The 72,089-nt window shown below is 42.1% G+C and overlaps 1 long non-coding RNA gene and 1 pseudogene across 1 annotated transcript; both read right to left on the bottom strand.

The window, feature by feature from the left end:
- Nucleotides 1-31,638: 31,638 nt before the first annotated feature.
- LOC124903132 (uncharacterized) lies at nucleotides 31,639-55,079 on the bottom strand. Its single transcript, XR_007063714.1, has 3 exons — nucleotides 54,865-55,079; nucleotides 36,449-36,576; nucleotides 31,639-32,338 (listed from the first exon to the last, which is right to left on the bottom strand). It is a non-coding gene; the product is annotated as an uncharacterized LOC124903132 (long non-coding RNA).
- On the bottom strand, nucleotides 59,289-59,597 carry RN7SL766P (RNA, 7SL, cytoplasmic 766, pseudogene; annotated as a pseudogene).

Raw genomic sequence — 72,089 nt, 5'->3', positions numbered from 1 at the left:
GCATGAAAAGTAAGATATAGGGACTTTTCTCCCTCACATGTTGAACTTTAAAATTAAGACAGTGATGCCTATATGGGTAATAGATAAAACCTCCAAACTTGAGGCAGCCTGGTCTTCAAAGTCCAGAAAATTGTTTGCAGACTTGTCTCAGCCATGAATACAAGTTTTGGCTTACACATCTAGGGTGAATAAGGGATCCAATAAATGAGAATGTTCCAGTATTTTCCCTCTGTGAACAGAAACTTTATGAAAAATTAGTGTTCTAGAAAAACAAGAGGTGCCTAAGGGGTTTCTAGCTTTGGTGGGCACAGAGAGAGCACACTAGACACTCTAAGAATGTACCAGGAGATGCCCAGAAAGGAGGTCAAGAAGGCAGTGACAGAAACACAGAAATAGAGACAGAAATCAGAGACAGCCATAAAAAAAAAGAAAGTTATAGGAACACAGTTCAAAAGATGAAGGTCAACTCATCACACCTCACTGGCCCTGAACTCCCTTGACAGCATCTATTTGCAAAGTTGTACTAACAGGACACTGGAGCATAGGAGGAGATTTGGGGGAAGCCTTGCACGTGGTAATGAGCCATTCCCTCTACTGGCTGAGCTAATGAACTGCACCACTCATTTCCATGTATCACATTAAAGAACAGGTTTGGGACCTAGAGAGAGAGAGAAAGGGAGAGAGGAAAAGAGAGAGGGCACGCAATAATACTCAAAATGTGGTTCATTTCTGGGGATTTAAGATTAGTTCCCATTACCAATCTCTCTTAATTTATTTTCTTGGTTTGAAAATGGAAACAAAACATGAGTTCAAGTAGACACACAATGTACCCACCAACCATATGACTTTCCCCTCCCCCCCACACACCCCAATTCCTTCTCATTTATTATTTTTAGAAGTTGTTCTCACCTTCTTAGTGGATACACTTAAATTCAGTTAAGCCTCAATATAATTTTAAATGTTTTATTCCACATCAGACATGCAGCAAACATAGCCCCCTTGCAACTTACCCAGGAATCAGATGGATTCAGACTAAAGGTTTTCAAGGAAGATGTTTCAAGGACCTGTATTTAAAATACAGTGTCTTCTCCCAAAAGGTAGGAGTGCCAGCTATAGCACTGCGGGGGGCTTGTCACAGCCAAAATCACTCCAGTATTGAAATAATCAGGGCCAGGTCTAGTGGCTCACACCTATAATCCCAGCACCTTGGGAAGCCAAGACCGGTGGATCATTTGAAGTCAGGAGTTCAAGACCAGCGTGGCCGAGATGGTGAAACCTTGTCCCCACTAAAAATACAAAAATTAGCCTGGTGTGATGGTGGGTGCCTGTAATCCCAGCTACTTGGGAGGCTGAGGCACGAGAATTGTTTAAGCCCAAGAGACGGAGTTTGCAGTGAGCAGAGATCGTGCCACTGCACTCCAGCCTGGGTGACAGAGTGAGACGCTGACGCAAAAAGAAAGAAAGAAAGAAAGAAGAAGAAAGAAAGAAAGAAAGAAAGAAAGAAAGAAAGAAAGAAAGAAAGAAAGAGAGAAAGAAAAAGAAAGAAAGAGTGAATCGGCATCTGAGACGGCATTCCAGGATGGCCCTGACCGGTCTCCTGCACCACAGGCCAGATGCTCGCTGTCACGGTTTGGCAAAGGTGGGATCTGACCAAAACGGGTAAGATGCTCATCTTTCCTTCCCTCAAAGGAGTTGCAGTGAATTCATTTCTTTCTGAGTTCAGAAATACCTTCTCTGCATCACTTGAGACATGCTATTTACACTCTTACTAATATAAAAAAAATTCTTTATCTTTATTTTACATAGTAACTTGTAGCTCTTAACATAAGCTCAGGGAAATAATGAGAAGATGGACTTGATGATTCTAACCATATACAAGGTGATTGTGAACGGGAAGGCTGCGATGCTGCACCGTGGCACACACCTCCAAGACAACTTTGAGCTGCATGGAGAAAACTATCTGGGATGATATCATAGCAGCTACTTCCATTAAAGAAAATGCAATCTGGTTGACATTTAAGTAAGGCTTGAATTTACTTCAATCTGAGTTTCTCCTTTGGGTTGATAAAAGGCACTGTAAGAAACTACATGTAATTAACATTTCAGTCAATAAAATATAAATGTCAGTATTGGAGGAAAAGCTGTGGTTGGAAATACTAAGATAAAGATGTGGTCGCCCGGGCGCAGTGGCTCAAGCCTTGTAATCCCAGCACTTTGGGAGGCCGAGGCGGGTGGATGACGAGGTCAGGAGATCGAGACCATCCTGGCTAACACGGTGAAACCCCGTCTCTACTAAAAATACAAAAAATTAGCCGGGCGCGGTGGTGGGCGCCTAAAGTCCCAGCTACTCGGGAGGCTGAGGCAGGAGAATGGCATGAATCCGGGAGGCGGAGCTTGCAGTGAGCCAAGATCGCGCCACTGCACTCCAGCCTGGGAAAAAGAGCGAGACTCCGTCTCAGAAACAAAAACAACAAAAAAAAATGTGGTCAATTGACAGATATTTAAATATGTAATGTGTCCCAGGGACCATGAGCCATCAAAATGACTACACTCGCTCCTACATGAGCCACAGCTCTATTCATATAGTCAAGAGGTAGACACCACACAAATGCCCATGGATGGATAAACAGATGCAGAAAACATCGTACCGAATAGAAAACAGTTTCCTCCTACTGTCCTCACACCACTCTCAATACTTCCAGAACACCTCCCTTCTGACACCACACTCAACACGGATCACGCCTGTGACCAGATGTGTGGGGTGTTTTTCCTCACCAAGCAATTCTCTGACACCAGCAGCTCCTACAATTTAACTCGCGTCTGACGCCGTCTACGTACACTATCTACATGGAGACAGTGCAGCACCCACAGGTTGAGAGCTGGGTTCCGCAACACTATCCCCACTTCAGAGTCCAGTCAGGTCACTTGAGCTTCTGACCCGCCAGCTGTAAAGCACGTGTTCTCGTGACCCCCTTCTCAGATTCCGTCATTTACTAGAGTGACTCACAGAACTCAGGAAAACTCTTGATTACATTTACCCATTAATTATAAAGGATACAACTTGGAAACGGCCAAATGGGAGAGCGCGAGGTGCGGGGAAGGGGCGGGGAATTTCCACGCCCCTCCCAGCGCCTCCGTGTGTTCAGCAACCCTGAAGCTCTCCAAACCTGTCCTTTGGGGGGTTTATGGAAGCTTCATTGCATACAACAATTGATTACATCATTGGCCATTAGTGCTCAGCCCAAACTTCAGCCCCCTCCCCTCCCCAGAGCAGCAGGCAGGCACTGGGCTAAAAGTCCCACCCCTCTAATCTCGTGGTGGGTTCCCCTGCCTACCAGCACCCCCAACACAAGGCTATTCAGCCACCCAGTCATCTCATTAGCATAGGAAAAGACACCACCTCAGAGATTTCAAAGGTTTTAGGAGCTGTGCTCCAGGAAACGGGGACAGAGACCAAATGTCTATTTCTTATTATTTCACAAGTATTTACAATGGAATATTATCCAGCCTTAAAAAAAGAAAGTAATCCTACCATTTGCAACAACATGAATGAACCTGGAAGACATTAAGCTAAGTGAAATAAGCCAGTATCAGAAAGACAAATCTTGCATGATTCCACTTATATGGGGTGTCTAAAATAGTCAAACTGACAGAAGCAGAGAATAGAATGGTGGTTGCCAGGGGCTAGAGGGGGGAGGAAATGGGAAGCTGTTGTTCAATGGCTGTAAAGTTGTAGTTATGCAAGATGAGTAAGTTCTAGAGATCTGCTGTACATCCTAGTGCCCATAGTTAACAATACGGCACTGTGCACTTAAAAATGTGCTAAAATGGTGGATTTCATGTTATGCATTCTACTGTCAAAAGCAAGGGAGGGGCAACGAGGAAGCTTTTGGAAGTGGTTGATAATGTTTATTACCTTGAGTCCATAATAACACAAAATAATAATAAAAGGATTACAGGTGTGTGCATATTAAAAAACTCATCAAATTATGTGCATTAAACATATGCACAGGTTTTTATGTGCATCAATTATACTTCTATAAACTATTAAATAAAATATTAGGAAGCTATCAAGCAAGATCAAATAACCTTCCCAAATCCTGTGTATACCTCTCTGATTTCTCCCACATTCAGGAAAAATATGGCCCTGAGGATTGACATGCCCAGGGCCCTTCATTTACTGCATTTTTAATGAGCTTGCCAATAAATGACTTAATATCCGAAAAAGAAGAAGAATTTTCTAGAATTGAGTGTAATGGCTGCACGAGTCTTTAAAAATACTAAAAACCATTGAATTGTACATTTTAAATGGGTAAATGGTATGGGTATGTGAATTATATCTCAGTAAATTTGTTACTTAAAAAAATAAAGGGCTGGGCGCTGTGGCTCACGGCTGTAATCCCAGCACTTTGGGAGGCCGAGGAGGGCAGATCACGAGGTCAGGAGATGGAGACCATCCTGGCTAACATGGTGAAACCCCGTCTCTACTAAAAATACAAAAAATTAGCCGGGCGTGGTGGTGAGTGCCTGTAGTCCCAGCTACTCGGGAGGCTGAGGCAGGAGAATGGCATGAACCCCAGGGAGTCGGAGCTTGTAGTGAGCCTAAATCGTGCCACTGCACTCCAGCCTGGGCGGCAGAGGGAGACTTCCATCTCAAAAATAAAAAAAAATTAAAAAAATAAAGAAGGCCAAGTGTGGGGGCTCATGCTTGTAATCCCAGCACTTTGGGAGGCCAGGGTGAGAGGATCACTGGAGCCCAGGAGCTCAAGACTAGCCTTGGTAACATAGTGAGACCCAGTCTCTACAATTCTTTTCATTATGCAGGTCTGGTGGTGCGAGCCTGTAGTCCCAGGTATTCCGGAGGTTCAGGATGGAAGAGTGCTAGAGCCAAGGAGTTCAAGGCTGCAGTGAGCTATGATGGCTCCACCGCACTCCAGCCTGGACTACAGAGCAAGATCCCATCTCAAAAAAACAAACAAACAAAATGGGTGCACATGTTCTTCCTAAGTGTAGCCTACAAATTCATAATGTCTACATGGATCTCCTTTTAGGCGAAAGCCCGGCAAAATATAGTTCTTTAAACCTCTGGACAAGGCCACATGTGGATACCCTGCCAGTAGCCTAGCTTAGGAATTTCAATGAGAAGAAACAAAATTTTAAAGCAGTTCAATATATAACAATTATTCTCATGAAAAAGAAATGGACCTCCTTTATCCATCACTAGTGGATAAACATATACTTTCCTGAATCTGTTTTTATGAAGACTCAAGGTTGGCAGGCCACGGTAGCTCACGCCTGTAATCCCAGCACTTTGGGAGGCTGAGATGGGCAGATCACGAGGTCAGCAGATCGAGACCATCCTGGCTAACACAGTGAAACCCCGTCTCTACTAAAAATACAAAAAATTAGCCAGGTGTGGTGGCGGGCGCCTGTAGTCCCAGCTACTCGCGAGGCTGAGGCAGGAGAATGGCGTGAACCTGGGAGGCGGAGCTTGCAGTGAGCCGAGATTGCGCCACTGCACTCTAGCTTGGGCGACTGAGCCAGACTCCATCTCCAAAAAAAAAATAAAAAATAAATAAAAAATTAAAAAAAAGACTCAAGGTTGAGGGATCCATTCCACAGAAGTTAGGAATTTATCATTTGGGACACAACACTTATTGATTATTTCAACATTTGCCCAGATTCTAATTTGAGACAATGTAAAACTTACATCTGCGACCACCCAAAGCTGTTCCAAGTATATTCATGATGTTCAGATTCTATGTTCAGTTTATACATCTGTGTCAGCCAGTACCAGACACCACATCCTAAAAAGTCCCTACCAAACATAGTAAAAATATTTAAACAGCGCTTATCTGTAATCAACCCTTCATATATTCATTCAACAAATATTCCTAGAATATTTAATCTACTAGGAGATGTAGATGGCAGAAAAATGAATCTGACACAGGCCCTGTCTTCAAAAAGCTGACACAGAGACTGGGCGCGGTGGCTCACGCCTATAATCCCAGCACTTTGGGAGGCCGAGGAGGGCGGATCACGAGGTCAGGAGATTGAAACCATCCTGGCTAACACGGTGAAACCACGTCTTTACTGGAAAAAAAAAAAATAAGAGGGCGTGGTGACGGGCGCCTGTAATCCCAGCTACTTCGGAGGTTGAGGCAGGAGAATGGCGTGAATCCCCGGGAGGCGGAGCTTGCAGTGAGCCAAGATCACTCCACTGCACTCCAGCCTGGGCGACAGAGCGAGACTTCGTCTCAAAAAAAAAAAAAAAAAAATTTAAAAAAAAGCTGACATAGAACATGAAATAGTTAAACCGTAAGGTAGGAAGCAGTAAGTACCCAAAAGAGAGGAACAATTTAGGCTCATAGGATTTTTGTGGAGGAGATTCCATTTGCCAGGATTTCTGCTCAGCATTGTACGAACACCACCTCATCCAGTCCTCACACTGGGGACTGTTTTTCTAATTTGATAGCTAAGGACACTGATGGTGATGTAGCCAGGTCACTGAGGCAGTGGACAAGGAGGGCTGAGTCCGACGCCGCCCAGCAGTTCCTTGGCTGCAACACCATCCCTGCCAGCAGTGCCCAGGTCAGGCTCATTCCCCGAATCTCACCACATCACTCCAGACTTGTGTATCCAACCGGATATTCGAATAAAATCTGTTTGCTTCTAGGCATCCGGTCAGTTTCATTTGCTTCTGTTTTCCTTTTGGAATTTTTTTTTTCTTTTGTGACGGAGTCTCTCTCTTTCGCCCAGGCTGGATGGAGTGCAGTGGCACCATCTCGGCTCACTGCAAGCTCTGCCTCCCAGGTTCACGCCATTCTCCTGCCTCAGCCTCCCGAGTAGCTGGGACTACAAGCGCCCGCCACCATGCCCGGCTAATTTTCTGTATTTTTTTTAGTAGAGACGGGGCTTCACCATGTTAGCCAGGATGGTCTCGATCTCTTGACCTCGTGATCCGCCCGCCTCGGCCTCCCAAGTGCTGGGATTACAGGCGTGAGCCACCGCGCCCAGCCTAGAATTTTTTAAATGACCAAACTTTGGGTTTGCCTCCTTCAGAGTTGGCAACAATCCGACCAAATAAACATTATCTTTTTATTGAAGTCAGTGCTTTCAAAAAATTAATTCGTATCTCATATATGTTTCACCATTAGTTATTAAAGATGGGCAAAGGTAAAAAATAACTTTGGCTTTCTTAAGCTTATGTATTGCAACCTTCATGGGAAAAAAATTAATTCTGGAGATAAATACTGTAGAATTTAATTAATTTTAAAAATAAAATTAAATAAATAAAGTGTACGATCCAGTGGTTTTTAGTATGTTCACAGTTATGCAACCATCACCACAATCAATTTTAGAACATTTTCATTACTCAAAAAAAAAAACCCCATACCCATGACTAGTCAGTCCCCATTTCTCTACCCCAACCACTTATCCTCTTCCTTTCCCCAATCCCCCACCCCAGGCAGTCACTTGTCTACTTTCTGTCTCCATATATTTGCCTATTCTGGACATTTTTTATTTTCCTAACTGTAATTATATATTATTTGATTAACATCTCCCCATCCCCCTTCCCCCTAACCACCCCAGTCTCTGGTAAGCATCATTTTACTCTCTCTGTCTATGAGATCAACTTTTTTAGTTTCCACATACCTGTGAGAACATGTGATATTTATTTTTCTGTGACTGGCTTTTTCTACCTAAGAGAATGTCCTCCAGGCTCCTCCATGTGGCCGCAAATGACAGGATTTCATTCTTTTTTAAGGCAGAACACTATTCCATTGTGTACATATACTACATTTTCTTTATCCATTTATCCACTGACTGGCAGACACTTATGTTGATTCCGTCTCTTGGCTATTGTGAACAGTGCTGCAAGGAACCTGGGAGTGGAGATATGTCTTTGACACGCTGATTTCACTTCCTTCAGGCTTTCTTTGAGCAATTGCTAAGTGACCTGAGCAGAAACCAATTTCCTTATTTTTAATTTCATCCTTGGGGTGTAAATACTTTAATAAAAAAAAAACTTCCTTTTAGAAACAAGCAGCCGTGAAATAGCCTTCTTAAGATACCACAGAAGCAATATTTTTACAAAACCAGAATGCGACCTTCAAGACAAAATGCCCTAAACAGGTAATAATTGTTTTCCTATCACCCATGCATTGTTGTATTCTGCAACAATACAATGCAAAGTTGACAGCTAGCATTATATTGTCTCTGGTTAAGAGGTCAGTTTGACTGTTGCAATCATCCCTCTGACACCCCAGCTTTTTCAATTGGCCCTCCTTAGTGCTCTCACAGTTCCTGCAGAGGGTGTCACTGCTGTGCAGTCAGAGGGTCCCCTGGGTATCTCCTCCCACCCTCTGTAAGCTTTGGAGAATAGGAACCATGTTTCGTCTGCTACTTCCAGCCTCACGTGGCACCCAAACCAACCAGGCACTTCGTATGTGTTTATGAATGCAGAAGTGCCCCCATACAAGGAGCTGACCATTCCAACGCAAACAGCATAGGCTAGAAAGGGTAGGGGACGGAGATGAGTTTAACAGATGTGGAAAGAAGAAGGCCTCCAGAAAAGCTCAGGACAGGAACAGTTTCTTGACTAATGGTTCCCAAATTCCTTAAAAGGAATAGACTGAATGTTGGCCATTGTGGCCACTGCTTGCTGCTGTCGTTGTTATGCTTGTCCGTAGGCTGGAGATAAATGTTTGTAAACAGTGCATGCTTCTAGGTCAGAGTGTGGTTCTGTCATCATTAGAAAGTCCTGAGTTAAAGAATGCGTTCAGGCCTTATTAAGACAGATCCTTGAAAGACAATATTGAACATTGCCATCAAAAGCCAGGAGCCCGAAGGGCAGAGAAAGTCACAGCACCCCAGATAAGCATCCCTGGAAAGGTTTGCTACTGTCATTTCATACACTGAACATTACATCGCAATGGCAACAGCCATCTCACCTTCCTCGGAAGTCATGAAAAAACAAATAGAAAAGAAGAGCAGGAGAGTATCTTTACTCCACAAAAGATGCAGGGAAAAACTCTAAAATCAACACAACAAATACATCATCTAAACAAATACAACACAGCTAAAAAGAGAAAAAAGTAACATTAGAAACAAAAAGATTTTGCTTTCTCCAAATTTAAGACATCAACTCAAAAAGTTATTTTATATAACACAGTATCATGGGGAATTCAAAAATCTCAGCTGGAGAAAGACAAATCTCTAAAGTAGTTTTCCTCACCAAACTACCTCACAGTTTGGAGCATAAATTCACACACATAAATGGTTCATGTGCCATTTTCTTCCTTGATGAATGTCATAATTTTGGCAAAAATGAAATTCATAGCACTGGCTATTTTTGTTATGCAAACACACTAAAAAGAATTCTGGCAATTTTTCATATTGAATTAAAGTATGTTTTCCATCTTGGTATAACTTTGTAACTGAATTAGCTTTTTCTTCTCAAACTCTACTAAGCCGCTGAAACCTATTTTTGAATAACGTGAAATTTCTTTTTAAAATTCAAGACAAACTTAAACATTGGGTCTCTGAAAATGCTGACCTTACTATGTAGCATGTAATTCCATAAATATGTTTAAAAGCTCTATTGTGATTTAACACACTAAAATCTGTTCTAATATGTTTCATGTTATTTTGGAAGATACTTTTCCATTAGCCTCACTCAGATAGTACTAAATTTAGAGTTTGGAAACACTCACCTTGCCATATACGGTGGAATTCATACTAACTTCCATTCTGAAATTAGATTATTTTTCAATTAACAAGCAAGGCATTCATTTAAGGTCACTCCTCATAATAGTTTTATAACAGGCTTTTAATGTAACTCCTTTCAGAAAACATGATTTGACCCATAGTAGATTTAGATTTGTGTGGTATAGCTGCACTGCACAACATTAAGCAATAATTTTTAAAACTAGAAATTTAATACAATGTTTTTCCAGATTTTCCACCAGTTTAGTCATCCATGATAAGGTGTTTCAACATGTTTCAAGCTATAACCCTATTTTGGTAATTACAGTTTTATAACTTTATGATTTTATGCAAAAAAATGATAAGAGAACCTATTCTGAAAGAGTGAAAAGGCATGAAAATTTTAACAAACAGAACTTGGGAAAAACCTACTTGCCTCACAAGGGGAAAAGCAGAACAAACCATCTGCTATTCCATGGTGAAAAGAGATTCTCAGGCAAAAGACCTGTTTTTCCACATTTGTGTAATCCCTATTTGAAGATTTATTAACATTCATGGACATTTCTGTATATAAATATTATTGTACGTGCATTTCATAAGTATTGGCATTGTTCCTTGACTTATCAACATTCTTAGGTAGAAAAATGTTATGTAAACGTGAAACTCAGTATGTGCCAGGAACTATGCTGGGCTCTGCATCTGCCTGAGAGTTTACAAGACCTGCATACATACAGAAGTAATCTGATGGGTAGTCCCTAATTCGGCAAATCTCATCTGATGTCAGCCTTTGCCGTAGGTTTTGTCATGCTCTCCTCTTCGTGTCAATTGCACTCTGAGCACATATGAAAAAGCAAGGCAGTGGCACCAAGACATCAGTTTGAAATAACTTGATATTGGAATTTAAAAAATAAAATAAAAGCACTGGAGAAATAATGGAGGAAAATCAGAACTTTGTCATTTTAGAATTTAGAAGCATTTTATTTTGATTCACACATTTCTGCCAATGGAGAATGCATGGAAATCTGGACACAGCTATGGGCTCTTCACTTCTTGGGGCCTTTAACTCACAAGGCCCATTTCTCACCATAACAGGAAGAGCTCAAGATGCTAGTGTCATCCTTGTCCCTCAACACGGAGACTCCATCAGCCTTCATGCAGGGAGCTACAATATACATTGAATCCGCAAGAGACTGCTCAAAAGATGTGGAGAGCAATTCCCATTTATCTTGGCTGATAGTCACACATTTACATTTTACTTACTGGACAAAAATAGGACTAAAATGATAAAATTCATTTGTTTTCAAAATACCATTAACTCTGAGACATTTCGTAAAAAGTGTTTCCTATTAAACTGTCATTTAAACAGTAAATAAGAGACATTTAAGCCATTAGGTGTGTTGAAGGTGTCTGTTTTCCACGAGGCGGAAGATTCATACATGCAATCACACACACACATACACTTACATGCACACAGGGCAAAGAGACAGCAACACAGGTCTGAATATGCTGCCATAAGCTCTCCGCAAAGCATCAGAGATGAAAATACTGATAACATACAAAATTTCAAAGTTTGGGGGCCAGTACTACTAATTTTATTTCCTTCAGTTATTATTTTTAAGCCAATTTTACAGTAACTGAGATATTGAACAAATAGTCAAAATAAAGAAACATGAGTAGTCAAGATGAGGAAAAAGCCCACAGAACTGAAGCGACTGGCTTAAAGTTTTACATAAATTGGAAACAAGAATTTGGGGGAACTGTTAAATTTTCATTGTAATTGCTATTTTTGAATTTTTAAAAAATTCTTCTGATAATGGAATACAGTTCTTTTGTAAAAATTTTTTTAAGTTAGAGAGCTAAAGTAACTGTGAACTCCTCAAATTCCATTCCTCGTCATAGAATTGGAATGGACTTTTTACAATGTATTACAAATTCCAAAGGCAGAAAGGAGGGATGAGCTCCGCCTCTCAGATGGAAGAGGAAAACACAGGCTCCCAAGAACGAGGGATAGTCAACATGCCATCTAGATAAACTAACATCTTCACTCCCCAAAACTCGGCCAGATATTTTTATTTTTGGGGGGAGGTGATTTTTGATTTACGGAGAGTCTCAAGAATTTGTTGCTTAATTCTACTTGGGTCATAAAATCTTTGGATATCGCTATTTTGAAATATTTTGAACAGTCTATCATCAAAAGCCCTCGTCTCCTACAGGGCATCCAGCCACTTCCTGTTTCATGCATCTTGCCCTTAATCATCTCTCCGGAAGACTTTTGAACTGTAAACAATCAGGATTTAAGACCTTTAACATCAGGGGAAACATCAGTATGCAACACACCCTAGCAGATATTTAAACTCTCCTGTGCTTTCTATAATTTTTATAGCTACTGCCCCAAGTGGTTATCTAGAAAAACTGTAGTGTTTAAACAGGGTGGGCAACGTGGGGTCAAGGGGAGTCGCATGGGTTAATGTTTGCACAGCACTTTGGACTAGACAAACTCGACACTGGGCCTATTGTATTAAATATAAAAGGTGCTTTATTTGACACAGGAGACCAAACAATAGTAAAGTAAAATGTTAAGTGTAGGAGTTGTGGGAGAGGAAGAAAGAGGCTACACCAGCTATAAAATTGATGTACAAATCTCCCCGAATTTAAACGATCCACATCGACTCAGTCTCTTTTGCTAATGTCTGTGCTGTGGAAATAGACAGGCTCCAACACTGCTTTCTGAACAAGGTGTTTGCAACTGCAGCTCTTGGTGCTGTTGAAAATCTCTTGTCTTTGCAGTCTTGTTGAAATCCCAGAATTCCACCTCACAGGGATGTGTTAAGAAAGGAAGCCAAATATAAAATGATTAACTTGGATGCTATCATCCCTCAGATCTCTGCTATCCCTAAAAGTCTATGACTTACCTGGCATAATAGAATATGACTGAGTCCATTTCTCAACTTCCCTAGAAATCATTCAGTCACACGTTCAACAAATGCCTACTAGCAGCCAGTGAGAGAAAGGGGCAGGGGGAAGGGCTAGAAAGCATACGAAATTAATACAGCCAGTGTCTGCCCTGGAGCAGAGTGGGGTTCGGCAGAAGGCATGGGGCCTACCCCAGATCAGTCTGTGATTAGTCACAGAGGAGAGGTACTATAACCACAGGTGTGACAGAAATTCGGAAGAGGATGGTATTATGATTTTGGAGAACCAGAGAGGCCAGGGAGCAGAGAGAGACATTTTAACCAGACTTCTAAAGAGGTTGGAGATTTCAACAAAGACTGATAAGGTCTCCATTCGGGCCACCATTAAAACCTTAAGGGAGACTTAGTTTTTCAAAGAAAACTCAACCTATTCTAAAATGAGGAGAGAACAACAGAGAAAGGCCTTCTTCTTGCAAGGGAATGTCAGAGAGCATGAACCCCCCTGGCAAAGAATGGCGAGTGAGAGAAAGGCCATCCCCACTAAAAAGAAACAGCTGGGCCTGAGTTGTCCAGAGCCTATAAAACTCACACTTTGTTACTTTCAGATTAATATTCTCTTTGGATCTAAGTCTTTGGCCAGTTAAAGTCCATCTTTAAAAGAACAAGCAAGAACATTTTCTAGCCAGAAAAAAAAGCAGCACACCCTCATTGTCATGTGAGGCTCTTCCCGCCAGTGCTTCTGCCCTCAGTTCCCAGCAGGCCATTCATTCATTCATTCAATGGCTGCTGATTGACTTTGTCATAAATTTTCAAAATCTGGGACAGAGGATTTTGAATGTTCACAACACAAAGAAATAATAAGTGTTTGAGGCGATGGATGTGCCAATTACCCTGATTTGATCATTCCACATTGTATACCCGTATGGAAACACCACTCTGTATCCCATAAATATATAGAATTATTGCATATCAACTAAAAAGAAAAGAAGAAAAGCCAGTTGCTGATTGAGGCCCTGTGTGTGATAACCTGTGTGTTTGTCATTGTCCCTGCCCTCCAGTGGTTTACAGTTTAGTGAAGGAAAAAGACATCAAACAGACATTCTTCCCTCCACAGCTCTGCTAATCTGGAAGAGAGAAGTCTGTGGGCAGCAACATCTCATAAACCCTGATTAAGCCAAGAATTCATAGACTCATGAAATTCAGAGCCTGAGGATACCTTAGGGCTCTCATCCAGATGTGGAAAATAAGACCTAAAAAGACAAAGTGGGCCGGGTGCAGTGGCTCACTCCTGTAATCCCAGCACTTTGAGAGGCCAAGGAGGGTGGATCATGAGGTTAAGAGATCGAGACCATCCTGGCTAACATGGTGAAACCCCGTCTCTACTAAAAATACAAACATTAGCGGGGTGTGGTGGTGGGTGCCTGTAGTCCCAGCTACTAGGGAGGCTGAGGCAGGAGAATGGCGTGAACCCGGGAGGCGGAGCTTGCAGTGAGCCGAGATTGCACCACTGCACTCCAGTCTGGATGACAGAGCAAGACTCTGTCTCAAAAAAAAAAAAAAAAAAAAGGCAAAATGATTTGGGTCTGAGTCTCAAATCCACTTCTGACTTGGAGTCCAGAGTCGGGTCCAGAAGTCTTCCTGTCACAGGGCTGAGTCTTCACACTAGAGAGCATTTTGGTGTCTTCTCGATATTTTACCACTATTCCACATATAAAGATTTTGTCAATTACATTTGACATGCACATAGGTTGGATAATAGGACTTAAATATCTCTGAGTCCATTCAAACTATTCAGACCAAATGGTACACTTCTCTAGGATCCCCTGACACGGGCATCAAGGAAATTCTGGCGGAATATTGTGAGTGGTGTCTGAATGAATATCGGTTTTTTGCCTGCTACAGCCCCAAGATCCATTTGTTCTGCTATTGATCACAGTATAAATCTCTATGCTGTATAAAATGTGACAACATAAAATGCTTTTTATTGTAGTAGAGATTTGCTATGTTAGTACTATTGTCAGTCATCTTAAAAATTTAAGCTGATGATTTCTACAATTATGCTCCATACACAAAAGATGCTATTTTGACGAATCAGTTAATTGGGCTCACTACATAGTATGAATGATACCAAAGTGATTTCCTTTTCTTGATATATATTTCTAATTAATCAAGTCATTTGAGCTGAATAGAAAAACAGCACGTGATTGTTTTTAGAAGTGGATGAGTCTGCAGGAGAGAAAATAATGTAAGAGCTTCTTCTTGTTAAATAAGCAAGCTGAATTGCTCATACAGTAATTGAAATCTCTTTGTTTTCCTGAATTACCTGAAATTGCATGCAAGGAAACTCCATTTTATGTTATTGCAATTTATATGTTTTTAGGATGTGTAACTTTTCTTGGGCTTATTAAATCAACAATTTGTAACTTCCTTTGCCCTCTCCAGATTTTCGCATGTGCCACAACTTCTTCCACTTTAGTTTTATTTGCTCCAATTCAATTGCTCCTTCTCAGGGGTTTCACACTAATCCTGAAAGTCTGCCCTGTGGGGAGCTGGGAAAAGCAAAAAGCAGGCTGGGAAATGGTTAGAGATAAAGGCTGGGAAGGGATCGCCTGGGCAGGATTGTCAACCTTCTAGGCCTACTGTGCTTTGATTTCCACCAAAGCAGAGAGGAGACCAGTAGGCTAACCACAACTCTGCTGCATTTTCTGCCCCCGGCTTCTGGAATTTACTGCGACCAAAACCAGATTTTTCACCTTGTGTGCCATTCTGTCTCCAGCACTAACACTGTTGACAATTCACAAAAGGAAGAAATGATTAACAAATCAATCAGTCAGACCCTCGGAACAGTCCTCACCCTAAGCCTTTGCTCAAGATGTTATCTCCACCAGAGCCAGGAGAGAACCAAGCGTGTTTAACAGGCAGAGCAGGTCATTTTTTAATATTTCTATCCTCCACGTGCCAAAACAGGAAACACACAATAACACTGTCCCCAGATAATATGCAGACAGTGGACACAGTCTTCTGATCAAAGCAGTAAAAAGTAATAATTGATAAAAATTACATTAATATTACAATACAAAAAGAGGAATAAATAGTAGATTAATATCTTTTTAATTGCGTTTATGTTTTTTTCCTTCCTGCACCAGAAGGAATGCTTCTAAAAGAGCCAGTTCTTCAAGGTTCAGAAATGGATTTGAACCTAAAAGGACTGAATTGTAAACAGACTAGTGGCAGTTTTAGATTCCGGATTCCTAGCCCATGCCAGCTCCAGGCGAGTGGGAGGTGGGCCCACGGCCTCCTGCCATTGTAGAAGGTTGAGGTGCTGAAGTAGAAAGAATGCTACCACCAGGCCAGGCCCTCTGGGAAAAGCAAGACCTCAGAAACCACACGTGCTGGGGACCGGAGGATTCGGTGCAGCTGTGTCATGTCAATCCCAACCAAGCCCTTTACCCCTGCCATTTAGAAGCCAGTTTATCTATGGGTCCTGTCCGGCTTGGGCTAAAGGAAGCCGTCCTCTCCAACACCCCCTTAGTTTAGCTTCTGCCCAGCTAAACCTCCACGTCAACTAGGAACATTGGCTGCTTTCCCTGACCCTTCGAGTTACTCCCTGGCCTCCCCACTTCTGACGTGTCATAAATGAAAGTTGATCTCTGGGAGTGGCTGCAAGACAAGGTGACATGTCTTCTATGCAAATGGTCAACCACTGACTTACTCAGCCACTAGTGCCTAGAGCCGCCTTTAACGTGGGCCATTCCTCCTAATTTTTTTTCTTTCTTCTTCCTGACTTCCTTTCCCTCCCACTCTCTTATTTTGATGTAAAATTCAGACTATCTGCAGTGTATTCTCCCTTTATTCTTTCCATCCCCACAACCTGACTCTCTCCAGTCCCGTTTCAATATGGCGCCAGCATCATCACTCACTTTGTCTGTTGCACAGCTCTTCACCCATTCGCCAGGGCAATAGAGTCAATACTTTGTAAGCAAAGGGATTATTTTTTCTTGTGTTTGTTTATTTGCAACACTATTTTTTTATATAGATTTTTGGGGTACAGGTGCAGTTTACTTATATGGGTATATTACATAGTGGTGAAGTCTGGGCCTTTAGCATACCCGTCACCCGAATAGTGAACATCGTACCCCATAGATAATTTTTCAACCCTTTCCCTCCTCTCAACCTCCCCACTTCTGAAGTCTCCCATGTCTATTTTTCCACTGTGTATGTGTGCTCATCATTTAGTTCTCACTTATAAGTGAGAACATATAGTATTTGACTTTCTGTTTCTGGGTTATCTCACTTAGGATAATGTCTCCAGTTCTGTAGCAGCAACATGATTTCTTTCTTTTTTATAGCTAAGTAGTAGTCCATGGGTATAAGTACCCCATTTTCTTTATCCAATCATCCACTGATGGACACTTACACTGATTCAACATCTTTTCAATTGTGAATTTTACTGCAATAAACATACATGTACAGGTATCTTTTTGATATAATGGTTTATTTTCCTTTGGGTAGATACCCAGTTGTGAGACTGCTGGACTGAATGGTAGTTCTGAGAGGTGAAGCCAGCTAGGCTTCTGAAACAGGTGGGGACTTGGAGAACTTTTCTGTCTAGCTAAAGGATTGTAAACACACCAATGAGCACTCTGTGTCTAGCTAATCAGGTGGGGACCTGGAGAACTTTTCTGTCTAGCTAAAGGATTGTAAATGCACCAATCAGTGCTCTCTGTCTAGCTAAAGGTTTGTAAATGAACCAATCAGCACTCTGTAAAAACGGACCAATCAGCACTCTATAAAATGGACCAATCAGTGCTCTGTAAAATGGACCAATCAGCAGGATGTGGGTGGGGCCAAATAAGGGAATAAAGGCTGGCCACCGGAGCCAACAGTCAGCAACTTGCTGGGGTCCCTTTACGGGCTGTGGAACCATTGTTCTTTTTTCACAATAAATCTTGCTGCTGCTCACTGTTTGGGTCGGCAGTGCCTACTTTTATGAGGTGCAACGCTCACCGTGAAGGTCTGCGGCTTTCCTCTTAAAATCAGCAAGACCACAAACCCACCAGGAGGAAGAAACTCCAGACACACTATCTGTAAGAGTTGTAAAACTTCTAACGCCTGTAATCCCAGCACTTTGGGAGGCCGAGACGGGTGGATCACGAGGTCAGAAGATCGAGACCATCATGGCTAACAGGGTGAAATCCCGTCTCTACTGAAAATACAAAAAATTAGCCTGGTGGTCGGCGCTTGTAGTCCCCGCTACTGGGGAGGCTGAGGTAGGAGAATGGCGTGAACCTGGGACATGGAGCTTGCAGTGAAATGACGTAGCGCCACTGCACTCCAGCCTGGGTGAAAGAGTGAGACTCTGTCTCAAAACAAAAACAAAACAAAACTGTAACACCACGAGTGTCTGCGGCTTCATGCTTGAAGTCAGCTAATCCAAGAACCCACTAGAAGGAACCAATTCACGACACAGTTCTATTTTTAGTTCTTTGAAAAATCTCCATGTTTTTCACGAAGGCTGTACTAATTTACATTCCCACAGTGTACAAGCATTCCCTTTTCTCTGCATCTTCACCAATATCTGTGTTTTTTTTGTCTTTTTAATAATAGGCATTCTGACAGGTGTAAGTTGGTATCTCACTGTGGTTTTGATTTGCATTTTTCTGTCGATTAGTGATACTGAGCATTTTTTCATGTTTGCTGGCAGCTTGCATGTCGTCTTTTGAAAAGTGTTCATGTTGAAAGCAAAGTAATTATTTTTAAGGTACTAAGGGAAGAAAAGACAGTAAACATATTCCCCTATCAATATTTTATAGGACACATCATGGGTGAGTCCTCACCTCACCCCACCAAAAGACATCCTCAACAGGTGTAACTTTAATATGACAATAAACATCTATAGTTCCCTTTTATTTCATCTGATTATTCCAGTCATTTTCTTCCAGATGCAAATCTTTAGGTCGTCTAAGTATAGGTTCTCCTGAATGTCAACCTGTAATGCCTGTGTTTTCCATTTTGCCGGTGGTTTGAGAATGCAGGTACTAATTTTTTTAAATTATCATTATAAATTACTTTGAATTGAAGTGACATTCTTGATCTATGAAAACCAATCCTTTTACCATTCATTTAAGGGAGGGATGAGACTGTTAATTTGAGCATCTGATTTTATGATGATATGAAACACTTTTCTCTTGACTGCCAGTGGCTTAGAGGCATATCACGAGAAGCATATTATAATCCATTTGGTAAGTTTTTCATCACAGGTCAAGTAAGGGAAAACATGATTTAAATCTTGAAAGTATATTTAATGAGGATATTGTTACTCGAAATAAGCATTTGATATTGTTAATGAAAATAAACTGGGTTTAGAAGTAAAATATGCATTCTGAGATATTTTTGAGATTTTTTTATGTGGATGCTGGTGAGGCTGTGGAGAAAAGGGAACACTTACACACCGTTAGTGGGAATGTAAATTAGGCCAGGCACTGCAGAAAGCAGTTTGCAGATTTCTCAAAGAACTTAGAACTACCGTTTGACTCAGGAATCTCATTACTGGGTACATTTCCAAAAGAAAATAAATTAATTATTCTACCAAAAAGACACATGCACTTACATGTTCATTGCAGCACTATTCACAATAGCAAAAACATGGACTCAACTAGGTGCCCATCAACAGTGGATTGGAAAAAGAAAATGTGGTAAATATACATCATGGAATACCACACAGCCATAAAAAATAATGAAATAATGTCCTTTGCAGCAACATGGATGGAGCTAGACAGAAACCAAATGCCCAATGTTCTCACTTACAGGTGAGAGCTAAACATTGGTACTCATGGACATAAGGATGGCACAACAGAAACTGGGGACTACTAGAGAGGAGGGGGAGGGAGAAGGGGAAAGGTTGAAAAACTTACTGTTGGGTACAGTGCTCAGTACCTAGGTGACAGGATCATTCGTACCTCAAACCTCAGTATCACACAATATACCCAGGTAACAGACCTGCACATGCACCCCCGAATCTAAAATAAAAGTTGAAAAAAAAAGATTTTTATGTGAACCAATTTACTTGAAAACAAGTAAAAATGAAAAAATACAGAATAAAATAAAATAGAGCATGTTTAAGGCAATGGGAATATCTACAAAATTAGAAGGTGACCCACAGCTGAAACAGTTTTCACTGGGTTACAAATCTGGTAGGCAGAGTCCACGTTTGATTGAACTTTCATTCATCTCATTGCTGTCTGCAGTTTTGCCCTTTTTCGTGAAAACAGCTGCTCATGCAGCCGGAGTAAGCCTCAACAATGCGAATCCAATCTTGTCACTGTACACCGAAGGTTATAGCATCCAGCAATGAAGCGCCTTTGCTACCTGCATTTTATTTTGAAAAAATGATACTCATTCTTCAAAATCCAACCCAAAGAGTTCCCTCCATTAAGACTTCTCCAGTCAGCTCCTCCTGTACCATCAACTGTGCCAGGTAGACAGCTCTACTTTTCGCTCCTATCACAGTGTACTGCAATTACTTGTTTACGTGTCTATTTCACTTACTGGATTAAGTGAAATAATAATTACATGAACAAATAAATGTTTGTTAAGAGCTCATTATGTGTCAGTACTATAGAAATGATGAGTAAGACAGATATGTTTCTGAACATTTGCGGTGGGTCGTAAAATTGAAAAGACAAAATGCTTCAATGGATTGAAAGTCAAAATAAATAACAATAGTAAGAAATATTACCTGCTGATCTTAAAAAGTCAAGTCTCCAGGGCCCACTGAACAACATTCAAAGTACTAAAAGGATTCGCAAATATGATCACAATCATTGTATTTCAATTTTGGAGAGAACAGGAGAGGTAATGAAAGATTGAAAACAGGGAAAAGAGTAATATTAAAGAGTTTATGTCAATCTCTAGAAAAAATTCTCTAATAAATTATTAAATGTAGGGTGGTAAACACCTTCAAAAGGAAGCAGCAAGGCCTGGGAGCCAGCATGGGGTCACCACCAGCAGGCTGGAGAAATTAACCCACTGTGACCTTTGGTTGGAGGAATAAGGTGTGGAGTAGCAGAATGCTACAAATACTGACACCTTAATTTCAATCAGCTTTTCAACAAAGTCTCCTCGAGTATTTTACTTCTGGGTGTGAATTAAAAAATTAAAAAGTTAATAATTCAGCTTTGTAGATTTCTTACTGATTGAACTGCCAAAGAGTTTTAATTACGAAAGTAAGATCAACTGGAGTTTCCAATGATATGCTAGAGTTTTAATTCATGGGCCTGACATTTCTCTTTAAAATGAAAACACACAAGTCAATGGATAATCCCATATAATATGTTTTATAACAAGATCAAGATTTAGAAGATCTCAATAGACTGGAGCAAACAAACCAAAAACAGTATCAAACACACTAAGGGATCATCATAAAGTGCTTCCATCAGGTTCAAAAAACAAACTCTACCAGGAGGAGGAAGCCCTCATAACAGCAACTGCAGCTCATGTAAAGGCAACATAGTGTGGTTTCTCCCGTGTATGTTTTTGTTTTACTGAAAGAGCAACATGACATGTCAGGCTAAAAAGGGAATGCATTCTCCACCCCATGGATTGAAGCACTGTATGTGGACTGCGTTCTGCACTGGTCAGATATAGACAAGATGGAAATAATTACATAAATAGCATGACCCATGTCCTCCAGGAATTCAGTCCATTAAGGCAAATAGACATGTAAACATGTAGTTACAGTACATTGTTAGAAGAGCAAAAGGTAGAGCTATCTACCTGGCAATTGATGGTGAAACAGCAAAGTTCCTTTGTCCTCCTCACAGGACATGTGATGGGGGTGTGGTTCTCTTCTTCAGTGCCCCACTGCTCAAACCTCTAGGGGAGATGGGCAAGCTGTGGGGCTTTGACCCCACAGCAGTGTCTAGGGGTGAATGTTTACAGCTTCTGACCCCCAGTGGGCGTGTGTTACGGGGTGCTCTTTAGGTTTAGCCATCCATAGGCAGCTTGTGTTTACCAGCTCAATTAGCCCCTTCCTTATCCCAAGAACAGAGGGCTTTCTGTATCCCAGGGTTCTTGCCTTGGTATACCAGAAGAATTGGATCACACGTGGGCTTGGAGAATGAGCCCAAGGTTTTATTGAGAGGAAGTAGCTCTCAGCAGATGAGGGAGCCAAAAGGGAGATGGTTTTCCCCTGGAGTCGGGCTGCTCGACGGCCTGGGCTCTTCTCCGACCAAAACCAAACCATCACTCTGCCAGTTGGTGGCCTGCTGGCGTGCAGGTGCTTGTCAGTGTCAACGTCCAGCCACCCATGTGTTCCTCTGCTGATGTGCTTCTCTCCACATCCAGCTGCCTGTGTGTCTGCCTGCGAGAGTCTTGGGGATTTTTATAGGCATGGGATAGGAGTGTGACAGGCCATGGTGGTCTTGGGAAATGCAACATTTGAGCAGGAAATGCCTGTCCTCTCCTAGGTCCGAGGAGGTGGAGCCCTAGCCAGGGACCATGCCCTCCTCTACCCAGCACTTCCCTTCCCCCCTTCCGTATCATTTAAAGGGACCATGCCTTTCTCTACTCAGCACTTCCGTTATCAATAGTATAGAAGGAGTTGACTGGAGAAGACCTAATCGGGGGAACTATTTGGGTTGGTCTTGAAGAATGAGTATGATTTTTTTCAGATAAAATACAGAGGCAAAGGCATTCTAGCCTAGAGGAACATAAAAAGGGCAAAACTGCAGATAACAAAATCGTTTAGGAGTCCATAGCAAAAGGCTAGGACAAGACGATAAGGATTGAATAAAGGTAATCCCAAGGAGGTGTGGGAAGGGAATCTGTACAAGAATCATTAAACCCCCAGGAAGAGCATCCACCAGGAGTCAGGTGATTTCTTCAGCAATATCACTCATTAGGCATTTGTTGAGCTCCTACTGTATGCCAAGCACTAGGTACCAGATGCTAGGGACTAGAGATATAGGGTTAAACAAAGCCAGACAATAGTTTCTGCCCTTTTAAAGTTCACAGTCTAATAGGGGATGCATAGATAATTAAATAATCCCATAAATAAAGTTGTGGACTGTGGCTACAAAGGATAGTACCAAGGATTATAATTGCCTATAAGAGGGTAGTTGATTTTTACCTTTCCAGAGACACCAGGGAAGGTGCCCCTAAGGAAGCAGTGTTTGCGCTGAGATCCGAAGGACGGGAAGGAATGACCTAGTAAACAGGAACAGGTTCTCCAGGCTAGGGACAGAGCACAGGAAAGCTCCCTGTGGCAGATGAGTTCATGGCAAATGTAAGACTTAAAGAAGACCTGACCCCACCCCCCAAGTTTGAAGGGGTATGGGATCAGGCCTTTGTCAAGACCTGGACATCCCTCTTTACTCCTGACTAAACTATTTGTTCTGTGAGTACAGGATCTCTACATCATACACCATTTGGGGCTTTTCAAACACAGAAATGAAACAAGTAATGATTCTTTCAAACAGAGGCTGATCAACACATTGAATTCTCATCATGTCATCACTTGGTCTTCTTCCAAATTCTATCCATTTCTCATGCACCTGTTCAGGTCTCACCTCCTCCCCCCAGCATTCCAGGACTACTCCAGCTTGTGCACAGGAAAGCAGAGTATTCAGTTGGCAGTCCAGGCTCAGAAGAAGGCTGCCTTATTTTGTCATGTCATGCACCAGCTTTGTTGACAAGACAGCAGGAGAAGGGTGAGAATGATGTCATAGCTGTTCTTAATCCCCCACACAGGAGGTCCGTGGTAAATAAGTAGATTGCCAGTTGATTTATTTACTTCATAGACTTGAGTCTTACAGAATTCTAATTAAATTATAGAAAACATAGAAAGGCACACACATGGTAGATGTGGAAGGCAAAAATATATTCACTGGGTTAAAAAAAAATAGTTTCTCATTCCAACATTATCTCTGTGTACTTTCTGCAGTATAGCACAGTCGTCCTTGAAACTTAGGGCTCTATCTTATACATGAGAAATGAATTTTCAGGCTAAGGATATAAAAACCTCAGGTAGGCTTTTCCAAATTGGTGTGGGAGTTTAAGGGTTTGGAGGCATTCCAATCTAAGCACAGAGAGACATTCATCATGCACTGCCCAAGTTCATCTTCACTGCTATGTTAATATGAAATGGTCAGCAGTTATTTTGGTTGAGTTAGATTTATTACTACATTTAATTTAAAAGAAAACAATCAAGCAGAAGAGAGTCCTTTCTTCTGTCTCATCAAAACATTAGTATCTCAGAGACAGAGCGGCTAATGATAGAGAAATCAGAGCTACATTCCATTGGCAGAAAGGGCTCATCCTTGCTGCATGTGGAATTACAGAAAGATATTTCTTTTCACACATGCACAAAACGCAGTGAAATATTCAAAACCGAGGAAAGGTGGCTTGCTAAGAGCATTTAAAAATGCTTTATCTTCAGCCTGTGGATCTTTGGCTCTGCTGTGTCTCCAAGGGCCCAGATGCTGCTGTTAGTCAAAAGCAGCCTGAAGATGACTCTTGGTGAAAGCACCATGTGGGTTTCATTCTGCTGACCACTCATCAAGTATTCACAGGGCAATAAAAGGCTTGTTTGCATAGCCAAAAAAATGAAAGACTTTTGAAGACCCAACAAAATTGTTGTGCATGTTTCCAAATACAACCAAAGATAAAATTAGATGCTACCCAAAAAAGCATGTTTGCCCAAATTTTTATCAACATTAGGGTAATCATAACTGTAACTTCACTGCAGATAGATGGCCCAGGGAATGTGTCATGTGAAAATCTATACTATTCAGTACTGCGTGTTCTTAATGACATTTTCTGCTTCGAGCATCTTCTGACCCTAACAATCTAGAAACCCATCGGTCATTCCTTACACGATGTTACAAACAAGACCCTATTTTCTGGCAGGATGTCAAAGGGCCTGGCCAAATGTCTACTTTTTTCAAGTACAATTGATAGCGGATGACAAGGTCCAGCTCTTCTCTAAATTCTGACAACTATGCAACAACAAATAAAAAACATTCCAATGATTTACTGTTTTAATTCTAGGTTTTGTGTTCTGTGTTTCTTTAAGAAAGGTGCAAGTGTATGCATGAGAGTCATGAAACACTGCGGTTACCATGGTAATTATCTGTGTTTAGAGAGCGTGTGGAGTAAAGGTCCATGTAGTGGTGGAAGAAGAGTGCACGTTAACGATGGCTTTTCACGAGCCTAAATCATGTTGAGTTCCCAGTTTCAAAGAAATGTTTTAAAAAACTTGTAAGCTTTCATCTGGAAGAGCCATAAGTGCCAAAGTATGTTTTGTTCCAGGGGTGCTACTTTCCTACTAGTAATGAGATTCTATCTAAAGACAGAAGTTAGGACCTTAGTGGGCCGTGGCTCCCGGGGAGGAGGGGGTTTTCTGATCAGTCTTCCCTGCTGATTAGCCTGGGGACACATTTACTCTTTTGCTTCCCACAGTCTGGTTTTCAGACCCTTTAAAATCCTTTGGGTAATCCCAGAGAGTTACTCTACAAGAAAATATCAAGTCCCGTTACCTGGAGGCTGCCATCTGAGCAGAATTTGGCACAAGCTTAGCACAATGCCTCACACCTAAAAGTCTGAAAGTGTTGCTTGACTGACTGATGGAATTGCTTCACTCACGTTTACAAAAGCAAAGGGCCTAACAACTAACAAAAAAATCTAACATCTCAATTACGAAATGGGCAAAGGACATTTTTCCAAAGAAGATATACAACTGGCTGATAACACATAAAAGGATGTTCAATGTCACTGGTCATTAGGGAGATGCAAGTCAAAATCACAATGAGATGCCACTTCACACTCATTAGGACAGTTATTCTTTTTTTTAAAAAAAAAAAGCAGAAAATAACAAGTGTTGGTGAGGCCATGAAGAAACTGGAACCCTTGTGCATTGCTGGTGAGAATATAAAATGGTGAGGCCTCTGTGGAAAAAGTATAATGATTCCTCAGAAAACTAAACACAGAATTACCATATGATCCAACAATTGCACCTCTGGGTATATACCCAAAACAAGTGAAAGCAGGAACTTGAACAGATATTTCTATACCCATGTATGTGCATAACAGCATTATTCACATAAACCTAAAAGTAACTCAAGTGCCCATTGGCTGATGAGTGGATAAATAAAATGTGGCATATCCATGCAGTGGAACATTATTCAGCCTTAAAAAGGAAGGAAATTCTGACACATGGTATTACATGCATGAACCTTGAGAACATACTAAGTCAAATCAGCCAGACACAAAAAAGACAGATACTGCATGATTCCACTCCTATGAAGTACTCAGGGTAGTCAAAAATTGTAGAAACAGAAAGTAAAATGGTGGTCAGCAGGGGCTGGAGAAGAGGAAGAAAGGGCACTGTGTTTAATGGAACAGGTTTCAGTTTTGCAACGTTAAAAAGAGTTCTGTGGGTAGATGGTGGTGATGGTTGCACCACAATGTGAATATACTTAATGCCACTGAACTGCATACTTAAAATAGTTAAAATGATAAATTTGATGTTACATATTTTTACCACAATGAAAAAAAAAAGCAAGAGGCCTGCCGTGCTAGAGAAACTCTGGGAGAATTATATTCGCACAGCATTATTACTGAGATGGCAACTGAACCATCAAAGTAACCGATGTTGTTCTGTTTTGTAACTAGGTAGTCTAAAAATAAAATAGCCACTTTCCCCAAGTCATGGCCTTCATTATAAATCCCCAAAGCCAAAATTTTTGCAGGTGAGTGATAGTCACAAAACATCCATTCTTCCAGGTTCTTCAGACCAAGTTGCCAGTTAGACAACAATCAGGACCTTCCAGCAGGGCAAACGTCCTGAAGAAACGCAGGAGCTATCAGCACCGTTCCGTGTTGGGCTTGGCTGTGAGAAAAGACAGCCTGCGTGCTGCAGGCTTCCCTCGCTTGTTTTCATGAAGCTTGAGCAAATGTTTTAGAAAGTTATTTCTAAATATTTCTAAGCTTGTGACAATGAAGATCACAAACTGATTTTGAAAATAGTCACTCCAAGGGAAGAGGGATGAAGGAATAGCAGATGCCTTCCTCAGGAATTAAACATTGGCTCTTGGGTCTGCAAGTTAGGAGAAATTTGTACAACACTAATGAAAATCAAGCTATGGGTTTAGAAGAAATTGGATGTAAGCCATCTTTTGGGGTGGTGGGGGGTGCAAGTGAGTCATAGGATTTGAAGGAACTGGAATGTTGCTCTATGCAGGTGAGTTTGAATTATTAGCCTGGAAGCACAGGAAACTAAAAAGATTAGAAATAATCAGGAAGTAATGATCACAGAAAATTAATAAAGGGAAAGTGCCCATTCATGAATTTGTGTAGGCCTACTAACAAGTTAAAAGTTACAAATAAAAGTACAAATAATTAGGAGCTGAGTATAATTAGTTATGTTATTAATCAGCTTGATAATAAGCTTTCTAACTGCAACAAATTCTGCAACAGATTTTATGCACATAAACTACACCTAAGTGTTTCTAGAAGTGTGTGCATTTATCAATTCTGCCAGTCACACGTTCCACACAGGTGAATTACAGGACCAGGCTCATTAACCTGGAATACAGTTTCTGAATCACATCTACACAGTAACAGACCTGCCCTCGTTCACTCACTGACCCCAGGAAAGCTGTAGACTGGACAGCATCGAACGTCAGGGGAGTCTACTCATCATACCATACTTAGCAGGTCTACTCGGTAGTGTCCTGGGATTCGCTTCACAATGAAAACGTCAGATTCTCATGACCACTTGAAGCAGGAAAATATCTAAGAAGGAGAATGGCCACCGGCGTGATGAGGATTCTCATGCTTTCTGAGGTTAAGATAATTTAGGATGATTCTTCACCTGCTTTAGAGAAGTCAAAGATTTTAGAGGTTATTCATACAAGGTAAACATAATATTTTTATGAATGGCAACGGAGTTGTTTCCTTTCACTGGTGTTAAATAATGCCCCAAGAGAATGTATTTCCTTGCATGAGAGAGTATTTAACGACCAAAGGTGTTTTACTCATTCTGGCTCAGTCCCAGAATAAGAATTTGACCTCTAATTGTCAGGAGATCCATCTTTAAGAAACGTGTTATCACGGATTAATCCTCTATCACCCATGGTCTTCATGCCACCAAGGCTTGCTTTACAAATATTTATTCAAGGAGTTGAAAAAGGTCCACGCTATGTTTGGTAGTAGTTTTATTTCATTTCCTTCAAATAGTACAGTAAAGTGCATAACTCTTTGTTGTGTTGCTGTCTGTAGAACGCTGTAAAACTGAACTGGACAAATCATTTTAAAGGTGAAAGCTCTTTGTTTATATAGTCTCTTTGCAAACAAAGCATATTGAAGCCTCAGCCTGTATTAAAGAGAAATATTTTTTTTAAAAGAGCAGTAGGAAGTTTGGGGCTGTTGGGCTTTTGGTTACTTCTTTTTCTTCATTTGGGTAAAAGAATAAGATAGCAATGTGCGGTGCATGGTGTGTGGTTGCTCTAAGCATAACATAGAGGTGGTCAACCTAAAATGTCTTATCACTTTCTGTACTTGGAACCAGCAGCTGAAATTGGTTACTTATTTTGTAGCTGAAGTTAGGAGGAAAAAGTTCTATATGACTTTTAATATTAGTTTTAAATGTTAAGTATTAGTATTAAAAGTATTAGCTGTCCCAAATTAACCCTTGCTCCCAACGCTGCTTCATAAAACTTAGCATTTTTTGATAGTTAATAACAATCGCTGACATTCACTGAGCAGTTACGACATGCTGGGCACTGCTCAGTGCTTTATAAACATGAGATTATTTAAACCTCAGATCATCCCTATGAAATAAGGAATATGGTCTCCATTATACCGAGGAGAAAGGGCAGACTAAACCATTTATAACTTACCTGAGATCACACAGCTATGAAGATGCACCCTGCGCCCCAGGCTCCCAGCCACTGCCAGGCTTATGTCTGAGCTGCGTTGCTGGCTTTTCCCTCCATCCTTAGAAAGCAAGCATGCCCAGTTGGCCTGCAGGGAAGATCTGTTCCATGGCTGAATTTAGCATGTTTGTTCCACATGCATCACAAGATAAGCCAGCCTTTCCAGGCATTCATTAAGTACAAGTATCTTAGAACAGTGTCTCACACTTCACTCCTGGGGATCTGTTTAAAATGCAGATTCGGATGCAGAGGGCCTCAGGAGGGGCCTGGGATTCTGCATTTCTAAGAAGCTCCCCAGACAGCACTGATGCTGCTGATCCCTGAATACTTGAGGCACAAGGATTTTGGGAGCTCATGAAACCAGTTAGTAGACTATGGAGTGGGATCTCGAGCACTGGAGCAAGGTAGATTATTCAGTAAGACACAGAAAACATATTTCAACACTTCAGGAAAACATTCAAACATCACCAATCTACCACCCTCTCCCCTACCCCTTCCTCTCTGGGAGAAGAAGAGCTGCCATCCCAGGACACAGAGGGACATGCGGTTGTCATTTGCTGTCAGAGTGGTTTGGGGCCAAATCAAATAAGCATTTTGGTCAATGAGTTTGCAATTTTCATGACTCATAGAAAAGTTGTCAATCAAATAAATTCTTACAGAGCCATACAACGACTACTAGATAGCCAATGACATTGGAAAAGAATATTTAAAGGCATCAAAAAATATTTCCTGTCTATTGCAAGTGGAAAGAGGCCATTATAAAATAATTATGAAGAAATACTAGAAGGATCTACACCAAAATTTTAATAGCAGTTATCTAGGGATAATATTTAAGATGGTTTTATGCTTATCTATATATTGTAAATTTTCTACAATAAATATGTGCGACTTTGAGAATCAGAAGAAAAATCATGTTCAATACTTTGAGATTACTCTGTGCCAAATCCATGATGACTCTTAGCATCCCTGAAGGTGGGATGACCAGCAGTTGTGGCCGTCCCGGCTCAGGAAAAAGGAAGCAAAAAGAACCATCTGTGGAATATTCTTGCAAAACAATGTGGCTGAACCTGATACATCCTCTGGAACTAACTTCCATTTCCAGGAAACACGGTGGGTACAGGAGTAAGTTAAATGATAGCACAAGAGAGCCAATAAACAGATCCAGAATGTGGGGCATTCTCCAGGACAACCGACCCAGTTTCTGCAACAAGGACATGAAGCGGGAACGGGGGCCTGCTCTGTATTAAAAGACAATCAAGACACATTACAAACCAATGTAACGTGTGGTGTGTTTAAGGAGTGAATGTTGTGTCATCCCAAAATTTCTATGTTGAAGCTCTAACCTAATCCCCAGTGTGATGGCATTTGTATGTAGGACCTTGAGAGGTAGTTAAGTTTGGATAAGGTCATGAGAGTGGGGTCTCCATGATGGGATCAGTGCCCTTATGAGAAAAGGAACAGACCAGAGCTTGCTCTTGCTCTGCAAGTGACCACACAGCAGTAAGGCAGCCTGACACCGAGTCTCCTGGCATCTTGATCCTGGACATCCCAGGCTCCAGAGCTGTGAGAAATCAATGCTTGTTATGTAAGCCACCCAGTCTATGGTACTTTATCATCACCGCGTGAAGTGGCCAAGACACGGCATCTCAATTGAACAAGCCAGAAAACATTTTTAAACAACACAGAAATTTCTATTATGCAAGTAATATTAATTTTTAGGTGTGCAAACGGCATCGAGATTATAAAAGAAAATGTTCAGTTTTTAAAGATGCAGGAATACGTAGGAATAAAATAATTATGTATTCCTGAAGGATGTAGGAATAAAATAAAACGGTAGTACAAGACATTTTTTAATGCTTTCAACAAAAATTGTATAAATGGGTAGCTTAAGGGGAGCAGCAACATATCAACTACCACCAAATATGGGTGATGAATATGTAAGTGTCCACCATACTCTTTATTCCCAATTTTGTGCATTAGAAATTTTTCACAATAAAATATGTGATCAGGTTTCCTAATCTCTGCAAAGTAAAATACTAAGGTAAACTAGGACACAGAGCCATCGGAGACACACAGATATTTTAAGCTGGAGAAAGCAGCATCATCTATGCAAATTGAACCTTAGAGATTTAATATGATCCCACTCGAGTAATTGAGATAGCTGAATAATCTGCATTGCGTTGAGTTGCAAAGACAGAACAACATTGTGATGAAGCTGTGTACAGGCTGGATTCTGAATTCAGAAATAATTCGTCCAGATTAAGAAGATCATGAGGATAATAACTTTCCTGTGTACAGTGCTTTACGGCTTATATATATTTTCAGGTACAGCATTTTATTTCTTCATTTAATCTCCTTTACTTCCATTCTAAGTTGTAAAGATTACTTTCCACCTTGTGTTAGAGATTTCTGCAAATTCAATCAATGAGCACTTATTTAACAGTACAGGCCCCCTGCTTGGAACTGGAAATGCAGGACAGACATGGCCTTCGGCTCTGCCAAACAAGAACCCCCCAGTTTGGATTCATGATGGTTCCGTCTTGGAGGAAGCAGCATCTCAGCAATCAGACCAGATTTAGAGCCTTACGTCGAGCAACGAACTCCACATTTTGAGATGAGGCTGTGAGTCCAGGCGGGCTCAGAAAATTACCTCCTATTGTGTCCGGAATTGGTGGTTGCTTGGGCTCACTGACTTAAAAGAATGAAGCCGCGGACCCTCACGGTGAGTGTTACAATACTTAGAAATCATGTGTCCAGAGTTTGTTTGTTCCTCCCGCCCTTTTGTTACTCCCAGTGGGTTCGTGGTCTCGCCGGCTTCAGGAGCGAAGCGGCAGACCTTCGCGGTAAGTGTTACAATTCACAACGCAGTGAACCCAAAGTCAGCAACAACTAGATTTATAGCAAACAGCCAAAGAACAAACGCTCCACATCTTGGGATACGACCCCCGAGCAGGTTCTTGGCGCAAGGGCCGGCACCCTGCTTTTATTCCCTTATCTGACCCCACCCACATCCTGCTGATTGGTCCATTTTACAGAGAGCTGATTGGTCCATTTTGACAGAGTGCTGATTGGTGCATTTACAAACCTTGAGTTAGACACAGATTGCTGATTGGTGCATTTACAATCCTTTAGCTAGACACAAAAGTTTTCCAAGTCCCCATCCAACATAAGAGCCCAGCTGGTTCTGCTAGTGGATGCCGTTGAGAGCGGAGCTGCCTGTCAGTCCTGCGCCAGCACGCTCGCACTACGCAGGCCTTGGATGGTCGATGGGACCTGGTGCTGCGGAGCAGCTGGGAGCGCCCCTCAGGGAGGCTCCGGCTAATCAGGAGCCCACAGGGCAGGGGGCAGTGCTCGAGCATGGTGGGCTGCAGGTCCCCAGCCCCTGCCCCGCAGGGAGGCGGCTTGAGGTCCGGCCAGAATTCAAGTGCGGGGCGGGCGGGCCGGCCGGCAGGCAGTGCTGGGGGACCCGGCACATCCTCCGCAGCTGCTGGCCTGGGTGTTAAGCTTTTCACTGCCTGGGGCCAGTGGCGCCGGCCGTTCGGAGTGCAGGGCCTGCCGAGTCCGTGCTCACCCAGAACTCACGCTGGCCCATGAGTGCCCTGCACAGCCCCGGTTCCCACCCGTGTCTCTCCCTCCACACTTTCCCGCAAGCAGAGGGAGCCGGCTACGGTCTCCGGCAGTCCAGAGAGGGGCTTCCACACTGCAGCGGTGGGTTAAAGGGCTCCTCAAGCGCGGCCAGAGCGAGTGAGGGCTGCTAGCACGGTGTCTCCTCTCACTATAGAGCTGATGAAAGAAAATGGGAACGGTTAGCTTAAAAAAGGAAGGACGTGAGACAAGAGAAAATCTGTTTTGACTCTAAATAACAGAGTCCTTTCCAACAGCAAGTGCTTCCCAGCCCGCAGGGAGGCGCATGTGGCGAGCAAGCCCTTGGGGTGTGGTTTGTCGCTCACACGTGTCCCTCTACTGTTCCGTTGGTTAATTCCAGTGAGCATTCACTTGCACTCCTGAAGTGATGACCTTAACGTTTCACCACTGTCTTTCCACCGCTTCTGAAGCCACCGGCTCACTCAACAGGGTCAGCACATTTGGTCTCCTCCTCCACAAAGACATGCAAAAGAACATTAGATGAGAACCTCCTCAGCTTACCTGCACCAGCAACACCCTGCACAGGCAAAGCATGACTATCTTTTTTTTTTTTTTTTTTTTTTTTGAGATGGAGTCTTGCTGTGTCGCCCAGGCTGGAGTGCAGTGGCACGATCTGGGCTCGCTGCCAGCTCAGCCTCCTGGGTTCACGCCATTCTCCTGCCTCAGCCTCCCGAGTAGCTGGGACTACAGGCGCCCACCAGCATGCCCAGCTAATTTTTTTGTATCTTTTAGTGGAGACGAGGTTAGCAAGGATGGTCTTGATGATCTGACCTCGTGGTCTGCCCGCCTCGGCTTCCCAAAGTGCTGGGATTACAGGTGTGAGCCACCGCACCCGGCCCGAATCACTAGTACTTTGTTTTTTGAGACGGAATTTTGCTCTTGTTGCCCAGGCTGGAGTGCAATGGCGTGGTCTCCACGGACTGCAATCTGTGAGGCCTCCAGGGTTCAAGAGATTCTCTTGCCTCAGCCTCCCAAGTAGCTGGGGTTACCGGCGCCTGCAACCACACCTGGCTAATTTTTGTAATTTTAGTAGAGACGTGGTTTCCCCATGTTGGCCAGGCTGGTCTCGAACTCCTGACCTCAAGTGACCCATCCACCTCAGCCTCCCAAAATGCTGGGATTACAGCAGTGAGCCACAGCACCAATCCTGGAGATAGATTTTATAACAATCCAAGGAAAGCTGTAGACCCTCTTACCAGGAAAAGACATGGAACATACATAGTTGCATGAAATTTCAGGAGGTAAGTGAAAGCCCCTGCAGCACGGACCTCCTGAGATTCTCTGTTCCACCTGGTAGGTACCATTTTACCACCATCTACCTAGTTACAAGGTCAAACAGCAAAGTCCTAGGTAACTCTTCCACATTTGCCCCAACCCCTTCCAAGTGGTAACCAAATCGTGTGCCTCTTCCTCCTACGTGTCTGTAATCTGTGTCTCCTCTAATCTATCCACAACACTACCTTAGTGCAAACTCTCGTTATCTGTCACCTAGATTACTATAACAGGCTAAAACTTGTCTCTATTCTCCCCTCCAACCTGCACACTGGCAACCAGTGTTCTGGTTTTTTTTCCCTGCATCTGTAAGATATAAATGTAACTGTACCATTCCCCAGATTAGAATCCCTCAATTCACAATAACCTAAAGGCAGGAGCAATCCAAATACTCATCGATAGATGAATAAACAGAATGTGGCCCATCTATACAATAGAATATTATTCAGCCTTAAAAAAGGATTGAAATTCTGACAGATGCTACAGCGTGGATGAACCTTGAGGACATTGTGCTAAGTGAAAAGCCAGTTACAAAGGGGTAAATAATGTAAGCTTTGACTCATATGAGGTGCCCAGAGTAGTCAAATTCATGAGACAAAAAGTACTGGTTACCAGGGGCTAGGGAAATGGTGGTTGCCAGGAGCTTTGGAGATGAGGGAATGGAGAGTTATTGCCTAACGGGTGAAGAGATTCATTCGGGAAGATGAAAAAGTTCTAGAGCTGGCTGGTGACGCTGGTTGCAAAGCAACGTGATGTGCTTAATGCCACTGACCTGTATGCTTAAAATGGTTAAAATGATAAATTTTATGTTACATTGTTTTACCACAATTAAGAAAAATCCTCCCATAACTATCACCTAGAGATAAATTCCTTAAAATGACATCTAAAATCAGGATCCAGCCCGACCTACTCCTCCAAGCTCCGTGAACAAGTCACCCTTAATTCCTGATTCCCTGACTCTCTCGTAGCTGTTCACAGACCTTGCCTCTCCGCCAAGTGTCTTTCTTCCTGTGCAGGAGACAGTCTAACCTAGTGCTGAAGAGCCAGGACTCAGAATCACACTGCCTAGCTTTCACTCCCTGCTCAGCCACTTACTGGTTGCACGAGTTATTACCCGACCTTGCAATTCTTAGTTTCCTAATCTGTAAAATGGGAATAATAAACTAGTAGTTATTGTAGTGATTAAGTGAACTAGCACATGTAAAACACTTCAGATTGTGCTTGGAACTCACTAAATGCCTAATAAGTTGTCATTTGTCAGTCATGTGAGAATGTCTCCTGATTCTTTTTTTTTTTTTTTAGACAGAGTGTCCTCTGTCGCCCAGGCTGGAGTGCAGTGGCGCGATCTCGGCTCACTGCAAGCTCTGCCTCCCGGGTTCACGCCATTCTCCTGCCTCAGCCTCTTGAGTAGCTGGGACTACAGGCGCCCGCCACCGCCCCTGGCTAATTTTTTGTATTTTTAGTAGAGACGGGGTTTCACCATGTTAGCCAGGATGGTCTCGATCTCCTGACCTCGTGATCTGTCTGCCTCGGCCTCCCAAAATGCTGGGATTACAGCGTGAGCCACCCCGCCCGGCCATCTCCTGATTCTTATGAAGCAATGTCTGTGATGGGATCATATGTTGGGAGCCATCCCTGTTCTCCCACCCTCGTCTCAGGAAGCGCTGGGTACTCCTTCTCTGCATTCCTACGTAGTACCTTTTATATACTTGTATTTCTTTTAAAGAAGCAGTGTTGTTATCTGTTTAAATGTGTGACTCCTCCAGTGAACTGTGAGCTCGTAGAGATCAGAAATTGTAATTTATCGCCTCCCTACAGAGCCTCAGAGAGTCTGGCAGGTGCTACATTTTATAAGCCATCAGCCGAACTCTGTTGAATAAATGAGTCCATGTTGTAGAGGGAATTCCTGCTGGAGTGCAAGACTGGATTAGGTGCCCCTGAAACCTAGGAAACTCCAAGCCCTGGAGTCCAAGATCTCTGCATGTTCCCACTAAATACTGGCACATCGTCTTTGCATATTTGCTTTAGAAAAGCAAAGAAAGCACACCGTTTGCAGGGCCTGTGCTTACCTCTGCCATACATGTTTGATAGCAAAATACAGCATGCCTGATCCATGGCAAATGAACGTTCATGTCTTTAGCAGATTCTGGAATTTTTACCCCCAGATACAAGTTGAAATTACTGCTGTAATTGAGAAAATAGTAATAGAGCATCTGTTTTGTACCAGGTATTGAGGATACAGTGACAAGCAAATTCTTGTGGGCACTGCCCTCGCTGGGCACCCATGGAGTACACACAGACGTGTGCCCAAATGCAGTCCAGGTTCCTTTCATCCAAGTGACCTCACTGTCTTGACTGAAGGCTACTCTGCACAGGTCCACTCTATGCAGAAGCCAGCGATGGAAAGAAATTAAGCTACTAAGCACACCCTCTAATCACTGAAAGGGAGTCAGTTCAATGACAAGGTCATCACTGGCCAACTGCGCATGTAAAAAGATCTCCATGTCCGACTCCTAAGGAAGAGGTGCTTTCCCTGTACTTCAACCTCTGGTTCTGACATTACCTTGAACTCCAGGTAGAGCTAAGATTTCCTACACCCACCCCACCCTCTTCACAGGATATATTAAGCCTCAGGAAGAATGCCTTAGTAAACATCGTTTTCTGTTTCAACTTGTTAATAATTGCCGAATTTGGTTTGGGGGAATGTTTTATTATAATGGCTGTTAACAGGAAGGTCTCCAACTGTCAAATCACCTAACAGGCTTCATGTGGAGAAAATCTAGGTGTCCCAAGGGTGATCCAGGGCATCTCTGTGGATTAGCAGGCTAAATAGAAAGAAAATTTTCCAGCAAAGACATTGAGGCTGGGATAGAGAGAGAGAGAGAGAGAGAGAGAGAGAGAGAGAGAGTGAGAGAGAGACCACAGTTCATAAGAGAACAAAGAAAAGAGAATTTCAGATTCAGGACATAGTAGTACCTGTTTCTTCCCATGCTCTATTTTTTACAAATCCCCTGGGGATCTTGATAAGATGCAGATTTTGATTCAGCGGGCCCAGGTCGGATCTGGCTCTCTGCATCTCTAGCAGCCTCTCAGGTGACGCTGTGCTGTGGATGGAAGGATGACACTTTGAACAAGCAAAACCTTCCGAGTTCATTAAGAACATGGATTCATGCGTCCTCTTAAAAGATAACAGACAACTTCATTTCTTCTTTCGAAGAACTTTGGGGGAAGTATTTTAAACATCTTTCCTCAACTATGGCCTTATTGAGTTTGTCTAAAGTAGGGTCTAAGTCTCAAATCTTGAGGGAGCCCCTTTATGAGAGAGGGTGAAAAAACTGCCTTGGGAACAGGTGGGAGAGCGCCACCTAGGAAGGGGTCAGGTTCTGGGTTCAGGAGCAACTAAGAAACTCCCTTCTATTGGCACCTTCTCAGGCTTTCCCAATCTGAGAAAAGTTTTTGAAGATGAGAATAAGGATGCCCCTCATTTTTCAAACTATGTGAATACCCCAGAAGACATCAGTGAAACCTCTCGTTATGTTTCACAGCCATGGGGAAAGCCCTCTCATTTAAAGATTTTGTAACTGTTTTCGTAACTTAACTTTATAGAAATCTGAATTGTCCTGAGCTGAATTAGATGATCCTGAATGAAAAACCCCCTTTTTTTCCTGTCAAATATTTAAGACTTTTTTTGACTCTCCCAAAGGTAAGATTCCACAAAGTCCAGACATGACATTCTCCCAAAAATTTGGCTGATGTTCCATGAACCTTGAAGCCTTCCCCACCCTGGCCCTCAGTTCAGCTTACCTGCCTGCCACTGAAATATTTAGGCCCACGGAAGGCACCTGGTGTAGGAAGAGCATTCCCCCGTGTGGCAAAATGAAACATGCTCACTGCAGCCTCTGCGCCCACAGCCATTCGCAAGCCACCACTGTGTCCCAAGAAACACCAGCTCTCTACACAGGGCAGCCCCTGATCTAATGTCACCAGGGGGCCACCCATGGGATGTAATCACAAGCCCGATCCCTGCTGGCAGACTTCAGTCCCCTGATGCCTCATCTTCCCTGCAGGGCTCCCCCAGCCAGCAAGTGTTCAAGCCGGACCCCAGAGGCAGTGACAGCAGGACTGGAGGCCCAGCCAAGGGCACAGCCGGGAGAAGAGCCACACAGCTAATTAGTCCAGGAACCACATGCCTATTGTTCTCCTGTATTCGCCAGCCGGAACCTGATCCGCCAAACCGCTAGCCCACCGGGCAGAGCAACACATTCCAGAAATCTGGGCTGCCTGCCAACGCCACCCCGCCTGAAAGCTTCTTCCCCCTGAAATCCAAACCTGGGGACCATTAGCCCAGGAGCCCTGCCTGATCATGCACTGCACTGCGGGGCATGGGGAGACACCCTCCCTCGGGACATGGACTGACCCACAGTGACAGAGGACAGCAAAGGCCACTGCATCCGGCATTGCACCCCAGTGGCCCCCAGGGGCGGGTCCCAGGGACCTGCCCAGGGGCCTATGCTGGGTGGCTCTGCCACCTTCGCCTTTTGACCTGCTTTGGTGGTGTCCCCAATCTTGAGGACTGACTGAAAAGAAACGAAAACACTGCTGGAACACTGTGATCATTTGCATTTGGGCTTGGTCGGTTTGAGGCTTTTTCTCTCCCATTGACAATTGTCTCGAGACCTGACCCCCAACTCTAGGTAATGCTGGCTGTTGGCAGGGAAGTAAGTTTCTGTTACTTTGAAATCTCCTCTAGTCTGGTATTGGTGTAATATATCATAAGAGAGACCCTCTTCACTCCTGGGGATACCTGGAGAGCCCATGAGCTTTACATCAAGAAAAAAAAAAGAAGGGGAAGATGTTAAGAAAACTATAAAATGAGAACAAGTAATTCTCATGGAAGGCTTCCAAAAGGTACCTTTTCCTATGGCTCACAACACTGATCTCCCCTCTCTATCACTTGGCTCTCCTTGAATTTCATTGAACCAGGTCTAAAAGGAAGAGACCCAGCTGGTACCCCCACCCCCCTTTAAAAGTAACTTTTCTGCAACTCCCCCAGACCACCAGGCTCCCCTCATCTTCAAGGTGAGGACACTGTCGAATACCCTCCTCCTCCTCCTGCCCTGACTTTTCCTCCTTCTCCCAACAGTCTTATCTCCCCAGATTCTTCCTGCTCCCATCCTAGGTTCTAGCATTTTCCTTTCTGCCTCATCCTTCTATGCCCTCACAGCACCACTATCCCCAAATTCACCTCCAGTTGCACATCCTCTCAAAGCACCTTGTTTCGACTTGTGGGACGTATCCACCTGGATTTGAAGACAATGCCTTAAACTCATCGTGTCTAAGACCAAGTTCATCCTCTCCACAAAACTAGCCCCTTCCTCTACTTTCCTTCTGTCTCTTAATGACATTAACACTGGTCCAGAAAACTGGGTTTGGAATCCAGTAATCTGCTCATCCTGATCTCTCTCAATTCCAACCTCCAGTAGTTTCCAAGGAATAGCCACTCTCCCTCTCATACTCTCCCCTTTCTTTCTCTCCACTCTGTGCCATCCCAACACACCCTATGTCACCTGCCTAGATGCTGGGCAAACACCTAACTGATGCCTGTCTTTATGAATCATCAAACTCTAGAGCAGAACTGGGCCTTAGAAAAGATTTTGTAAGCCCCCTTATGCTTCCAGATGAGGATAAGAACTGAAGCCTGGGAAGTGGGCTTGCCAAGGCTCCTCGGGTTTTGAAGGAGTGCTCTCCTCTGTCCCAGACATCACTGCTGATGATGTCACTCAAATATTGCAATCAAGACTCTCTCCACTTGATATCAGTCCAGTCACTGAACATAGTCATTTTTTCCTGTCTCCATACTTTGCTCATTTTGCCTCTTTTTCCTGGAATAATTCCTCCCCAACATCCCTCTCCCCTTTCTCAGCCACAGCTGAAACTCACCTCAGGTACCACTTCTCCATGTAGTCCACTTTGATCCCCCTCTACTCCTGGCTGTCTCTCCTTCTTCTGAGCTCCTCCAGCCCTTTTCTAGACTTCTCTTGAGACACAAGCATAACTCTCCCTTCGTTACAGTTATTTGTCCTACTTAATATTGCAGACTGCCCTACTTGTTATTTTTTACCCTTTATGGATTCCATCAGTATGTTCTGAACAAGAAATAGTTAAACTGAACTGCTTTCTATAGCCCTACTGTTTATTTAATAACCCAGAAGCTGATGATAAGGTCCCCAGTGTCATTTTGGCCCACATTCCACCCCTGGAATGATCCTGGGATCTGGAAGAAAGAAGCAGGTTAGGACAACTGTCAAATGAAAACAAGTAACTCTCTTGATGGCAGGAATGATGGACAAGCTAAGTACCCTAAGAGAGCTTAAACTGGGTAAACCTGGCCGGGAACGGTGGCTCACGGCTGTAATTTCAGCACTTTGGGAGGCCAAGGCAGGTGGATCACCTCACGTCAGGAATTCGAGACCAGCCTGGCCAACATGGTGAAACCCCGTCTCTACTAAAAATTCAAAAAAAAAAAATTAGCCAGGCGTTGTGGTGGGCGCCTGTAATCCCAGCTACTCAGGAGGCTGAGGCAGGAGAATCTCTTGAATCCAGGAGGCAGAGGTTGCAGTGAGCCGAGATAGCGCCATTGCACTCCAGCCTGGGCAACCAGAATGAAGCTCCATCTCAAAAAAAAGAAAAAAAAGGGTAAACCCCCGTAACCCCCTCTCCCGGAACACAGGCTGATGTGGACCCAGATCTGTAGTCCCATTGCTCATGCAAGAAGAACCAAATGGAAATCATCCTTTGGAGCGCATGTCATGAACACAATCAAAGCAGCTCCACGTCATGGAGGCTGTCATAGGCGCAATTTTAATATCCTACAAAATACAAGTTGGGAAATATCATAGACCCAAATAGTCACCAAAATTGAGATCATCCTGAAAAACAATCGGGCCTTTGCCCACTGAACAGTGGCATAATTGATACTTTCTATTCTAGGGACAAGGAGGTGTTGAGGAAATATGGGAAGAGCAGAAATCAGCCACTCCTTGGGAACAATCTCACAGTCAGAATTGTAGGAATTCTTTCAGGCTAATTGATAACAATCATCTAAGCCTGGTTCACATGGAAGTTAAACCCATAAATGGAATTAAAGGAAAAAACTTTTTTAAGGGAATTTTGATATTTATTTAAAAGGCTGAAAGTGATTTTTTGTTTTTTTGAGACAGGGTCTCACTCTGTTACCCAGGCTAGAGTGCAGTGGCATGATTACAGCTCACTGCAGCCTCAGCCTCCCAGGCTCAAACAATCCTCCTGCCTCAGCCTCCTGAGGAGCTGGGACTACAAGTGTGTGCCACCACACCTGGCTATTTTTTTCTATTTTTTGTAGAGATGAGATCTTGCTATGTTGCCCAGTCTGGCCTTGAACTCCTGGCCTCAAGCAATCCTCTCACCTTGGCCTCCCAAAGGGCTGGGATTACAGGCATGAGCCACCGCACCTGGCCTGATTATTCTTTAATATTTTCAAAATAATACTTTCAAATAGTCTGAGTGGAGAAAGAAGTTTAATGTGTAAAAATATCTTTTTTATTTTTAAATAACAGCTTTACTAAAATATAATTGGAAGTTTGATATACATATACATTGTGAAATGATTAATTACTATAGTCAAGCTAATTAAAATATCCATCACCTCACACAGGGACCTTTGTGTGTGTGTGTGTGTGTGTGTGTGTGTGTGTGTGGTGAGAACACAAGACCCACTCTCTTTACAAATTTCAAGAGTTCAGTAGTATTAACTATAGTCATCATGCTGTACATTAGGTCTCTAAAACATATTCATCCTATGAAACTGAAACCTGTATCCTTTGACCAGTATCTACCACAATTTCTCCCAACCCCAATTCCACCCCTGCCAATGGTAGCCACCATTCTATTTTCTGCTTCTATGAATTTTACTTTTTTAGATTCTACATATAACTGAGATCATGTAGTATTCTTTTTTCTGTGTCTGGCTTATTTCACTTGGCATGCTTTTCAAGTTCATCCATGTTGTTACGAATAGTAGGATTTCCTTCTTTTTTAAGGCTGAATAGTATTCCAATATGTGTGTGCGTGTATATATACCACATTTTCTTTATTCATTCATTTGTCAATAGATGCTTAGGTTGATTTCATATCTTGACTACTGTGAATACTGCTGGAATGACCATGGAAATGCATACATCTCTTTGAGATATTGATTTCAATTCCTTTGGGTATATATTCAAAAGTAGAATTATCAGATCATAAGGTAGTTCTGTTTTTGATTATTTAAGAAAACTCCATGCTGTTTACCATAATAGCTATACAAATTTACAATCCTACCAACAGTGTACAAGGGTTCCCTTTTCTCCACAGCCTTGCCAACACTTGTCAATTTTTATTTTTTGATAATGGCCACCCTAACAGGTGTGAAGTGATGTCTCGTGGTTTTCATTTGCATTTCCCTGATGATAGGTCAGCACCTTTTCATATACTTGTTGGCCTTCTTTGGAGAAATGTCTATTTAGGTCCTTTCTCCATTTTTTAATCAGATTATTTGGGTTTTTTTGGCATTGAGTTGTATGAATTCTTTCTATATTTTGGATATTAACCCTTATCAGAGATATGGTTGCAAATATTTCCTCTCAATCTGTAGGCTGCCTTTCCATTTTTTAAATTATTTTTCTTTGCTGTGCATAAGCTTTTTATTTCGAAGTTGTCTCACACATTTATTTTTGCTTTTTTTGCCTCCGCTTTCAATGTCATATCCAAAAAATCATTGCCAAGACCAATATCAAAGAGGTTTTTCCCTATGTTTTTTCCTAGTACTTTCACAGTTTCAGGTCTATGTCTTTCTTTTGAGTTGGTTTTTGTGTATAGTGTAAGATAAGGGTCCAATCTCATTTCTTTGCATGTAGATATTCAGTTTTCTCCACACTGTGAACTGGAGAGACTATCCTTTCCCTCTTGTATATTCTTGGCACCCTTGTTGAACATTAGTTGACTGAATACACATGAGTTTATTTCTGGGCTCTCTATTTCGTTCCATTGGTCTATATGTCTATTTTTATGCCAGTACCATACTATTTAAATTATTATAGCTTTGAAGTGTAATTTGAAGTCAGAAAGTGTGATACCTCCAACTTGTTCTTCTTTCTCGAGATTGCTTTGGCTATTTGGGGTCTTTCGTTGTTCCATATGAATTTTAGAATTGTTTTTTCTATTTCTGTGAAAAATGCCACTGGAATTTTCACAGGGATTGTGTTGAATCTATAGATTGCTTTGTGTTATATGTACATAATATTAATTCTTCCAACTTGTGATAGGAAATACTTTTCCATTTATTTGTGTCTTCTTCAATTTTTTCATTAATATTTTGTAGCTTTCAGGGTACAGATCTTTCACACCCATGTTTTTCTTTTTGATGCTATTGTGAGTTGGATTGTGTTTGATTTTCTTTTCAGATAGTTCATTGTAGGTATAAAGAACATAACTGATTTTTGTATGTTGATTTTGTGTCCTACAACTCTTCTGAATTCATTTATTAGTTTTAACATGTTTGTGGTGTTTTTAGAGTTGTATACATATAAGCTCATGTCATCTGCAAACAGAGGTAATTTTATTTCTTTCTTTCCAATTCAGATGCCTTTTATTTATCTTTTTGCCTAGTTGCTCAGCTAGGACTTCCAGTACCGTGTTGAATAGGAGTGGCAAGAATGGCAATCCTTATCTTGTTCCTGGTCTTAGAGGAAAAGCTTTCAGTTTTTCCCCATTGATTACGATGTTAATCATAAGTGGCCTTCATTATGTTGAAGTAAGTTCTTTCCACATCTATTTTGTTAAAAAAATTTTGTCATGGATAAATCCCTAGAAACATACAATCTGCCAAGACCTAATCAAGAAGAAACAAAGTTTGAACACACCAACAAATAAGGAGATTGAATTCGTAATCAAAACCCTCCCAACACGGAAATGTCCAGGACCAAATGGCTTAATGGATGAACTCTACCAAACATTCAAAGAATAATTAATACCAATCCTTCTTAAATGCTTCCAAAAAATAAAAGAGAAAACACTTCCAAACTCATTTTATGAGGCAACATCACCCCAATACCAAAGCCAGACAAAGACACCACAGAAAACTACAGACCAATACCTGTAATGAACATAGATGTGAAAATCCTCAATTAAATATCAGCAAACCAAATTCAACAGCACATCAGAAAGATTAAACACCCTGACCAGGTGGGATATATCCCTGGGATGCAAGGTTGGTTCAACATAACACAAATCAGTCAATGTGTTACACCACATTTAACAAAATGAAAGATAAAAACCACATGACTGGATGATTATCTCAATAGATGCACAAAAAGCACTTGACAACGAACTCTTGCAAATAAACTTGTAAAGTTCAATTACAGCTAAAAATACAAAATATTCTTTGTTCAAACGCTAGGCACACGTTTTCTTTGGTAAGATGCTAGAACAGAGAGCAATGAAGTGAGTTGAATGAAAAAAAGATAGCAAAAAGAGAGCATCATGCTGTAGTCTCTCTTTGAAAATGTTTTCCAGTAGAAAAATGCACATGTTTATTCCAAATCCATTTCAAGTACAAGCAGACATTTCAGTCTCTTGCCTGCCAACTCTCTGTCTTCTCTAACCCACTATGGAGAATACTTGACATCTGCGAGGAAGGAACAGCATGACTTGCATTTACTTCAAGGTTAAAGGTGAAATGTATTTGTCATTAAAGTCCTCAGCAAACACATAGAACGGGCCTTTTTTTAAAAAGGGACATCAAATATTTTGATGTGGTTAGAGGCACAAACAAGACAACAGATGTTAACGTCTGGTGATGATGTCAGGACCACAATGATTTTTTTTCCTAAACTTTGTTCTTTTTTTATGTAATCGGTTTCAAAACATATTCAAATGATATTTAGGACGACCTAGAAACTAATAATTCATCTTGAACCTATGTCAAAAAGCAGATCCAAAGGAAGCACAAAATAAATTTTGTGTGGTTTTTCACTCCCTTTCTCTCTCTTTGGTCCCAAATATTACCCTTACTTCTTTTTAGAAAGTAGTACTGTTAAAAAAAATAAAAATGAAAACCTTCTAGTATCACACAACTGAAGTTCTAAGTGCTTCCTTTGTCCATAGAATGAACCACTGTGACTTATGTAAGCTTCCTCCTTCCCCCTGACCAAAGGAGATCAACTGCCTGGTCTAGATCATCCTTCGGCTTTCATGGGCTTTATGAAAATGCTTTAGTCTACCAGGAAGTCTACAAATGTACTCTACAAGTCTGAGTTGTTGCATTATGGTGAGTGCTTTGGGGAATCAAAGCATCCTTTGCTCTGATGGACCAACAAGGATACAGCCATTTTAAAAATAGGTCAAATAAACTCACCAAAACTCTGCTTTTATTAAAAAAAAAAAAAACTAAATGCCAGTGGGACTATTTTTAACATAATTCCCTATTATCAGTTTGGGTCACAAGTCTTCATATAAAAATGAAAGCACAAACCAGACAATGAGGAACACAAACTGACACTTACTGTGTTTACAAGCTGCTGATCCATCCCTGGAGTCACTCCGGGATGCATTTAGTTACCTTTTTTTATACAAAGGTAACAAAAGTAATTTGAAAAACTGGAATATTTATTAGAACTCTTTTGCTTTTAAAGAAGACACAGTTTTGTTGAGATATAATTTACACACCATGAAACTCACCATCTTAAAGAGTATAATTTAGGGGTTTTTAACATATTCTTGAGATTGTATTAATTCAACCAACATCACTATTTTATTTCAAACCACTTTCTTCAGCCCAAAAAGAAATGCTATACTTCCTAGTAGTCATTCCCCCTTTCTTCCTCTCTGCAGCCTCTGGCAACCACTGCTCTACTTTCTGTGTCTATGGATTTGTTTATTGTGGACATCTCATGTAAATGGAATCACACAATATACAAGTTGAGCATCCCTAATCTGAAATCCAAAATACTCCAAAATCCAAAACTTATAAATGTCAACATGATGCCACAAGGGAAAATTTCACACTTGACCTCATGTACACAAACATTGTTTCATGCACAGAATTATTAAGAATATGACTAAGACCCCAAAAGCAAATGCAACAAGAACAAAAATAAATAAATGGAACTTAATTAAACTGAGAAGCTTCTGCATAGCAAAAGAAATAACAGAGTAAATAGACAATTTATAGATGAGAGAAAATATTCACAAACTATACACCCAATAAAAACCTAACATCAAGAATCTACAAGGGACTCAAACAAATCATCAAGAAAAAACAAATAAACCCATTAAAAAGTGGGCAAATTACATGAAAAGATATTTTCCAAAAGAAGACACACACACAGAAATGGCCAACAAACATATGAAAAAAATGCTCAACATCACTAATCATCAGGGAAATACAAATTAAAACCACAATGAGATACAAAATTACCCCCGTCAGAATGGCCATTATTAAAAAGTCAAAAATAATAGATATTGGCATGGATGTGGTGAAAAGGAAATGCTTGTACACTGCTGGTGGAAATGTAAATTACTACAACCCCTATGGAAAATAGTATGGAGATTTATCAAAGAACTAAAAATAGAACTACTCTTCAATCTGGCAATTCCACCATTGGGTAGATACCCAAAGAAAAAGGAGTCATTATATCAAAAAGACACCTGCACTTGTATGTTTATTGCAGCACAGTTCACAATTGCAAAGATAAGGAATCAACCTAAGTATCCATCAACTGATGAATGAAGAAAATGTAGTATATACATATATAGATATAGATAGATAGATAGATATTGTGAAATATTACTCAGCCATAAAAAAGACTGAAGTAATGTCTTTTGCAGCAACTTAGATGGAACTGGAGACCATTATCCTAAGTGAAGTAACTCAGGAATGGAAAATCAAATACTGCACATTCTTATAAGTAAGAGCTAAGCTATGGGTACGCAGAGGCATACAGAGTGATATAATGGACACTGGAGACTCAGAAGTGGGGAGGGTGGAAGGGAAGTGAAGGATGAAAAATTACCAGTTGGGTGCATTGTACACTATTCAGGTGACAAGTACACTAAAAGCCCAGGCTTCACCACTATACAATTCATCCATGTAACCAGAAACCACTTGTACCCACTAAAGCTATTGAAATAAAAATAATAAAATCAGAACTATGAAATCAAATCAAATCAAAGGAAACAAATGAACATATGTATCCAGTTGGTGGCATAACTACCAAAAAGGAACCATTCCAAGTGACTTAAAAACACAGGAATTTGTCAGGCATTCCCAATGGGATATACCCTAACTATAAAAAGAACTGCAAAACAATTAGTAAAGAATTATTTAAGTTTAAAAATATATATATTGTTTAAAATTACCTTCGGGCTCTCTGTATAAAGTGCATATGAAACTTGAATGAATTTCATGTTTAGACTTGGGTCCCATCTCCAATATATCTCATTATATATTTGTAAATGTACCAAAATCCAAAAGATTTGAAATCCGAAATATTTCTTATCCCAAGAATTTCAGATAAGGGACACTAAACCTGTATAAACCTTGTGTCTGGCTTCTTTCACTCAGTATAATGTTTCAAAAGTTCATCTATGTTGTAGCATGTGTCAGAATTTCATTCTTTTTTATGGATAAGTGATATTCCATTGTATGAATATACCATATTTTGTGTATTCATGCCTCAGCTGACAGACATTTGGGTTTTTTTCACATTGGGAATATTATGAATAATCATACTGCTGTGAACATTCATAGCAAGTTTTGGTATAAATAAATATTTTCAAATCTCTTGAGAGTGGGTACTTTTTTAACCAATTAATTGTCCTGGGTTGCTCAATTTGCAATTACAAGCAGGTATTAGAGGGGTCCTCTCCACGGCCTACAAGTCCTCTCATGAACTATTGGATCTGCCTATATCTCTGACCACAACTCTCACTATCATTCTCTTTCTCACTACATTCCAGCAGCTCCTAAATCTCTTCTAAATCTTCCCTTCCTCTATATCTAACCACTAACCACCACGGTGTCCCCCACCCCAAAAATTTTTTAAATGAAGAATTAAAGAGGTTCTGTCTCAGTGCAACAACCTGGTCTTATTCATTCTTCCCCAAGTTATCCACCACCTTAACTGCAGGTGTTAATACAATCTCATAGCTCTAAACATCTGCACTTAATGCCAAGTCTTCACTCAAATCAAGTTCCAACTCTGGGTGCTGGACCTCTCATCTCCCATGGGGAAAACGTTTTCACTGAGTTTATCTCTCACTCTCTCTTTACCCACAAGGCCTAGTCTCACCTGCAAAATAACCTACTGCCATCCATCTGCACTCCACTCATTCGCTTGGAAATCCTGCAGGTTCTATCACCAGCTATAGACCAAGTTTCCTGGCCCTGTTGTGGCTCAAATACGAGAAGAGTGAGTTAATATGCAAGAGAACCATGGATGGTCTCACACTGAAGATGTAACAGCAGCTGCGCACACATTCTCAATGACCTAGGTTGGATCCATTGGAGGGTAAGGGAGGTCTTGTACATCTTAGTCACCGCTGCATGTCCAGGACCTAGAATGGTGCCTGCAGCTAGAAACCTTTCAATAACATTTGTTGAATAACTTAATGAATATAGGAGGGACTTCTCTCCTCTTCCCTTAGGCGTTGATTTATTTTATTTCTACTCCTTTCTGTGCAATGTGTGAACCTTCATGCTAATGTCACTATTAATTTTGTTCCCATAAACCCTTCAACTAAAGTAGTGCAGCTCCTTTCTCTTTCCTTTTTGGAATGTCATGTGTTTTATGGCACTGGCAAATAGCTGAGATGCTAAAACCAAGTCTTAGTTGAAGCTGCATACATAATTATAAGCCTACTGTTTGTATTCTACTGAAAACAGCAACTCCATGCTTAAAACACCTTTATTCTGTTTTTGATTCCTTCTAGACTCTCTGATACCAAGTAGCATGTGTTTTGCTCTTCATAAGTGCTCTCAGCCCCACGAGTTAGACAAGTCTCCCATTACGTGGTGCAATTGCAGCCTTTGGCAGTACCATCAGTCAGACTTGAAATATTCACCCACTGTCTCTTACCTCAAGCATGAGCCCTCACAGCCACACTTCATCTTACATTATCTCCTGCTCCAGGGAGACTCAGTTTTACCTCTTTCAAATATAAACTCTCTGACTCTAAATGATTCATTTCCCATCTCTGGACCTTGGTTTCTATTGTGTAAGAACAGGCCTTTAGTCTAGATCAGGAGTCTGGAAACTGACTCATGGGTCAATTTCAGTCCATTACCTGTTTTTGCAAATAAGGCATTAAAAGAAAAACTTTAGTCACATTGAATTTAACGAGTTTATTTGAGCAAAGAATGCTTTATGAATCAGGAAGCATCCTAAACCAGTGGGGGTCCTGAGATCTGCGGCCATCCATATGAGCCGGGGGCTTTTGTAGGCTGGACACAGAGGCAAAGTAGAGAAATCACCTGATTGGCTACAGTCAGGCATCTGCCTTATATGGGCATGGTGTGATAAGGTGGCTGTTTGTGATTGGCTGAAACTCAGCTGTTTGTTATGCTCCTAAATTAGGCTTGTTTATACGCTAAGGTCAAAGTTCACTACCTAAGGACTCAAGGTGCCCGGGGAGCCTCAGGCCACATTTAAGTTAATTTAACAAAAGTTTTATTGGAACAGAGCCATGCCCACTTTTCTAGATAATGTATATGGCTGCTTTCATGCAACAGTAACAGAGTTTTGCAGTTGCAGAATAGTCACTCTCTGGCCTTTCACAGGAGAAGTTTACTGACACTAGTTCATCTCTCTTGGCACTCTTCCAGCCCGACGTTCCAAAAGCCAGGCCCTCTGACAGGTTATTTTCTACTTCCCAGTCCATGGCAGAAGTTACCCCATGGGCTCACAGCAAAGTGACTGGTAAACCTCCCAGTCTCCAAACCGCTGTAATATTTTTGATATTCAGTCCTTGTCAATCTTTCTACCAGAGGGTAAATTTTAGTAATTCTTAAAAGAATAAGCAATATTCGCAAGTGTTGTTGTGAAAATCCAGGCGTCATAAGGCAGTGATAAAGTTAAATGGGGACGCCCTTGTGCACATAGATGCAAAGCAGGGAGAAAATGCAGAATCCACAAAAAGAAAGAAAACTGAGGCTGGAAGAGAATGAGCTCCTTCCTGGGCAGGTTGGAAACTGTGTGAGTACTGCAAGCATCAAAAGGGGAAACTAAGAAAAATAAATGGATTTTTTAAATAGAAAATAAGACAATGAGAGACAAGAGTGTGGTGGTATGAGAGGGAACTTAACATGCTAGGATTCGAGGGGCAGAGAAAGGGAGCCTTTGCCACTGGCCAGAGAGAAGCCAGGGTTGGGGGAACAGCATTTGCACCCTGGGCAGGCCAATGCCCCTTGCTGGACTCAGCCAGAGCCGTCTGCTGCTGTGATGGGGAAAATGGCCCTGCATACTTTCATTAAACCAGGTATTGAAAGGAGCCTGGTTACTCACAAAATCTGAAACTGAGATACTGGGTTGGACCATTTCTAGCCAGTAAGTGGCCTCTTACTAGGACCCCAGTAGGAGGGGGTATCTGTTCATTCGTCAAAGCCGCATCAACAAAGACAGGTGCATCTCTGCCTGCTGGCTTGCTGGCAAAGATGAAGTAGAGGTGCATGTGAGCTCTGGCAAGCCTCTGCTGGCCTTCAGGCACCTTTTAGGGAAATGAGAGGATGCTTGCTCTCACTGGGGCAGCCTGAACCCCCAACCCCCTCCCCAGAGGTCCTGGGCTCAGATATTTGCACACATCTGCGTGGGAGCTCCTTGCAGTGGATAGTGGAAGGATGGGACAAAAGAGAAACAGAAAAATGAAGAGGGCAGGCAGGAGCATGTGAGCTCAGGAGGCAGCCTCTGATGGAGGCCACAACCCCCTTTTAGGTTGGACAATAAGGGCGGGATTCCGCAAGCAAGAGGTGCTGCAGAGATAGGTAAGGTCTATCTCCTTGCTCTCCCCTCCCTTGCCACGGCCATCCCATTATGTCACAGACACGGGAGCAAGGCAGTGAAACAGACGCTGTGGGAGTTCAACACAGGGAGATAGCTACCTACCGAGTTTGTCTTAACAATGATTGAACCAATTGTCATTCAGCAAAAAAAAGGAAATGTTGAATGTTGTTCATTACATTCAAGTTTCTTTTTTGTTTCTTTTTTCTTTTCTTTTTTTTTGAGACAAGGTCTTGCTCTGTTGCCCAGGCTGGAGTGCAGTGGTGCGATCTTGGCTCGCTGCAACCTCCACCTCCTGGGTTCAAGCGATTCTCCCAAGTAGCTGGGATTACAGGCACATGCCACCACGCCCAGCTAATTTTTGTATTTTTAGTAGAGAAGGGGTTTCACCATGTTGGCCAGGATGGTCTCCATCTCCTGACCTCATGATCCGCCTGCCTCAGCCTCCCAAAGTGCTGGGATCACAGGCGTGAGCCACCGCGCCTGGCCTTTTCAGAATTTTTTTTTCTGAGTATTTTTAATCAATAAAAAAGTATAATCTAAAATATAAGCTGGGCACGGTGGCTGTAATCCCAGCACTTTGTGGGGCTGAGGTGGGCAGATCACGAGGTCAGGAGATCGAGACCTTCCTGGCCAACATGGTGAAGCCCTGTCTCTACCAAAAATACAAAAATTAGCTGAGTGTGGTGGCACATACCTGTAGTCGCAGCTACTCGGGAGGCTGACGCAGGGAGAATCACTTGAACCTGGGAGGCGGAGGTTGCAGTGAGCCGAGATCGCGCCACTGCACTCCATCCTGGTGACATAGTGAGACATCATCTCAAAAAAAAAAAAAAAGTATAATCTAAATTATAAACACTTTGGATACGAATTGCAAAATCTTTGATATGTCATCTCCTTTAAGCATGTTGTTTCTTTGCTTAATTGAGACAATCATTTCAGCAAATGACAGTATACACTGAAAATACAGAATAATTGTAAAATTATGAAGATAAAGCAATCAACTGGCATAAAATTGGTAATAAAAGAATAAGTGAGGTAAACAAAGGTATAGAAAAACTTCTAAAACTTACATTCTTTTTTTTTTTTTTTGAGACAAGGTCTTGCTCTGTTGCCCAGGCTGGAGTGCAGTAGAACGATCACAGCTCACTGCACTCTTGACTCCCCTGGGCTCAGCCTTGTGAGCATCTGAGAACACAGATGTGCACAACTTCGCCCAGCTAATTATTTTTAAACTTTTTTTTTTTCAGAGATGAGATCTCCCTTTGTTCCCCAAGCTGGTCTCAAACTCCTGGGCTCAAGTAACCCTCTGGCCTCAGCCTTGTGAGCATCTGAGAACACAGACGTGCACAACTTCACCCAGCTAATTATTTTTAAACTTTTTTTTTGTAGAGATGAGATCTCCCTTTGTTCCCCAAGCTGGTCTCAAACTCCTGGCCTCAAGTGATCCTCCCCCCTCAGCCTCCCAAAGCACTCAGATTATAGGCATGAGCCACCATGGCCTGGCCTAATGCTTACCTTCTTATATGGAACTGTGAGTCATGCTGAACACTTGCAGAATCTCTCTGCACTCCAGGAGAAAACAATGACATGATCACTGGTGTCAGAGATGAACGGCCACAGGAGCAGTGGGAGGATCATGGACCTTGGGGTCCCTCGAGTACGGGTTGAAATTCCAGTTTTCTAATTTACTACCTATGGGACTTTGGTCAAGTTGCTTAATCTTGCTGAGCCTCTGTGTCCTCCACTATAAGACACTATGGGAATGACAGTTTTACCTCTTGTGGTTATTTCAAACATCAAGCAAGATCTTCCAAAGCACTCACTACACCTACTCCATGTTGGCTTTCACGCCTATCTCTTAGGACTGGGATGGGAAGTAAGTGAGAAATGCCACGTCCATGGCACATGGTAGGCATTGAATAGCCATGGGAGGCAGCTCTCATATGGAATATGTGGTTGTAAATATAAAGGCGTGAATGAATGAGAAGGAACTTAAGATGCCCCAGCCCCTTGTAGGATACCATCTCTACAAAAGGAGGTGTTGGGAGGGAAAGTCCCAAGATGGTAGCTCTACCAACCAAAGAACTACAACCACGAGCAAGAGACTGCACCTGACTGTCTTCGTCTCTCCTGCTCTGATGTATAACAGAGAAAAGACCCTGTAATTCAACCACCCTGTGTTCTCCACTGTGCCCTAAAGAGGACAGAGATCCATGGAAACTAACATGGACACAAAACACTAATTGTCATGGAAGGAGTGGCCAAGTGGAGTTTCTGTCTGCACAGCTTGCCTTTTATGACTCCCTCAAAGTGAGGTCCAAACAATAACAGATGGGTCTCGTATCCTTGATCCCCTCCTCCAGCCAGCATAGCCTCTCTCCACCATTTTAATTAGAAATGTGTTTATTCAATAGGGTGACTTGATATTTTATATTTTGCTGTCTCAAATTATGATCATTGAATAAGCAGTAAAAAAAAAAAACAAAAACTCTTTTTCATGAGAAAGCAGAGCGATGATCCTTTAAACCCCTGTCAAGCGCACACAGCGAATGGTAGGCGGTGCTGTTAGGAGGGGAGGGCGCCACCTTTGTCGTGCAGACTTGGGGTTACAGGGGAATGTCATTTATCAAAGCTGCATCAACAGAGATGTGTGCGTCTTTGCCTGCTGACTTGCTGGGCTTCCCAGGCAAATCATCTGTCAGAGGCCTAAGCCCTCTCATTTTTCTGAGAAAACTACCAGGGAGAGGAGAAGAAGGCAGGATGGCAGGGCCAGGTCTGGGATTTGATGCAGGGGCCGAGCACCTGCTTCCAGAGGAGGCCCCGTGAGGGTGCAGGTCCTTCTTACATGCTCAGCGAACTGATGTTGGAATGTACAGAAAGACAGCAATAACCACAAAAAAAGAGTTGGATTTCCACACAAAAAAGGGCTCTTTCAGCTTCCCAAGCTATTTCTTTAGAAACATAATGCACTGTTGAGCATAAATAGCATTAATGGCTGCGAGGAATTTACTTTTATTTGTCCTTCTATAGAAGCTAAAGATACTCCCAACATAAGAAGAAAAAATGAGTGAAGCACAATTTAAGATGGCTTTGAAATGTCTGCTTGAGCTATTTTTACTTTTTCTCATTCCATTGAAACAAAAGTTTCTAAAAATGGACTTGGAAAAGCCAAGTTTTGATGTGACTATTTGGTAAGTTCCTTGAGAGCAGGAGTTATATATTATATTTCCTTATGTCCACCCCTGGGCAATGTGAGCAGAAAAAGGTATTAGGAAACTGTCGAATGGAGGAAGGAGCCAGCAGGCAATAGCCGGCTGGCTGAGAAGCAAAAACCGACCCGGGCAGGAGGGAATGAATTGCTCACAAGAGGGATGTTGCTATGCAATTTCTGTCTGCGCAACTTGCATTCATTATTGGGGATGAGATTGATAGGGCTGAACTGTAAAGCTAGCAAATGGAAGAGAAGATGGAGGTTTACCTTATAATACAGATTTTATGCAGATGCTGGGAAATATCCTTTAGGTCAAGGTCTCCCTTCTATCTTGAATAAAGCTCAAACTCTCCTGCACTTTGCAGTTTTCACACTTGCCCCGCCTAACTCACCCTTTCCAGAATGACAAGACTCACATTTGCTGAGAGTTTTGTACTTCGTCAGGCACCGTTCTAATGCTTGGAATGTATTATGTTATTTAGGCCTCCGAACAAGCCTTGGGATGAGTGCAATGCTTACCACCCATTTTACAAAGAAGTGGACTGAGGCCCAAAGGGGTGAATCGATTTAAGCAGTGTCCCAGAGCAGCAAGTGGGAAAACCAGAGTGAGAATTCAAACCCATGCATCCTAACTCCAATGCCTTTCCTCCCAAGACCGCAGCTTCTCTAGAAAATCTGACCTCTCTTTCTGTCCCCCACCTCTTCCTCCGTCTCTCCCCCTGCCTCTCCACTGGCCCCTGCTCCTCAGTGAGGACCCCCATCCTCCCTTCCACATTTGCTCAGGCTATTCTTCTGCCTGGACCGCCCATCTCTCCTCCTGACTCTTCTCCCAAAACATTGTCTGAAAAGTAAAATTAGGAAAGTTGTCACAGGAGGCCTTTCATTGCTCTTAAATTATTTCAAGTCTCTTGCTTTTGCAGAAAGCTCTCAACACTTAGAGGATGAGGACTCTATTTTATGTATCATCCCCTCTCCACCCTCATCAACTGCCTAGGCTAAGAAAAGTGCTAAACATAAAGTATTGGCTCAGTGAGTACTCATTTAACTGAAAGATGTAAGTGACTCCTTGTGCCTGTCTCTCACGAGTGGTGGAAGTCATCAGTACTCACCAACATTCCCTTGTCCTCTTCTTCTTGGCTCCTACACACTCCATGGCCAGCCCTGTGGCGTTGGTGGGGCACTGGTGGGGCCTCAGGCCTTCTCTCTGCTGGTATGGGGACAGTAGAGGCTGCTGTTGAAGGTCGAGATGATGGAGCCACAGGATCAGGCCAGGCTGTGCCACTGTCCCCTTCAAGGGCAGCTGTTCTGGAGAGCAGCCTTGACCTCCACAGACACTGGGGAAGTGAGGAATAAACTTTGCTGTGGCTTGTTTATGCCTGCAGCGTAACCTGGCCTCTGCCCACACGCGTGTGTTCATTCCTCAAAGAGTTCCCTGAAACACAAATGCAGGAATCCTGTTTCTGTTGGCCTTTTCGTTTCAGGATCATCCTTGCTGGTAAGTAGTAAGTAGAGAATCAAACCCACCAGATCCTAACTTGTGAGGCCAGAGGCACCCCCCCCCCGACACTGAGCATCTCTTCCAACGGTGCTGCTGTCCCATTTCCCCCTCGGGTTCGCTTTCGCGACCTGCAGCACAGAATTCTACAGCCTCAATAGAAGCAAATCTTATTTGAGAAACATCCAAAAGTCATTTAAGGCCGGGCGCGGTGGCTCACGCCTGTAATCCCAACACTTTGGGAGGCCGAGGTAGGCAGATCACTTGAGCTCAGGAGTTGGAAACCAGCCTGGGTAACACAGGGAGACCCAGTCTCTACCAAAAATCCAAAAATTAGCCAGGCATGGTGGTGTGCATCTGTGGTCCCAGCTACTCGGGAGGCTGAGGCAGGAGGATCACTTGAGCCTGGGAGGCTGAGGCTACAGTGAGCCGAGATCATACCACTGCACTCCAGCCTGAGTGACAGAATAAGACCCCATCTCAAAATAAATAAATAAATAAAAGGCATTCCGATGCAATTCTCAGTGACAAGATGTGTAATCAAGATAAGGGACTCCTTTTTTATTATAAAATGGAATTGAGTTAAAAAGTAATTAAACTTTCTTGTATGGTTCATAACGTCGCTGTGATGGTTAATACTGAGCACCATCTTGATTGGATTGAAGGATTCAAAGTATTGATCCTGGGTGTGTTTGTGAGGGTGTTGCCAAAAGAGATTAACATTTGAGTCAGTGGGCTGGGGAAGGCAGACCCACCCTTAACCCGGTGGGCACCATCTAATCAGCTGCCAGCGAATATAAAGCAGGCAGAAAAAGATGAAAAGGTGAGACTGGCGTAGCCTCCCAGCCTACATCTTTCTCTGTGCTGGACGCTTCCTGCCCTCGAACGTCACACTCCAAGTTCTTCAGTTTTGGGACTCGGACTGGCTCTCCTTGCTCCTCAGCTTGCAGACGGCCTATTGTGGGACCTTGTGATCATGTGAGTTAATACTTAATAAGCTCCCCTTTATATATATATACATATATATATACACACATATATAATATATATATTATATATGTAAATATATATTAAATATGTTTTTATAAATATATTTATTATAAATATATAATGCACATATTGTATATTTATAATATAAATATAACATATATTACAAATATACATATCTATGTATCCTATTCTGTCCCTCTAGAGAACCCTGACTAATACAGTAGCTCTGGAGGCATTTATAAGAAGGTTTTGGAAAATAGCAGCCTTATGATCCAATATGCCCAGTGTTTCCTAGGTGTAGCTAGTATTAAGTGCAAAAAATTATTTTCTGTTTTTTTCTTTATCAGTGAAACTGTTTAAATGTCTGAACATAAACATTAACTAGTACTGATATAATTATTGTATTTAAATATGTCTATGTTCTAATGTTTAGAAAAATTACTCTTTAAGGGGGACATTCATTCATTCATTCACTCAGGCCTTCAATCCCTTAAAAGCATGCTTGATGGCCCAGTGCAGTAGAAACGACATTGAGAAAATAATGGTGCGTAACCTCAGGAAATTATAATCTCGTGGTAAATAAGGCATAATCCCACATAAATATAATCCTACACCGGTGTAATAAAGTTTGTAAGAAGATACAAAGTTTTGTAGAAATCAGGAGGTGTGGAGTCATTTTCAGAGTTTCAGGGGGGTGAATGCAGCTTCTGTGAATTGCTCCTTTATCTAAGCCCTAGAAGATGGGATTGCAACAGATGAACCGGGTCAAGGAGAAAGGGCTGTTCAGCAGGGACCGCACGATGTTCAGGTGCCTGGGACAGTACAGTTGGCTGGAGTCTGGGGCTGGAAAGATAATTTGGGCCAAGTCATGAAGTCTATGAGTAGGTCTCATAGGGAGAGGTGGCTTCACTCAGTGGGCAACCAAGAGAAGCCAATGAAGATTTTTGACCAGAGGACTCTCATGATCAAAGCCAAGCTCAGGGTGACGAGGCAGGGAGTTGTGTGCAGGAAAAAGAGAAGGGCAAGGCCAGAAGACAGACAGATGAGTAAAGAAAACATTGCTGTGAGCCAGAGGAGTATTGCTAAAGGAGCTGAGAGAGGTGTGGAGAGAGACGGAGGGAAGGAGGAGCTGGGTGTCAACATCAGTGAAGCCGCTACAGCACCAATGAAGGCAGCATCAACGAATCAGCTTCCAGGATTTAGCAACTGAGCAACAGGGAGAGGCACAGCAGAGGAAGGAGACGGACGAACCTGGAGTCACAAGTGACAGATGGTGTCATGAGAAGGAGCTGACTCAGCGCGGAGATTGTGAATTCTGCTATTGATGCTGTGTCGAGTTGAATGAAGGAGCTGCCGCAGGCTGCACAGCATGGAATGGAGTGAAGACAAAACAGAGGTGGATGGGGCCGGGCGCGGTGGCTCACGCCTGTAATCCCAGCACTTTGGGAGGCCGAGGCGGGCAGATCACGAGGTCAGAAGATCGAGACCATCCTGGCTAACACGGTGAAACCCTGTCTCTACTAAAAATACAAAAATTAGCTGGGCATGGCGGCCGGCGCCTGTAGTCCCAGCTACTCGGGAGGCTGAGGCAGGAGAATGGAGTGAACCCGGGAGGCGGAGCTTGCAGTGAGTCAAGATTGCCGCCACTGCAGTCCAGCCTGGGCGACAGAGCGACACTCTGTCTCAAAAAAAAAAAAAAAAAAAAAAAAAAAAAAAAAAAAGATAGAGGTGGTTGAGGAGCCCGGGGCACTTGGAGAGTTCTCGCGTGGACGTGAAGTCACGGGATCTCAGACAGGGCCAAGGTAGGGAGGGAAATGGAATCCATGGAAAGGTTGTGAGTCACCGTTCATGCAGCCCTCACCCTCTGCCCAGCCTTGGATGGGACCAACTCGGCCGGAACCGTTGTCTTTTATTGTCACAGTCCCCTAGCTTGTCATGGCTCTGGACACGTGGACAGCTTTGTGTAAGGACACTTGCAAGTGTGTCATTCTAGTCCTTGCTCCTCTCTCTAGCAGAAGCAGCTAGCTAGCTACCTACAGTTCATAGAAAACAGAGCTGTTTATTCCTCCAAGTTCCCTGATTTCAACCAGTGTATTATATTACTAGCACAAATATAAAACAGGAGAAAAGTTATGAAAATCCTCCAGGCCAGTGATCTGCATAGAACCTCATGGTCATTGTCCCCATTCAGTTTACCTTTTTATAAATCTTAGAAATGGCCCTTTCAGGGTAAAGCTCTAGGGATTTCTAACCAATATCAAAGATTACCTTAGCAATTATATGTTTATAGGAGAATATTTTCTATACAGATGGCTTTCTGAAATATACTTAAAATTATAAGAAAGTGGCCGTGCTAGAACACGACTTCTTTTTTTTTTCTTTCTTTCTTTCTTTTTTTTTTTTTTTTTTTTTTTTTGAGATGGAGTCTCACTCTGTCGCCCAGGCTGGAGTGCAGTGGCGCGATCTTGGCTCACTGCAAGCTCCGCCTCCCAGGTTCATGCCATTCTCCTGCCTCAGCCTCCCGAGTAGCCGGGACTACAGGCGCCCGCCACCACGCCCGGATAATTTTTTGTATTTTTAGTAGAGACGGGGTTTCACCATGTTAGCCAGTATGGTCTTGATCTCCTGACCTCATGATCCACCCGCCTCGACCTCCCAGAGTGCTGGGATTACAGGCGTGAGCCACCGCGCCCGGCCAAATACGACTTCTTAAGTGCACTTATACCCAAAGCCACATGTTTTCTTTTCCTATCTATAAACTGATAAATCTACTGGCCTCCCTTTCATGACTGGATGTCCAAAGATGGGGCATGGAAAGGAAAAGAAAGAAACAGATTTGTATGTAGAAGAATTGGCCATTGCTAAGAAATCCTGAGTCAGAACTCCCTAAAGAACCAAAGAGGTAGGAAAGTCCTCTGTGAGCCACATCAGGTACAGTCAGAGACTCAGATGGTCTTTCCCTCCAGCCCTACCCCATCCTGGCCTAAGAGACCAAATGGAGGACTTCCTCTACCACCCCCCTTTGGTCTTTTATTTATTTTTTATGATAGAGACAGAGTCTTCCTATTTTGCCCAGGCTGGAGGAGGGCAGTGGCTATACACAGATCCCTCTACTGATCTGCTGACCAGTGTGGGAGTTCTGACCTGTTCCCTTCCTGACCTGGGCTGGCTCACCCCTCCTTAGGCAATCTAGTGGTCTCCTGATTCCAGAAGGTCACTATCTTGATGTGGAACTTATCACAGACACCCCATCCATTGGCATAGCACCCTACAGCCCAGAACCACTGAGCCCAAGAAATCCTCCTGCCTCAGCCCCCTGAGTAGCTGGGACTAGAGGCACACACCACCACACCTGGATAATTTTTTATTTTTATTGTTTGTACAGACAGGATCTCATTGTGTTACCTAGGCTTGTCATGAACTCCTGGGCTCAAGCAATCCTCCTGCCTCAGCCTCCCAAAGCGTTGGGATTACAGACATGAGCCACCCTGCCCAGCCTGATTCTGTTTCTTGTTATAAAGATTGACCTCAGAATAAAATCTCCATCTCTGTCTTCTAAGTGAGTGTCTTGATTCATATCCCAATCGCCCCTTCAGTTTGTTAGTGTCTCTTGGCATTCTTAACCAGGACTTGACCCTGACTCCAATTAACCCAGTAATGGCAGTTCCAGCTCCTAATGCCAGCAGCATATCTCCTTGACACTACTGGAACAGTCTTCTCTCATGAAAAAAAAGCACAGTGGAAAAAGAATCTAGAAGTAGTTGGGGGAAAGTATCTCTCCCTCCCCTCTGGGGAAACATGAGTTCTCCCACACAGCAGCGGAGAAGTCCATCTAGTGAGTAATGAGCGCCACCCTGTAAGGGGAATTGCGGGAGGCACCTGGGAGGGAAACTGCTCTGCATCCCAGGCAGGACTTCTCATGGACAAGGCAGATCTAAGCAAGATGGGCAAAACACAGCCATGTGAACAGCAGGTCACTTAGCAACAAGATGGGAAGCTCTCTGTCAGTCACTTGACTCAAATATTTCGTAAAGAAACAATAGAACTTATTAGCAGTGGGACTGATATGGTTTGGCTTTGTCCCCACCCAAATCTCAACTTGAATTGTATCTTGCAGAATTCCCACGTGTTTTGGGAGGCACCTGGGGGGAGGTAATCGAATCATAAGGGCCGGTCTTTCCCCTGCTATTCCAGTGATAGTGAATGAGTCTCACAAGATCTGATAGGTTTACCAGGGGTTTCTGCTTTTGCTTCTTCCTCACTTATGTCTTGCAGCTGCCATTAAGAAGTGCTTTTCACCCCACGCCATGATTCTCAGGCCTCCCCAGCCATGTGGAACTGTAAGTCCAATTAAATATCTTTTTCTTGGCCGGGCTTGGTAGCTCACACCTGTAATCCCAGCACTTTGGGAGGCCAAGGCGGGTGGATCACGAGGTCAGGAGATCGAGACCATCCTGGCTAACACGGTGAAACCCCGTCTCTACTAAAAAATAGAAAAAAATTTGCCGGGCATGGTGGTGGGTGCCTGTATTCCCAGCTACTCAGGAGGCTGAGGCAGGAGAATGGCGTGAACCCGGGAGGCGGAGCTTGCAGTGAGCAGAGATGCGCCACTGCACTCCAGCCTGGGCCACAGAGCGAGCCTCCGTCTCAAAAAAAAAAAAAAAATCTCTTTTTCTTCCGGGTCTCGGGTATGTCTTTATCAGCAGTGTGAAAATAGACTAATATAGGGACCCACCAAGGGAAGATTCTAGGTTCTACTACAGAGAAATGGAAAGTAGAACACCGTTTAACCAATCCTAGTCTTAGGGGATGCTAAATAGTTTTGCAAATGCAGCTACACAATGAGAAAGTTGATGATCAACTCCTACTTCAATTCAGAAACGAGAGTCACCATGAAGAGATAAAACAAACCCAAATTCATTTTCCTGAAACCAATCAGCCATGAGACAGATTGGATATTCTCATTTAAAATTTAGAGTGTGTCTCTAGTTGCTTTTTTGGGCCAATGGGAAGAAAGTAATAAGTGGTTTTGTTAATTATTATGATCATTTTTATTCTTTCTAGAAAATATAGAAGTACTGGCCGGGTACGGTGGCTCACGCCTGTAATCCTAGAACTTTGGGAGGCCAAGGCAGGCGGATCACGAGGTCAGGAGATCAAGACCATCCTGGCCAACATGGTGAAACCCCAACTCTACTAAAAATAGAAAAATTAGCTGGGTGTGGTGGCATGAGCCTGTAGTCCCAGCTACTCGGGAGGCTGAAGCAGGAGAATCACTTGAACCCCGGTGGTGGAGGTTTCAGTGAGCTGAGATTGCACCACTGCAATCCAGCCTGTCAACAGAGCAAGACTCTGTCAAAAAAAAAAAAAAAAAAAAAACCAGGAAAAGAAAATATAGAAGCACCAACAAGTTAAAATAACTCTCATTTTGAATCACAATAAAAATTTATTAAGTCAGACTCCACTGGTACAAAGTTATAATCATTAAAAAAAAAGTTATTCTTCTACTAATAAAGTAAGATTGCAGGGGAATGTTAACGCACCTCAGAGGGAGAAGGTAAAACATTCTTAAGTACTACCCCTGATAGGTAAGTACCAAGTTATTGATTATATACCTAATAAGCTGATCACTGATTTTTTGTCATTCAACAAACCATTCATCTTGAGATGGATTGGGCCAGGATTGTGGTGAGCATTCAACTGTCCCCCTATTTTTATTTCCTTTTAAAAAAGATCATGCAGCCATTATTTAAGGCACAGGATATCCCCCAGCAGGCAAGCATACATGGTGCCTGCCCTCAGGCATCTATTAATTGATAGATGATAGATGATAGATAGATAGATAGGATATGATAGATTGATAGATGATGATAGATATGATTGATTGATGATAGATAGGATAGATATGATAGACATATTTGACTATGAAAACAGTGTTTTTTAAATTCTATGATTTATAAAGATTAGGTATTATCAGTCTGGTTTTCAATACTCTAGCATCCAGGATTTTCCCTAATTTGGGCATAACCCTGTCTTCAATTAATCTTATCTAACTCTGATAGTATTGTATATCTGATAGAAGAGACTGAGACTCTGGGATGAAATTCTATGACTTTAAAGCTATGGTAGCTACATTCCAGGAAAATGAAACAACTTGTCCAAGGTCAAATAGCAAGTTGGTAGCAAAACTGGAACAGAAACTCAGATCTCCTAATGAGGTGAAAAGTTTTCTTTCTGCATAGTCTGTTTGTCTGTCCTCTATTAGAAAATTACACTGTGAGAAAATACATAAGAATACAAATTGCAAAGAAAAATTGAGTATCCAGAATATATAAATATCTCCCATGAGCAAATAAGAAAAAGTCAAAAGAGAAAATGAACACAGGAAAAGGACATCAGCAGACAATGCACAGAAGAGAAAATCTAAAATTCCCAAAAAATATATAAAAAGAGGATCCACCCAACTGGTAATCAGGAAAGTAAAAAATAAGTTGAAATGCAATTTCTTAAGTTTAGAAATACCAAATGAGGGCCAGAACATGGAGTGGTAAGAACTCCACACTCTGTTTATAGGTTCCTGGGAGAATTGATTGGTACCATCACATCCGGGAGCCATTTGGCAAGATAGATCTAATAAAGCTAAAGACACCATTGCCCAAGACCCAATAACTCCACCTCTAGTTATATACCCTAAAGAAGTTCCAAACACAGGTGCACATGGAGATATGGGTAAGAAAGTTCTTTGTAACACTTTAATAGGGAAAATGTTGGAAACAAATATACCTTGATATATTTGAAAATCAATTGGGAATAGATACATTCTGGCATATTTATACAGTGGCATAATAAAGAACATTTAAAATGGATTGACGACATCTATGTATATTTACATGGCTAGGTCTCCAAAACATGATGAGAGAGAGTGATAGTGTGAAAACATAGAAACTGTACAGTAGCATACTGTGTTTGCAATTTTTTAAATACCCAAACCAATACTATATGTTATTTTAATTTTATACATAACTCTATAGTAGAGATGAAAGAAGAATGTGGTATTAGTTTTGTAATGAAGGTATTAAAACACTGATGTAAATACTACATACCTACTTCAATATAAGGATTGCCTCTTGGTGGGAAGGATGAGAAACTAAATGGCTCAGTGTGGGATGGAGGACTGTGGCAAGACTTCAACTGTCCCTCTAATTTTATTTTCTTTAAAAGATATATGGCAAAACATTATATTTCTGCCTGTATGCTTCTACGTGCTTTAAAGATTTTATAATCAAATTTAATTGATAAAACTATTCTTGTTGTTTTGATTAATATAATTTATCTTATATTCATTAAAAACCTAGTATGCCACCCAGAATGTGAATCTAAGCAACATGAGGATGATTGTGGAGGAAAAAAATATTAGTTTTTTTTAAAGTTTGTAAGCACTTTTACAGAGTAACTTGTAAGACTCGAACTGCTTTGCTTCTTAGTGATTTTCAAGAGAGGATTTTTCTAGATTCATATTAGGTGTACCTAAAATCTCCCAAATTGTTATTTGATTCCTGTTAGATAGATAGATTAGATAGATAGATATTATAGATAGATAGATGGTAGATAGATATGATAGAATAGATATGATAGATAGATGATAGATATAGATAGATGATAGATAGGATAGATTGATAGATGATGATAGATATGATTGATTAATTGATAGATTATAGATAGGATAGATTGATAGATTGTGATAGATATGATTGATAGATGATTGATAGATAGATGATAGATAGATAGATAGATAGATAGATAGATAGATAGATAGAATAAACTATTCCATAAAGTTCTCTCTGACGTGTGGCTTTCTCTCCTAAAAACTTATAAGATTTTGGATTTCAGGGGTAAAGCGTGGGATATGAAAGAGATTGGAGGGAAAAGGAGAAAGCCAGGAATTTTCCCTAAGACTTTCTGTCTGATCAAGTTTTCCCTAAGTTTGCCTTCGTTCACAATTTCCTTTCAACGTCACCCTCAACATGCTGAATTATAATACCATAATCAAGTGGAGAGGGGGCCAGAATGACTTTTGAGGTTTTCTTTTCGAACCCTGAGACTTCAAATCTACACACTCAGCCATCCTTCTCAAACTCGGGATAGTCTGATTCAAAGGGGCTGCCAATGCAGGGATAATCACCATTACACAGAAAAAAGATGGAATCTTCTGCGGCTTGACTGGAATTGTCTTTGGCGGCTATTCATCAACAACTGATTAAACCTCCTGAATAAAGCTCATTTGTTCACAGGCATATACTGGACACTGCTGCTCCCAGGAGCTGACCCTCTAACAGGAGAGAGAACCAATGAGCGAACAGGCCCAGGTCAAGCCCCGTGCCCCAGCTTGTATGCCCCGTTCTGGGCTCTCTCCCTTGTCCTCTCTCTGCCCCAGAAGTCTGACCTCTCTCACTTAGACAGCCACATTCGGCTCTCTCCAGCCCCAGAGTGCCCAAACCGCCACTGCTCTCTGGCCTGCTCTCACCTGAAGGCTGCTTTGGTCACAGACAATCAACCATCTCACCTTCAGAAAGCTGGCCCTGGATCCCCCGTGACCGTCTCTTTCCATACCCTGCCTCTGTCCCCATATTCCTGCATTCAGCGTCCACCTTTCCTAACAGTCATGCCTCTGTTTTGCTCAGCTCTCCAACCCCAGGGCCCAACCTGCCAAGTCCTGTGCCCAGCACACGGCAAATGTTCCATTCACATCTCCTGAATGAAGTCTCTTACACTATCTCAAGGCAGGCTGTCCCAACTGCAAACAAGTTGTCCAAATCAGCAAAGGAGATGGAAAGGCAAGATGAGTTCAGCTGAGAGGCCGTGGAAAAGGATTCATTAAGCTCCTTGTGATTGGACAGAGTTAAAACAGCTCCAAAGGTGGCTTGCTTGGAGAGAGAGAGACTCAGAGTCTTCTTCACTGGGAGAATAAGTACAGCGACAAGAGCTCTGACATTTAGGACATGATGGCAGGACTCCTTCTTGGAAAATTCGATAGGCAAACAAGGTCAAGTCCTCTCCACCATTTTTCTCCCCTTCAGGGCGTAAAGGTCCTCTAAACTACGAGGTCAAAAAAATTAGTCACAGTCTAATAGACCATGCGAGAAAGGCTGCCAAATAAACAAAAGATGTGATCACTTTCCAGGAACCACTCTTTTGGCTGCCTCCTGCTGTTGCTGATTGGAACCCGTATAAAGGCCCAGGTTTGAGTTAGGCTTTGAAAAGTAATCTGAGTAGTGAAAAGAGCGCCTTCCGAATGATTTTCTTTTTTCATACAATTCAACAACACTGTCTACTCTGGAAAAAAAAATAGACAAGGTTAACCTTCAGAACCCAACTTACCCATCTACAAACATATTAAAACTCAAACTTTTTGAGGTTAATAAAAGATGATCATCCTGAAGCATCCTTTTCAGCACAGGGTATAGGACGTATCATCATGGAACATGAAAGCAGCTGTTGGTGCCCCTCTAACCTCACCTTTTCTCCTGTTGCCAGACCAGTCCCAAGTGATTCTTAACATAGATGGAGATAATAATTTTGACTAGAAATTTTTCCTGAGTTTTTAAACCCCATTTATCAAATCCTATTTTGGTTAAAAAGGGGCTGTAATATTAACCAACGAATGTTCTAGCTTTCATCGTAGTGAGGAAAGACATTACTTGTTGCCTAAACAGCCACATACCAAGTAGGTGAATTCACCTCGACTCTTAGAGGCAACACTTGGAGAAATTTCCATCACTGAACACAGATCCCACATGGAATATTATTCCTGCCAGACTCTAACAACACAGCATGGTCACCACTCGGGCACCAGAAGGACAACTGGATTAGCTTCCTCTGACAATTAGGATGCTTGAAAAGTTCTGTGAACTTAGGATATCATCTGTGCACTAACAGAAATTGACTACAAAGTAACAGACTATCCTCGTAAGTACTTACCGCTAAGTGTCAAAATTTGCACAAAGTTGGGTCCTTTACTTAAATTCTTATTTTATTTACTTGTGTTATTTTACTTATTTTATTGTTACTTATTTTGTTACTATTTGTTCTTGTGCTACTTATTTTGTTGTTACTGCAAGGGACCTAATGTGGACTCATCTCCAATCATCTGGACTCAGCTCCGTCACAAACAAGCTCTGATGAGTTTTGTGCTGCCACGTGGTACCTCGGGATTCAAAGCCAGGCATCCTGATGCTCTTCACGCTTTGACCAATGCCAGTGCTCATGTAATAAAGGACTTTGTTTTAATTAAAAAGAGGATTGGTCTTTTTAGTCTTTTAATTTATGCGTCCTCAGTTCCCATTCCAGTCGTCAGCCTTGGAGAAGAGAGCAAGGCCATCTTTAGGAGATTTTGCAAATCTGATAAACTGTAAGTTGATCCAACTCAAGCATTTTCCAATCCTGGACAATGTTGCTCGACATCAGGTGGAGAAATGATGGTCACTGTGGATCTTGTTTAAATGATCGTTATCTCCCCAGCTTTAGTTTCCTTGCCTGTAAAATTAAGATAATAAGCCTTCTTAAAGAACTTCTTTAAGTATTCTACAAAAGGACATCTTGAAAAGCACAATATCCTGACACACAGAAGATACTCAATACTTTACCCCTCACTCCCTTACCCCCAGCTTCTCAAAAGAACTCTTGCCTAGGAGTCATGAAGAGTCCAGGAAATTCCCAACAAACCTCACAACCTAAATGCAAGTCAAATGAGTGTTTTTATACATAAAGCCACATTTGTCCTGACTCAACTATTGCCAAGTGCTGTGATCATTTCATCAAAGACCTTCCTTCGAGAAGAATTGCTTCACGAACAAGGCAAATTACAATGCCAAGAATATCAAATGCAGGATATTTTAAAATCCTGGCAATGTTTCCCACTCAAGACCTTTACACAGTTCAAAAGTTCTGCTCACATGTGCTGATTGTAAATCTCTCTTATCAATCCATTAGTACAGGTGATGATGAGTGAGCAATGTTAACAGGGAAGTCATATTATTTGAAGACTAGTAAAAGTTCATTTCCTCAATAAATTCTGTATTTGAGATTTGTAATAACTTGGTCTTATTTTCTCTAAATTATTCCAAATAAAAGTTTATATTAGATAGCTCAGGCTTCAAGTGAACCAAGAGACCAAAAATCACTCTCTCACCTTAGAACAGCACTCCTGGTATCCTGTCTCTCACCAGACGTGGGCTAATGCTAACACGTCCCTCCATGCTCCACCTGAATGCAAATTTGTATGTCACCTTCCCCAATCCTTGACCTACTTGTGCAACCTGATTATTGCCTTAAATTGTTTATTCGTGATGTGTTTTGCCATGCATTTTTCTCTTAGGCAAAACCCTCTGTGATTTATGGGAAGCTGAAATCATGTGTTTTTGGTTAGTTTATACTTTAAAGCACCAAAATGTTACTTTGTAGAGCTAATTCCATGTCCAAAGAGTTTTTCAAAGACTTTTTTCTTAGGACTAGAGTTCAACATTTTGCCCAGGGAAATCAATCCCCAGACCCAAAGGACTAAGTTTGGCTTAAGATCGTAAATATCTGAGTTTGCAGGAGGCATTCAATTCACAAACTCAATGTCACTTCCACCAGAAGAATCCCAGCAATCTGGTCAGTGTGCCTTGTGGGGAAGTCTGCCATGACCTTTGGGGTGGGCCACAAAAAACTTAAGTTCATTCCTTTGGGAAGTCTGGGTTTTAGAAGTCATTTTGCTCACAAGACCAATAATCCCGAGTTCATTTTTCCATTAAAATGCAGCATCTTTTGAGCATTTCCAGGCAATGTATGAAAAGATGTACTTGAAGAGATGCCTGCTCTGCTTTGAAATTTTAAACTGACTACAAAATGTTCTCACTTAAGAGTGTTCTTGGGAGATGTTGGTAAAAGGGTACAAAGTTTCAGTTGTGTAGGATGGATAAATTATTTTTTAAAAAAGAATGTTTTGAGATCCCTAACTCAAAATTGGAGTATCCTGAATCCAGGGACAATTTTTAGGCAAGATTTCCTCCTCAGAGCTGTCCAACAGTGTCTGCATGCCTGCATGGCCCTTGCTCTCTATGGCCTCCCTGTCTTGTTGAACTCTGGTTGTCACTCACTCCCCACCCTGACCCCACCTCCATCAACACAACCAACTCTCACTGAGTCTGACAGAGGTCATCACCAGGCCCAGGGGACCACCCTGCACCAGGGAACCTAATTGTTGGCGAACGTGGGCACTTCCTCTTTAATCCACACTGTGAATATTGTTTATACCTCCCACATAAACTAATAGCCTATCACACACTTGGACGTGACTGATTTCTAAACACAGAGAGATTCATTTCACATGCAGGCATACCTCAGAGATATTGTAAGTTCAGTTCCAGAGTACTGCAATACAGTGAATATCTCAATGAAGTCAGTCACATGCAGTTTTTGGTTTCCCAGTGCATATAAAAGTTACATTTACACTATACTATAGTAAACTAAGTATGTATACAATAGCATTATGTCTTTAAAAAACCAATGTACATACCTTAATTTAAAAATACTTTATTACTAAAAAAATGCTAACAGTTCTCTGAGCCTTCAGTGAGTCATAACGCTTTTGCTGGTAGAGGGCCTTGACTCAATGTTGATGGCTGCTGGCTGATCAGTGTGGTAGTAGCTAAAGGTTTGGGTGACTGTGGCGATTTGTTAAAATAAGACAGTGACATTTGATGCTTCATTTGACTCTTCCTTTCATCAAAGATTTCTCTGTAGCATGTGATGCTGTTTGACAGCATTTCACCCACAGTCGAACTTCTTTCAAAATTGGAGTCAATCCTCTCAAACCTTGTCACTGCTTTGTCACCTAAGTCCATGGAATATTCTAAATACTTTGTTGTCATTTCAACAATGTTCATTCAAAGCCTCTTCACCAGGAGTAGGTTCCATCTCAAGAAACCACTTTCTTTGCTCATCCATAGGAAGCATCTCCTCATTCAGTCAAGTTTGATCATGAGATTGCAGCAATCCAGTCACATCTTCAGGCTCCACGTCTAATTTTACTTCTCTTGCTTTCATCACCTCTGCAGTTATTCTTTCCACTAAAGTCTTGAACCCTTCAAAGTCATCCATGAGAGAATCAACTTCTTGCAAAGGCCTGTTAATGTTAGAATTTTGACCTCCTCTCATGAATCACAAGAGTTCTTAATGACATCTAGGATGGTAAATCCTTTCCAGAAAGTTTTTGATGTACTTTTCCCAGATCCATCAGAAGAATCACTATCTGTGGCAGCCATAGCCTTATGAAATGTATTTCTTAAATAATAAGATGTGAAAGTCAAAATTACTCCTTAATTCATAGGTTTCCGGATGAATATTGTGTCAGCAGGCATAAACACAACATTAATCTCCTTGTACATCTTCATCAGAGCCCTTCAGAGACCAGGTGCATTGTCAATGAACCATAATATTTTTAAAGGAATATTCTTTTTTTCTGAGACATAGGTCTCAACACTGGGCTTAAAACCTTCAGTAAACCATGTTGTAAACAGATGTGCTGTCATCCAGCCTTTGTTGTTCCATTTCTAGAACACACAAAGTTGATTTAGCATAATTCTTCAGGGCCCTAGGATTTTCAAGGTCAGTGAACACTGGCTTCAACTTCATGTCACCAGTTTCATTAGCACTTAACAAGATAGTCAGCCTGTCCTTTGAAGTGAGCATTGACTTCTCCTCTCTAGCTATGAAAATCCTAGATGCATCTTCCTCCAAGAGAAGGCTGTTTCATCTACACTGAACATCCATTGTTTAGTGAAGCCACCTTCATCCATGATCTTAGCTAGATCTTCTAGAGAACTTGCTGTAGCTTCTATATCAGCACTCGCTACTTCACTTTGCACTTAGTTTATGGAGACAACTTCTTTCCTTAAACCTCATAAATTCACCTCTGCTAGCTTCAGACTTTTCTTCTGCAGCTTCCTCACTGCTCTCAGCCTTCAAAGAATCGAAGAGAGAGCCTTGCTCTGGATTGGGTTTTGGCTTAAGGCTATGTTATTGGCTGGTTCAATCTTCTATCCAGGCCACTGAAACATTTTACATGTCAGCAATAAGCCTGTTTCACTTTCTTATCATTCACATGTTCACTGGAGTAGCACTTTTAATTTTCTTCAAGAACTCTTCATTTGCATCTGCAACTTGGCTGCCTGTTTGGCACAAGAGACCAAACTTTGGACCTGTCTTGGCTTTCAACATGCCTTTGTCACTAAGCTTAATCATTCCTAGCTTTTCATTTATTTAAAAGGAGAGATGTGCGACCCTTTCACTTGAACACTTACGCCCATTGTAGGGTAATTAATTGGCCTCATTTCAATATTGTTGTATCTCAGGTAATACGGAGGCCTGAGAAGAAGGAGAGAGATTGGGTAACAGCCTGCCAGTGGAGCAGTCAGAACACACATGTTGGTCAGTTAAATTCACCGTTGTATATGGGGTACAGTTTGTGGCACCCCAAAACAATTACAATAGTAACATCAAAGATCACTGATCACAGATCACCGTAACAGATATAATAATGAAAAATTTCCAATATTGTAAGAATTACCAAAATGTGACACAGAGACACAAAATGAGCCCATGATGTTAGAAAAATGGCCCCGATATACTTGGGAGGCTGAGGCAGGAGAATGGCGTGAACTGGGGAGGCAGAGCTTGCAGTGAGCCGAGATAGCGCCACTGCACTCCAGCCTGGGTGACAGAGCGAGACTCCGTCTCAAAAAAAAAAAAAGAAAGAAAACGAAAAATGGCCCCAATAGGCCGGGTGCGGTGGCCCATGCCTGTAATCCCAGCACTTTGGGAGGCCAAGGAGGGCGGATCACGAGGTCAGGAGATCGAGACCATCCTGGCTAACACGGTGAAACCCCATCTCTACTAAACACACACAAAAAAATTAGCCGGGCATGATGGCGGGCGCCTGTAGTCCCAGTTACTCGGGAGGCTGAGGCAAGAGAATGGAGTTAAAAAAATAAATAAATAAATAAATAAATAAAGGAGAAATGGCCCCGATAAACTTGCTGAACACAGAACTGCCACAAACCTTCCATTTGTAAAAAAAAAAAAAAAAAAAAAACTCAGTATCTATTAGGCGCAATATAAAGTGCAATGAAACAAGGTGTTCATGTACATAATTTGTGGCATATTATGAGATGCACCTTAGCATATTACATAAGAACTGAGTTGATTATCTCTTTTTCTTTCTTTTCTTTTCTTTTTTTATTTTTCTTTTTGAGACAGAGTCTCACTATGTCACCCAGGCTGGAGTGCAGTGGTGCGATCTTGACTCACTGCAACCTCTGCCTCCCAGGTTCAAGCAATTCTCCTGCCTCAGGCTCCCAAGTAGCTGGGATTACAGGAGCGCACCATCACACCCGGCCAATTTTTTGTGTTTTTAGCAGAGACGGGGTTTCACCATGTTGGCCAGGATGGTCTCGAGCTTTTGACCTCAAGTGATCCACCTGCCTCGGCCTCCCAAAGTGCTAGGATTACAGATGTGACCCACTGCACCCCACCTGATTATCTCTTTTTCAAAAACAATTATCCAAAACAAAACTACTACTATTACTACATTACCTATTGACGGCAATTTTTATAAAGTCATTTGGATTTTTTTTTTTTTTACAGACATATCAGAATTCATGGAGTAACCTTCAGAGAAGCAATAGGTAACACCAAAGGCAGCCCTAAAAAAGCAAAGACACAGGAAGGTTGCCTTGAATGAGGCAGGAGACTAAAGAGGAAACAAGGAACAGCCCCATCCAAGTATGTTCCACCAGCCCAGCAGTTAAA

The sequence above is a fragment of the Homo sapiens genome, chromosome 13 (genome assembly GCF_000001405.40).
Source record: "Homo sapiens chromosome 13, GRCh38.p14 Primary Assembly".
Lineage (NCBI taxonomy): Eukaryota > Metazoa > Chordata > Mammalia > Primates > Hominidae > Homo > Homo sapiens.
Note: the sequence above shows the minus strand (reverse complement) of the source record. Positions and strands in the feature narration are given on the sequence as shown.